The sequence below is a fragment of the Lissotriton helveticus genome, chromosome 11, assembly GCF_964261635.1.
Source record: "Lissotriton helveticus chromosome 11, aLisHel1.1, whole genome shotgun sequence".
Lineage (NCBI taxonomy): Eukaryota > Metazoa > Chordata > Amphibia > Caudata > Salamandridae > Lissotriton > Lissotriton helveticus.
Window position 1 is genome coordinate 776,276,295 of NC_136072.1, and position 72,089 is coordinate 776,348,383.

Consider the following 72,089-nt stretch of genomic DNA (forward strand, 5'->3'; position numbering starts at 1 on the left):
TATTGGGTGAGGCTCTGTGAGCCGCGCTCTGATTGGGCGAGGCTCTCCAATTTGAGGGGAAAAAGCGTGTCATATGGCCAGAGACTGCGCGCTGTTTAAAAATACTTTCCAAAGTGAAGCGCGAGGGGAAAGAGACTGTAGCAGCAGCAACATACATTTTGACAAAGCTGCTGTGTTGTGTGTAATTAGTAAACAGCGCTGGAGCTGGCTGTGACGTGTACTGTCACGAACTGTGACCTGATTGGTCAGAGCTTCGTGCATTATTGGACTTGCTATTGAGTGCTGGCTCTGGGATAATAAACAAATTGAGCTACACTTCGAGAGTTTTAATTTCTGCTTAAGGGAACTGGCTTAATTGAGGTTGATTTGTCTGTTGTTCGAGAAGAACTGTGTCCTGATTGACGAGCTGTGTCCTGGTTGGTTGGGGACGCCGCAGCGTCATAGAAAGGCCGCGACCGGATTGGTTGAGGCTCAGAGGGTATTGTGGTTAGCTAAGTGTTTTAGCAGAAGTGCAATGATTGGTTGAGGCGATCCCAATGACTGATGCACATTGTTTACTTTCTATCGAGTGTTTCATTTCTTATGCTGGTAATGCTCAGAGACTTATTTTAATAACTGATTGATTCTAAAATTAGTCATAATATTAAAAAGAAAAGTTATATTACAGCAAGCAGCTATCCTGATTAAGTAAAGGTGATTAGAACTTATTAAATAAAAGGGTTGTACAACATAATTAAATAAAAAAATATTTTCCAAGTATTTTGTTTATTGAAAAGTATACGCAGTCCTTTGTTCTGTTTTAGGTGGTTCTGTCTGTTATTTGATTTATTGATTAGATTATTACCAATAGTGTTTTTAGTTAATTTACATTTTTACTGCCCAAATTTAAAAGCAAATAGATTAGGTTTTCTTTTTCCACAGGTATATGTTGCAGAAGGTGTGTAAGTGAAAAATAAGTACATTTAAAACACATGTGATTATATGTTGGTATTATTGTTATAAATAAATATTTTGCGTTACTATTGTTATTGCAAATTAATATTTTTCTTTCCAGGTTTATAAAAATTTTAGTGATACAGGTAAATTAGGAGATATATTAAATTGACCAAATTATAAGGTTTTATACATCTGATAGTGTTTAATTAATTAATTAATTAATTAATCAGCAAGCGCTGCAAGGCAAATTTAAAGAGTACATTTACCAAATTTATTAAAGAAAATGTCTTCCTTATATAAGAAAATGAAAAAGGTTGTTGCTAAATGTGAGAGTAAATTAAAGATTCCCAAATTAGCGAAAATAAATAATAAAAGTGTCAGAGTAGAAAATATAGAGCAGTATAAAATTGATATTGTAAATATGGATCAGAACAGGAATTCAAGAAGACCCCCAGAACAGATTGATGCAACGCCAAAAATGCCAGATCAGATTGATAGAATGTCAGCTCAGACTTCTTCTGAAAATGATGCAACAGAAAAACATAATGAGATGTTTGGTACATCTGGAATTAATATTCCTGATCATATAAATTCATCAAATGATTTAAAGGAGTCTATGAAAATTATGGAAACAGAGATAGTGCCTACACTGGGAAAAGATGAAATTAATTCCGCAATTTTAAAGGTCCCATTAACTGAAAGGGTTTATTCTATTGTACTTGAAATTGAATTAGTAGGGATTGCAACCGAGCAAGAAACAGAGATGACTTCAGTTCTGGTAAGTGAGAAGTCTGATACTAATCTGATTGATTTGACACAGTCTGATGAGTCAAAATTATGGTTAAATGAAAAGGAGATTGAAATAAATGAGCTGAATGAACAGCTACAAATACAGCGACAGGTAATGATTCAGCAGAATGACATGGCTTCACTGCCATTACAAAATTTTGTTAATGAACAGACAGACAAAACAGATACAGGATTAAATAAAGAACAAGAAAACAGTTCAAAAAGATTAAATGTACTTCCAAAATGTTGGAATAAAATTGATGTTCTTTTGAGTGAAGACATCAAAGTCAAGAACACAATTGATCAACAGATTGAAACTTTGACTTCTGCAAGTTCGTATTTCAGAAATAAAAATTTAATTAAAAGGTTGATTGATGATATTCAATTGGCAGAAAGGTTTGCTGTCGTGATATGTGCAGCATACAAAATGAATGATGAACATGCTTTGAGCTCACTAATACTAACAATAGTTGAAACATGGCAGGTAGTCAAAGATTTTCAAGAAGAAGCAACTCATGAGGAGAAAAACACATGGTTGAGAAACACATGGTTGAGTACAGATTTTAGACAGCGAGATGAGGATGAGATTTTGTCACACAAAGATGGTAGAGTAGTTTTACCAAATAGCATGATTACTGACATGGACAGAATGTACCATGGATTTGTGGAATTTCTTTACCAGAGGTGTCTGACTTATCAGCAAGTGAACACAATTAAGAGAACAATTGTGAGATTGGGAACAGAATTACAGGAGAGTGGTTCATTGACCAGATTACAAATGGATTTCTGTGAGATGGCACTGCATGACAAACTGTGCTACATTTTTGTGATTTTCTGTTTAATTACAAAATGGTTTGAAACATTTCAGATGCGACATGATGATGAAATTACTGTTGCAAAGTTATCAGATAACAGAAAACATATTGAAAACAGATTGCTCCATTGTACAGATAGAATAGAAATTTCAGATGTTGAGGAGCATGAGAATGTTACTATAAAAGACAGAGATGTAAAAATGTGCCTAGCTGCAGGTACAAAGTGGACAGATATTCTTCCACTTGTTTTGATTTTTTTGAGAAACACTACTGATAAAAAGACAGATTTAAGTCCACGTGAGATTATGATGGACAAGGTCATGAGACAGACATTCATACCAGAGAAAAGAATGATGCCTATCAATGATAGCATCAATTTGGAGAACTGCAGGAATTTATCAGATGAAATGATTTCTGTGTTTTATGAAGATGAAACTGAAGTACAAACAAGAGAAAAAGAGCAAGTACTTGATCTGTTACCAGGAAAAAGGATCAGGAAAAAGGTTCGTCTAAAAAGAAATTATCTAGTGCCAAGGTGGCAGAAAAGGAGGCCAGTCAGTCTTGTCACGACAAATGCAGAGAAGTGCAAAAGACTGAAGAGGTGGATTGACACTGGCCATACTTTTCGTGTATCTACACCTGAAAATCCTGATAAGGATAGTGTCACAATTGATGATTCAGATTCTGAAGAAGAGCCTGAAGAGAATCCAGATTTTGAAGATCGACAAGTTGGTCGACATCTGGAGAACATAAATAGAAAACAAGCCTTGATTGAAGAAGACTTGAAAGTTGTGACAGAAGACTCAGAAAATGATGGAAATCTGCCAGAAAAAGAAGCAGAAGAAGAATGTGATCAGATTGTGATTCAAGACCAGGAGAGTATTGAAAAGCAGGAAAGTAGCTCTGAAAGCAGGAACAGGAATTCTGAAACTGGGAAGTTGAAGGTAATTGAAGAAGAAAATGAATTGCCAAGTACCAGCTACAAAGATGATGTTCCTAACGGAGTGAAGCTGCTGAGTAAAGAAGTACCTGAGTCCAGAATGAAAATTTCTGACACTGAAACTGATGAGAATGATGAAGATTCTCAAATAAGAAAATTCAGAAAAGGAGCTTGGAGAACAGAATGTAATGTGACCAAGCAAAAGAAGAAATTACTAAGAAAAAGTGATAACTGGCCAGAAGAAAATGAAGGCCTAAAATTCAAATTGAGATACAGATCAATGAAACAGATTGATGAAAAATCAAGTCAAAAAGATTCTGTAAAGAAAAGTGAGGCAGGAAAGAAAATAGAAGTGATACCTGTAGTGGAGGTAAATGATGAGAGTCAAAAAGAGATTGAAAACAAAAGTGACAATGATTGAAGTACATACCTGTTAAATTTTAGGTTTTCTGTTTTTGGCATAAGGCTGAAGAAAATGTGTCACATGACACAAGGTCGAAGAAATTCTGTTAGCTGAAAAATTAATTTGTGACATTAGGTCGAAGAAAAACTGTTAGAAGGTTTAAAGAGTATATAAAAAAATAAAAAAAATAAAAATAAAATAAAATTGAAAAAGGGGGGTGTTAGAAATGTTTAGAAAATTTAGGTAAAATTTTTAAAATTTATGTTTTATTTTTCTTTGCAAGCTTAATGAAAATATAATTCTGCTTTGGTTAATTTAGGTTATTGTTCTTTTAGAAATTAACAAGGAGAAGTTTAAGGTTAATATGACAAGCAAGATACTGATACTTTATTAGTTATAGTTTTTGCAACACTTTTATTGAAGCTCAGTTGTATGTTACACAAGAGAAAGAAATAGAACTAGAGGGGTTTCTTAAAACTCAGTATGAGAATTATAGATAAACTGATGAGATAAGTCTTTAGAAATACTAATACAGGTGAAATTGAATCATGTTCATCTTAGATAAAATTTTTGCAAAAATTTTGGGTGGTGGTGTGGTGATTTGTTAATCACCAGATGAGGGAGTTGATGGAGCGAGATAGAAAACAGAAATCTGTTTAAACTCGTGAAGTCACACTTCCATAAATAAATTAATAATGCTAACAATTTGTGCTATGTGTATGCTAATTCAATCTAGTTTAAAGTTGCATTTTCACAGAACACGCGGGAAACTAACATGTGTGCTCATAAATGTGCATTATGTTGCATTCTTATGTATGTGGAAAATAATAAATTCATCTTGTCTATTGTCATGTCATAACTAATAGCAGCTGTTTTTAAAATAATCAGTGAAGAGAAGGGGTCCCAGTAGCCATGGAACATAAAACCACACAAATGAAAAATAATCAAGAACACATAGATTGAAACCACATTGTTTACTTCACAATGGGAATGCTTATCGAATATGCAAGGATAAATACACACAATAATAGAACACTCGTTTCGGTGGTGCCCCAAGGAGGGAGAAGGGATGGGACGGTGTAGTGAAGGTGAGGAATTGGTGAGGAAAGAAGTGGCGATTCAATAGTGACAGTAAAATCAGCAATTGTCAATCGTTTGACAGAGTTACACACTATGTACAGAAAAAAATAAGACACAAAATGTTCATAAGAAAGTTCGAGAAAGTCATCCTCCAGGTTATCCAATAAATGTAGACAGTGGGGAATGGAGATGACACACGGAAATGAATATCGACGTTTCGACCCTCAGGAATGCAGATATCAATAGTTATCTTGCTGGGGGGTCTTCATCAGGACTGGGGGACACATAACCTAGTAAATGTATAGAAATATATATACATTATGAATACGGGATAGAACTCCCTGTCTATAGTTCAAACAAAGTAGCACATCACACTGGGGTTTGGATGCAGTAAATGAATTAAAAACTCATACATTAGGTTGGGACACAATAATTACTAACAATCGCGTCATTTTGGGGTGTCAGTTTCAATTTACACTGATCATGAGCACGTGGCAAAAAGCTGGATCCCACCCTGTGTAGGATCCATGTCCCTGTTTTCTGTCTGCACCGACATTTTGCGTCAATGTCACTATTCTGCCTCGCTAGCCACCACGAAGGATGTCTACTATATCCTTTGTTTACATGCAGTTTGCTTACGCCCAGACCATGTGACCAGACCTCGTGACCAGGTTGCCACAGTGATTTCAAGATTCCCGGAAACCCGCGCCGCCTTCAGACGCGAGCCCGCGATCTTAGACGGATTCTTTCCAAGACCCGTAAGCAACCAGCCGGCGGCCTGATATACCGTACTGCAGCAGTTTTTCAGGTGTTTGTACGCTTAAACGCCATATACCGTCATCTGACAATATACTCCATGTTTTTCACAGGAGACCGCCTCGTGCGAGCTTCCCTACCGGACTAACCCCGGTACTCTGCACCGCCTTTGAGACTCCATATTGCGATCGTAGACGGATTATTTCCCAGTCCGGTAAGCAGTGCGCGAGTTGGGTTATACTGTAATTGGTTTTCACATGTCTGTGTCTCCACATGACATACACTAGCAATTCCTTATGTAATTTATGTTTTCCCTACTAGACAGCCACTGTTGAGCTACCTGACTGCCTTATTCAATTATCCTTGTCGGATTCGTCTGTTTCACGATAGCGGGGTAAGTCCTTTTCCTCTGCCCCTTTCACTGTGCTGACGTCGTTCGCGCCAGGGTCCTTAACACACTTCTACCTCATTTTTAGATAGAAGTGTACCTTGAAGACATCCTCAACTCTATGCCCTATCCGGCACCACTTCACCACGTTTGGTGCATATAACGGTGAGTTTCTCCAACCACCTCCACCCATTTTTGCCCTGCAAGCTGTAAGGTACGCATTTCAACCTTGGATTTATTCCACAGATCATCCAGGTTGTCTCTCTGCGCATTTGACTCGGTCCTTCAGACACCACTACTGTGGTAAGTCCTTCCTAGTCCTACTTCTACTTTGTAGGTCCGGTATATGTGTACAGCCTCATGTAGTCCCCATAGTCCTTTTTGGCTTTTTCTTGATCTGGCACTTTATTTACCAGAACCCTGCCGGCACCCACCATCCTAGTGCCACCGTGCTCCCCTCCACCATGTGGGATCCAGCTTTTTGCCACGTGCTCATGATCAGTGTAAATTGAAACTGACACCCCAAAATGACGCGATTGTTAGTAATTATTGTGTCCCAACCTAATGTATGGGTTTTTAATTCATTTACTGCATCCAAACCCCAGTGTGATGTGCTACTTTGTTTGAACTATAGACAGGGAGTTCTATCCCGTATTCATAATGTATATATATTTCTATACATTTACTAGGTTATGTGTCCCCCAGTCCTGATGAAGACCCCCCAGCAAGATAACTATTGATATCTGCATTCCTGAGGGTCGAAACGTCGATATTCATTTCCGTGTGTCATCTCCATTCCCCACTGTCTACATTTATTGGATAACCTGGAGGATGACTTTCTCGAACTTTCTTATGAACATTTTGTGTCTTATTTTTTTCTGTACATAGTGTGTAACTCTGTCAAACGATTGACAATTGCTGATTTTACTGTCACTATTGAATCGCCACTTCTTTCCTCACCAATTCCTCACCTTCACTACACCGTCCCATCCCTTCTCCCTCCTTGGGGCACCACCGAAACGAGTGTTCTATTATTGTGTGTATTTATCCTTGCATATTCGATAAGCATTCCCATTGTGAAGTAAACAATGTGGTTTCAATCTATGTGTTCTTGATTATTTTTCATTTGTGTGGTTTTATGTTCCATGGCTACTGGGACCCCTTCTCTTCACTGATTTAACTACCCAGGTCCCCGTACCTTCTACTGGGTAAAACCCCCCTATTAACAATTTACTTCGAGCAGAAGCTTTTCTGCGAGGTTTCTTTTCATGTTCAATTCATTTGAGCTTAGCACATTATGGCCGAATTGCTTTCCTACTCTGAGGAATATATAGACAAGCTACTTGAAGATCAGAACAATTTGTTCATCTCTTCCGATATTCCCACGATCGATTTCACACTGAAGGATAAGATCTCCAGACTTGAGCGTTTGGAGAAGAAGCTGATCCGGACTCGGTGGCATGGTCACCTGCTTACCAGGTATCTCAAGGAAAACGTCATCCCGATTGGTCTGCAAATCAAGATTGAGCCAGCTATCTTCGCCGAGGTACCCAAATTCAGGGAGGGTTTCAGTCACGTGGCCAATAACTGCAGCCGTCACTGGATGGTCCTCGGCGTTGAAACTGCCGCGGACCAAGTCAAACTAATCACTGCGGAAATTAACACCTTAAAAGCTGAAATTACCGCTGATCCTAACTTTGAAAGTGCAAAAGAGACTATCACCAACCTACACACCTCACTCCACGATTTTGACTTAACAACTCAGAACCGCAAACTGGAGAAACTTGCACGGGACATTAGATTGTACGACAAAAAGAAAACATATCCGTATCTCCAAGAGGATCATTTCAAGCAAGACAACCAAGGAAGATTCCTTAACCGCGGCCGAGGGTCGTCCAGAGGCAGACGGAACTACTACACCTTTTCCGACTCCTCTTACAGCTCGGAAGGCGAACAAGACCAATCCGGCCCTAGCTATCAACAAAATTATTCGGACCCTGGTTACCACCAGCAATACCAGTCCACCCCTTTTTTAGGGCAACGCCAGGGCACATGGCGCCCACCTCGAGGCAGAGGCCATTTCTGGCCGCGCGGCCAACAACGTGGATCTCACCAGAACACCAATACCTGGAATGGTGGTCGTGGCCAACAGCAACAAAAACAAGTACATTTCCAGTCGGAGCCTCAGCACGGGGAACGTGTCACCCGCAACAAGACTTACAGATGGTAGCCAACATCAATACATCAGAGGTACCAACCCACCCTCGACTATGTCTTCTGGGAGGAGCTCCTCCAGACACAGCCAGCCCTGTTGTCAATATATCGAAGGAAACTCTGAATGACGATGAAATTAAAATATTGGAAAAAGGTCTTTCCTATGTCCCTACTAGCCACCCTGATTCTTTTGCGATTCGCACTGAATTATTCAAATTCTTTCGCAAAATCAGATTGAAATATTTCTTCAGAAACTCTGAACCCAGTGTACAATCATCCGTTACTGGACTTAGACCTCCCTCTACCTTTGTTCCTTTCAGCACTGCTATGTCACACAAGATATTGGCATATGAATCAGTTGTACTACGGGATGTTCTGCAACTTCTAGGAACCAAAGTCTACACCAGATTTAACACCAGTAAAAAAGAGAAATTGGCCCTACAATCACTATCTAAGAACACCAAATTTGTCATCAAACCTGCCGACAAGGGTGGTGCCATTGTGGTACAGGATACCAGCTCTTATGAACTAGAGATTCTCCGCCAACTGAATGACGGCACCAGTTACCATCTTTTACGAGCAGACCCCTCCCAGGCAATTGCACGTGAAATTCTTGAAATCACTACAGCTGGCTTATACCAAGGATTCCTATCCGAACATGAGTTCAAGTTTCTGAATAAACCACACCCACGGCTGGCAACCATCTATACTCTACCCAAGATACACAAGTCAATGGTTGATCCCCCTGGTAGACCTATAGTATCTGGTTGTGGCTCGATCCTGGAGCCTCTGGGACAATACATCGACTTTTTTCTGAAGCCCATTGCTGAGGCCACTCCGGCCTATCTCCGGGATACTATGCACACTATAAACATCGTAGAACGACTACCCTTTGATGTGAACCAACAACTCTTAGCTACATGCGACGTCGTGTCATTGTACACATGTATCCCCCAACAGGAAGCCTTAATGGTTATTGCTCGCTGCCTACATCAACGACCTTCCCCGGTCCAAGTACCTACGGAGTTTATAGTGGCTCTGCTACGTATAGCAATGACGAAGAACTTTTTCATCTTCAAGGACAAATTTTATATGCAGACATCGGGAGTAGCCATGGGAGCGCCCTTTGCCCCGGACGTAGCCATTCTATACATGGCCGCCTTCGAACAGGACACGGTACTTAATTCCATCAATCCATTCAGAGACCATCTCGGTCTCTGGATGAGATATATTGACGATGTCCTATTGATCTGGCAAGGCAATTTGGAACAACTGATGCGGTTTTTTGAATGGCTGAATGCTCAATCCGAATTCTTAAAATTCACCATCCAATCTGACAACCACCAAATCGATTTTTTGGATCTCACTATTTATGAGAACGCAGGGTACTTATTGACCAGACTTTACCGCAAACCTGCCGAAAGAAATTCCCTTCTGCATTACGGCAGTCACCACCCTCGAGCACTGCGCGATAACCTGCCATTCGGGCAATTTCTACGCCTCCGTCGAAATTGCTCCACCAAAGAACATTATTTTACCGAATCAGAAGATCTTAAGCAGAGACTCCTAAGCAGAGGCTACCCAAAACAGTTGGTTAAGAGGGCGAGAAAAAGAGCCTGGTTCTACCCTCGTGAGGAGTTACTGATTCCTAAAACCGATAATGATCAGACAGAACAGAGACTTGTGTGCGTTACTACGTTTAACACCCAGAGCAACAGAATAAAACGCATCATCAACAACCATTGGAAATTGATATCGGATGACATCCAGCAAACAGAACTACCACTACACGCTTTCAAAAAAGCACGTAGTGTCAAAGATCATGTGGTCCGTTCTCTCCTTAGGACCCCTGAGGCCCCCACCATTAACACCATGTGGAACCTACCTCCTATCCTGGGACACTTTCGATGTGGGTGCTGCAAAGCTTGTGACAGTACAATACAGACCAAAGAATTCACATATCGCCATCACAAGATCCCACTCAAGAGTCACACAAATTGCAACACGGTCAATGTCATCTACGCCATCCTATGTCCGTGCAATTTGTTATATATTGGTCAGACTCAACAGAAAGCTAAGAGCAGGATACTCCAGCACATGAGCAGAATTCGCTGCCAAGTCCCTGGTGCCCCCATGGTCGACCATTTCTCCTCAGCAGGTCACTCTCCTGAATGCATGAAATGGGTGATAATTGAACGAGCTATACTGGGACCCCGGGGTGGTAACATTGCAGACATCCTAAACACACGTGAACTTAGATGGATGCTGACTTTTGACTCCATTGAATCAGGGCTCAATGAACAAGACAGTTCTTTTTCGCAATTGGCATGTCTGACTTAATGTTTCTCCTGGTCCGATTCACACTGGCCTTTACCCGCATGTGCGAGGTACGCCACTATTCTGTATGCGCCAGTATTAGCTTATTGTAATCATTCATGGCCTTTACCCGCTTGTGTGTGGTACGCCAACTGTATCTATGCTATTTTAGTGTATTAGCAGTTTTTAACATCCTCACTATGACTTTTATTGTTCCATCTATTGTGTGCATTTCATACTGTGGACTTAACCATCATACTTTTTCCCTGGGTGTACCTATCTGCCCGATTTACATGCGGAACCCCTCTTTATATATTTAAATTTTTTTTATTTACAATTATTTTTATTCCTATTAGCACGGACCTCTGCTCTGCATCCCTCGGGAATTGGTCTGTCTATTTCCTTTGAATCATGTGTCCGCTCAATACGCGGCTTTCCCGTTGTAGAATACGATCTGTGCCCAGTACTCCCCTGTGTAGGATCCATGTCCCTGTTTTCTGTCTGCACCGACATTTTGCGTCAATGTCACTATTCTGCCTCGCTAGCCACCACGAAGGATGTCTACTATATCCTTTGTTTACATGTCGCTTAGCAACGACATGCAGTTTGCTTACGCCCAGACCATGTGACCAGACCTCGTGACCAGGTTGCCACAGTGATTTCAAGATTCCCGGAAACCCGCGCCGCCTTCAGACGCGAGCCCGCGATCTTAGACGGATTCTTTCCAAGACCGGTAAGCAACCAGCTGGCGGCCTGATATACCGTACTGCAGCAGTTTTTCAGGTGTTTGTACGCTTAAACGCCATATACCGTCATCTGACAATATACTCCATGTTTTTCACAGGAGACCGCCTCGTGCGAGCTTCCCTACCGGACTAACCCCGGTACTCTGCACCGCCTTTGAGACTCCACATTGCGATCGTAGACGGATTATTTCCCAGTCCGGTAAGCAGTGCGCGAGTTGGGTTATACTGTAATTGGTTTTCACATGTCTGTGTCTCCACATGACATACACTAGCAATTCCTTATGTAATTTATGTTTTCCCTACTAGACAGCCACTGTTGAGCTACCTGACTGCCTTATTCAATTATCCTTGTCGGATTCGTCTGTTTCACGATAGCGGGGTAAGTCCTTTTCCTCTGCCCCTTTCACTGTGCTGACGTCGTTCGCGCCAGGGTCCTTAACACACTTCTACCTCATTTTTAGATAGAAGTGTACCTTGAAGACATCCTCAACTCTATGCCCTATCCGGCACCACTTCACCACGTTTGGTGCATATAACGGTGAGTTTCTCCAACCACCTCCACCCATTTTTGCCCTGCAAGCTGTAAGGTACGCATTTCAACCTTGGATTTATTCCACAGATCATCCAGGTTGTCTCTCTGCGCATTTGACTCGGTCCTTCAGACACCACTACTGTGGTAAGTCCTTCCTAGTCCTACTTCTACTTTGTAGGTCCGGTATATGTGTACAGCCTCATGTAGTCCCCATAGTCCTTTTTGGCTTTTTCTTGATCTGGCACTTTATTTACCAGAACCCTGCCGGCACCCACCATCCTAGTGCCACCGTGCTCCCCTCCACCATGTGGGATCCAGCTTTTTGCCACGTGCTCATGATCAGTGTAAATTGAAACTGACACCCCAAAATGACGCGATTGTTAGTAATTATTGTGTCCCAACCTAATGTATGGGTTTTTAATTCATTTACTGCATCCAAACCCCAGTGTGATGTGCTACTTTGTTTGAACTATAGACAGGGAGTTCTATCCCGTATTCATAATGTATATATATTTCTATACATTTACTAGGTTATGTGTCCCCCAGTCCTGATGAAGACCCCCCAGCAAGATAACTATTGATATCTGCATTCCTGAGGGTCGAAACGTCGATATTCATTTCCGTGTGTCATCTCCATTCCCCACTGTCTACATTTATTGGATAACCTGGAGGATGACTTTCTCGAACTTTCTTATGAACATTTTGTGTCTTATTTTTTTCTGTACATAGTGTGTAACTCTGTCAAACGATTGACAATTGCTGATTTTACTGTCACTATTGAATCGCCACTTCTTTCCTCACCAATTCCTCACCTTCACTACACCGTCCCATCCCTTCTCCCTCCTTGGGGCACCACCGAAACGAGTGTTCTATTATTGTGTGTATTTATCCTTGCATATTCGATAAGCATTCCCATTGTGAAGTAAACAATGTGGTTTCAATCTATGTGTTCTTGATTATTTTTCATTTGTGTGGTTTTATGTTCCATGGCTACTGGGACCCCTTCTCTTCACTGATTTAACTACCCAGGTCCCCGTACCTTCTACTGGGTAAAACCCCCCTATTAACAAGTTTTTAAAATAATGGCATGTGCTTATTTTGCTTTCCTTGTCTATGTGATGTCATTTCTACTATTCTAGGTGCACATAAGGTTTTATGGATTCATGAAGACTGGTAGATATAAAATGCTGCTTTATTTGTGCTTTACTGCTAGGTAATTTAGACTAATGGGTTAATAATTAGCAATGATGGGAGGCAACAGAACAAAATGTATTTCTTTCATTAATTATTCTTTGTGTTTGTTTATATAATAGTTTTACAAATGAAGCTTAGAGATGGCTGCAGGAAAATAGTACACTTTTAAAAGTGGCGCAGGAGAGGTGGCGCAGAAAATTGACGCTCTTTGAAAAGAGGCCTAATGATGAAAATGGCTCAAGTGAAAATAATTCTGAGAAGGATGGAAAAGGCCTCTGAGCTTTTATTTTGAAAGGTTTTGGAATGAACTGCTAAAAAGATGACTTTTTGGAGAAATTTGCTAACGTTTGCTAACGTGCCACGGGAGTTCAGAGCTGACTGGCTCAAGGTTGAAAGGAAGCTTTCGCTACAAAATGTAGCAGCCTAAGGAAGAACTGCCAAGACTTCTAAATGAACAATGAACAAGTGAATTTGCCCGGGCATGTAAGAAGGAGGTGTCATAGTTTACTGTGGTACGAGGTGGCTCAGCCAATGGAGAACTAGAATTCGTCTGCTGGAATGTGAAAAATAGTTAGCTCAGCTTAATTTAGGGTATAAGAATAGGTTCAGAGAACACATAGTTGGCTTACGCTCGAGAAATCTGAAGGACGATGTTATGCTGATGGACTTTACACGTGAGGAAAGAAATTTTTATTAATTACTTTATTACTAGGTGATGAGGGTAGAGACAGAGATATAGTTAGGATTTTGGAAATGCTTAATTTTACTTATTCCTGCTAATGAATAATAATTCTTGATTTATGCTCTTTTTATTAATACTGAATAAATCTTTCTTTATGACATTTTCTAATGCTTGTTTAATAAAATACCAAAACCTAAGTTTTCCTAGATGTGTTTAAATAAACTTTCTAAAATGACAAGCTGGTCTTGATTATTGTAGATAGTTTAAACAACTATATTTAGATCTTATCGCCTCATGATTCAGGCGCTCTATTGTTGATATGGGCCTGGTGTTGTAGTGTAAGTTTTGTGGTAGTAGATAGTGTCATTTGTGCAATATTTTGGTGAGAGCGCTGGATCACCCCCACTTCTTTTTTGAGGACTTGTGCCCTGGAACAAACTCATACTTTTTTCAAATATTTTTTATCGTGGCATTTAAATAACAGAAAATCACACCGTAAAGTAAAATATGTAATACGATCACCCGTGCAATCAGCTACCTATTACATTTGAAGTCAGTGTTTCCAAGCCTTAGCCTCATGCGGAGTAAGATACTAGCCCAGCCAGTGGCGAACAGAGGCATAGCCTCCTCTGGTGCAGCAGGTGCAGTGGCACCTGGGCCCAGTGCCCAGATGGGACCATCTAATCTTGAATATGCTCTATTTTACAATTCAAGAAGCAGCCAGATGGCCTCTTTCCTTCCTTGCCCTAGTACCCATGACACAGTGGCTATGCCACTGGTGGCTACTGGCACCAACTCCGTTGGCGTGTACGTGTAGTTTGGCAGGGTACCACATTGCATATTTGGTTCCAGTTTTCTGGAGCAATTTCTTTGCTGGGTGGAACTTGCGTTCGGGCCACCTTACTACCTGCGTGAAGTCTGGGTACAGTGAGATGACATTATTCTGGTATTGTAGCTCCCCACGCTCCCGGACCAGGCGAAGAACAGTATCTCTGTCTCTGTAGTTGAGCAACCAAGACAATATCAGCCTAAGCAGGGCACCTGGCGGCGGACGAGGAGCAAGGGTACGGGTTCCCTGCTGGGTAGGGCTGCTTTGCTGCAGGTGTTCACATTCCTCCTTAAAAGATGAAGACTGGGTGGTTACGGCGCCGACCGAAATGGCGGCGCCGCTCTGAGCTCCATGGAAGTGGGAGCTTCTTTCCTGCCTGGGGACAGTTTTGGCGCTCGTCGGACGGTGAGACGAGTAGGATTCTCATGCGCTGATTATGGTGAGTCGCCGGAACACCTTTTGAAGGTTCCGTATTTCCTGCTTTGCCTCCAGCTGATCCCAGACAGTTTCTTTGGGCTGGAACAGGTTGCGCCCTCCATTTTGAAATGCGAAGGGCGTGCTTTCAGTTAGCCTGAATTTCTCCTCAGGCATCTTTAATTAAAACTCTTCAGAAGCAGGGTTATCAATGATGTTTATTTTAAAAGGGTCCAAAGATTTTTTTAAATTCGTGTAACATTAACTCACTACTGCTCACATGTGTTTCCTTTACTCTATTTTCTATTTAGAGTGACCATTTGTTTTTTCAGTTGTTTTTTCAATATTTTGTTTTCGTCATATGGATTATTCTCCTCTCCAGTAATATCTTTTGAGAAGTAGTGTTGCTATTTCTCTTATTTTTCATTAATGGGAAAAATACGAAATCTTAAGCTCTCAGGTGCTTCAAAGAATCACTTACTGTCGGATTTGGACCTCATCTACAGTGACATGGATGATGCCGCTTCACAGAAATGTGACTCTCCTTTAGGTACGCGTCCTACATTTTTTTCTTGTGCCAAAGGGGCAGTGGGTACAAACAAAAGGCCTAAAAATGACCCTCCCTCACCAATAAAACCTATGCCTACTTCTATGGAAGTTATCCTTGACAAAATCCGTGCGATGCGACCATTTATGGAAGAAATCTCTAAGACACTGCAACAGTTGGATAACAAGTGGTCTTCTTTGGAGTCTTGTGTTTTGTTAGTGGAACAAAAAACTTAAAATATACCGCAAGAATCTCTACGTATCTCACACCTATTTTCTCTACTGATGAGGGAAGTTATCCCAAAACACGAGCCATGTCTCGGGCGATATCCAAAAACCCGGGACATGTATCGGGTCTAGAGATCATCAGTCCAACAAGTACCTACTTGCACCCACTGGGGTGAACCAATCAAGAACTCCATGTACCAGAGTCCCTAGGGGCGATCCGGAGGAGGGGCTAGCGGTGTGCGGTCCATTGCGATGGTATCTCACACCTAGAATCAGAAGTACACATCCTCAAAAAACACACCGAAGACCTTGAAAATCGAAAACTCAGAAATAACTTACACATTTACAGGTTTCTAGAAAACATGGAGGGTTCTAATCTGACAACTTACTTTTAAACGTTCCTGCCAAAAATTCTTGGTATCTCTACATCCACTATTCTTAACATACAAAGAGATCATAGACTTGGTCCTAAAGTTTCTGCGAAACCAAGAGTAGTCATTCTATTTTTCCTGCTGTATTCTGATTTGTTATAAGTACTAACTGCCTTTAAATAAATAAAAAAACAAATCATCAGGATGGCCATAAGTTGTTCTTTTCTCAGGATGTTCCTAAAGTCACTGTAGACAGTCGGAAACAATTTCTGGATAAGTGACCCCAGTTGAGAGCCATGAATGCTTGATATGGTCTAATCCATCCCTGCTTATTTAAAGTGACATATACGAATAAGACAACTACTTATGAAGACTCTGCTGAACTCAAGAATTTTCTAGAGCTACACAGAGGAGATGATATGGACAGTTCGAGGATTACCTGATATCGTTTGCATTTTCTTGTCCTTGTAATTTGCTCAATGACTCTATATTGTTTGTCTCTATTGGTTTTTCTTAAGATGCTGTTTAGCTTTCATTTATTTATTTTTTTCCAATTTGGACTTGTTTTTCTTTCAACACAGGTCGTTTGCCCTAGGAACTTGTCCCCATAACGTTTGACTCTTGTGTGCTACTGTGTGCTACTCCTACCTATGCCACATTTGCCCTGTCAACCTATGCAGTTCGGGTGTTGTTGCTGTCATCTTTTGGTGTCGCCGACCCTCCTCACGTTCACATGTTTTGTAGGTATGATCCTCAGCCGTCATTTTTTATGACTTGTACTGTCTTTTTGTTTCTCGTCTCCCAATTTTCCTGTCACTACTTCATTTTATTGTCTTACTCACTTTCCCTTTTCTTCTTCACCCCTTTCCTCCCTCTTTCTTTATTGGTGGGTTCTCCCCTTTCCTCCGTTTCCATCTACTATATGCTATTACTCTATTTCATTTATTATAATGCTCTTTTTCCATTTAAATATAATACTGTAGACAAAATACTTGTAGGTCTTATTGCTTTAATATTTTATTCTGGATCACCTCATGGAATATTAAGGGGTTAATTAACCCTATTAAGCAGCAGAGAGTCATATCTCATTACAGATATTGCCTTATTACAGGAGTCTCAACTCTCAGAGACAGAAGCAGTTAAGTTGAAAAAATGTTGGATAGGTGATGTATTTGTTGAACCTGCCAAAGAAAAAAAATGGAGTAATTGTCTTTTGTCATATGAAGCTTCATATTATGATTGTTTCCTAAGAGGCTGATTCTGAGGTTCCTTGGATTGTTGTTAAACTCCTGGTTGATAAAATTCCTTTAATAATCTTCAATGTTTATTATCCAGTTTCAGTCGATAATAACTTTTGGACGAATATATCTGATAAGCTAATAATATATGATGATGATTACATTATATTTGGCGGTGATTGTAATCATATTCATGATTCTGTATTAGATAGGAACTGAAAAGTAAAATTTATACATACTAAAATCTACTCACAATTTCGCTCCGCTATTTATCTTAAATCATAGTTGACAGTTGGATATTATGTCACCCTGACCTCCAAGAATACACTTTTTACTCAAATTCACATCACTCACACTCCCGCATAGATTATATTTTTCTTAGTAAATCCTTGGCTCAACATAGCATTCATTATGACATAGGATGTATACTCATTTCTGACCATGCGCCAGTTTGTACATTCCTTTGTCCCCCACATGCAGGCAGATGACGTTTCAATAACTCACTGCTTTTAGATAATAAATTCACCTCCCAATTTGAATCTTTTACTTCAGATTTTTTTCTTTTTAACAATACTCCGGACACCTCTTTTGTAAAGGTTTGGGATTCTTTTAAAACAGCAGGCAGAGATTTCATAATTCCTTTTGTTTCACAAAAGAAAAAGTGTGTCCAGTCCCAATCAGATCATTTACTTGCTAACATTAAATCTTTAAAACATGCTTTCTATAATTCCAAGAAAAATGATTCCTTACCACAATTAATCAAAGCTAAACTACAATTCAATAGGTTGGCGACAAATGCTGCTTTCAACTTCTTATTAAAAAGTAGTAGGCGTTATTACAGTGGTCAGAACAAGATGTTGAAATATGCTTGCAAATTATTTAAGAATTTGGAAAGATAGAACCAAAATTGAGTCTATCCAGAGCAAAGCTGGGACTACTGTCTTTAAAGATAAATATATTCTACAAGAATTTGTTAATTTTTATACCACCTTATATTCTTCAGAATCCCAACCACAGGCTCGATTTGACTAATTATTTTCAATTAATTTCCTTCTCATCCCTCCCATCATATTTATTTCAACATGTTAAAAGCTGATATTACACTTTCAGAAATATCTCACACAGTCTCTATTTTACGTAGAGGGAAGGGTCCTGGGCCAGATGGCTTTACTATAGAATTTTATAGTCATTTCTCTAAACTTCTTTTTCCATATCTCTTACTACTTTATACCTTTTTTACTAATGAAGTGGTCTCTTGTGACTCCTATCAAGATGTTATGATCTGTTTAATTCCTAAAGAGAATAAAGATACCTCAATATGCAAAAATGATCGTCCTTTCTCTTTAGTTAACACCAATTACAAAATCTTTGCTAATATCTTGGCCTTACGTATTGATAATAATTTACCCAAATTAATAGGTTCAGAGTAATCTGGTTTTATTAAGGGTCATTTAGCCTCAGATAACCCTAGAGTCCTTTTAATGTCCTCGGCAAAGCTTCTTCACTAGATCATCCTTTTGCTGTCATTGCCTTAGATGTGGAAAAGGCATTTGATCGACTTGGTTGGGATTTTATGTTCCAGGCCCTTAAATGGATAGGTTTTCCTCCCAAATTGGTTGCTCTAATATCTTTGCTTTACACAGGTCCTAAAGCTGCTATCTTTGTCAATGGTATTATTTCAGATTATTTACGCTTGTACAGAGGTGTTCATCAAGGTTGTCCTTTATCCGCCTCTCTTGTTTATTATAGCACTTGAATCTTTTTTAAGAAAGGAGAGGTAAGTTAATCTCATTAGAGGTTTCTCTATGGGATCACAACAAATTAAAATTTCAGTGTATGCTGATGATATTCTCTTATACTGCGCTGATCTCGCCACTTCATTTCTGCCTTTTTTTCAACAAGTATCTACCTTTTCACAGTTGTCAGGGTATCGGCTAAATAGCAATACATTCGAAGTGCTACCCTTAAATGTTTTGTGTAATAATCAACAGTTTGCCCACACAGGGTTTATTTGGCAACCTATCACATTAAAATACTTAGGAAAATTGTTCTCTCACAATATTAAAGATACTTTAAAAATAAACTTTGACTATATTCTTAAGTCACTAGGCGATCACATTGATCATTGGCATCCCCTTTTTTATCTTGGTGGGGTAGAATGGACTCTATCAAAATGATGCTTACGCCCCTTATTTTATATCTCCTTGCAATGATTTTGACCCCATGGTATGGATTTCCTCTTATAACATTTTTTATGGAAAGGCAAACCTCCTCTCATAGCCTTATCTGTATTAAAAAAAGATAAATCTTATATCCTCCTTTATGGGTACAACTAAAAAAACTGTTATTGCTCCCTTTGCTTTTGAGGAGATTCTTGCTTTCACAACACCTATAGCTCAATGACGCTCTCCTAATATTTCCCAGTATTACACAATCATGAAACCTCTTTTACCTTTATCAAACCCTACATATACCAGTTGTAAACAATTACCCATTTGGCATAATAAAGCTGTATGTATTACCAGTCACCCCTTTTACTGGAAATCGTGGCACTCCAAGGGTTTATGTTGGATTTCTCAGCTCTTCTCAAACAAACTACTATTGTCTTTCTTTGAACTCCAATCACAATTTGTTTTACCTCCCTCTTCCAAAAAACAATATTCTCATCTATGGAATTCCCTTAACAACTATATTTACTCCCTGCCATCTATTGTCTCCCCTTCGTCAATCTCTTCCAGACTCTTTCCTTTACTTACTACCAACCCATCAGCATCTACCATTTATAAATCTCTGCAGCTTACTCCGGATAGACTCAAATCAAAAGTGTAACTCGCCTGGGAGCAGGATTTGGAGGAATGTTGGCCTACCATTTTATGGAATAAGATATGGCTTAAATTACAAAAAATGACATGAGCTGCAAAAACTATTCAGACTCTTTACTTTGTTTACTGCTGTTTACTTTTTACTCCCGCTATCTGCAAATCTTTTACTCCAAATACTCCTTCTTCATACTGGTCCTGCTCCTGCCCCAATGCTGATCTTCAACATATGTTGTTTGAATGCTGATCCAGCGGCCTATAGGAAATATGTCATAAGCAACACTACCTAACTCTATAACCTACTTCACAAAACACTACTCTAACTCATGGACCCATTAATCAAATATGACATATTTTGACCTACTGAATCAGGTGGCCAAATTAAACTTATATACAACTTATTTACAAATTATATACAACTGCGGTAAAAGATGACATCATTTGAACAAATCCTAACTATTTAAATGACCACCATGGCGATGGCATCTAGCTAATAGTAACCTGCACTCCTGAATAACCAAGACCAGCTTGTTTCAAAAGTAAGATTTTATTAACTAGTTTTTTAGATTATTGAGAATATAAATCTATAAATGCAATTTTATTAGAATTATAGTAAGCATATTTGAAAACATCATAGGAATGCAGTTTTAAGCAAGAAATTATAAGTTTAGCATTTTTAAAATCCTAAGTCCCTAGCTAAGCTAAATAAATGGAAATAAAGTAAAGTCTTTAAGGATTCTTACGTGCTCCAAGCAAAGTCCGTCAGCACGACACCCTCATCCGAAAGTTGAAAAGCAGCAGCCAGCCCCATCCATAGAGCATGGGTTTTTTATACCTTTCTACGCTAGCTAATCTAAGTAAAGTAAAATTTTCTGCAAAAGTCGATGTCCCATTGGTCCATGAGTGACAAGTGACATGTCACCCCATATTTCAAAACTTCCATTCCGTCATATTCTCTGAGACCATTGTCTTTATTTTACGTGTTCCAAAGCTTCCTTAGTTTGCAACAATTTTGAAGAAGACTTCTCACTGGTTTCATTTCACTTCCTCGGATGCCAAGTTATCAAATGTACTCTCTGCCGGTTCCTGACCTTGGCCACGTCCGACAAAAATAATGACAGCGCTTCTTCATTGTTAAGTGAATGTAACTTTCATGGAAAACTTTAGAATGGACATCTCGTGCTTCTTGCAGAAATTAAATTCATCTTTTAGCAAACTCGAGCAAACTAGGCCCAAAGCAGGCAACTTATTTTTCTAGTATAAAACAAACACAAGGAAAATATTAATGAAAGAAATATTATTTTATTCTGTTTCCACCCTTCGTTTACTAATTGATTAACCCACCCTATTAGTCTAATGTTACCTAGCAAGAAGCAAACAAATAAAGCAGCATTTTATATCTACCAGTCTTCAAGAATCCATAAAATCTTATATGCACCTATAATAGTGGAAATGACATCACATAGACAAGGAAAGCAAAATAAGCACATGCCACTTTTAAATCAGCTGCAGTTAGTAATGACAAAAATGAAAACGACAAAATTAATTTATTATTTTTGCACGAACAAAAGATGCAACAATAATGCACGTTTATGAGCACACGTGTTAATGTCCCCGTGTGTAAAGTTGAATCTAAGTTGAGTTAGCATAACACATCACAAATCATTAATATTATTAATTTATATTATGGAAGTGTGACTTCACGAGTTTAAACAAAATTTTATTTTCTATCTCGCTTCATCAACTCCCTCATCTGGTGATTAACAAATCACCACGCCACAACCCAAAATTTGGAAAATTTAGACTTCTTGGAAAATGATTCAAATTCATCTGAGTTAGTATTTCTAGAACTTTGTTTCTGCAAAATCCTTGCAATTGTCATATTGTGCTCTGTGTAATTCTTGTAACTCAATCTCCCTTTCTTCTTCTTTTTTGATTTTATAAATTCTTCTCTTTTCCTTCATTTGTTTCTTTCTCTTATGCAGCAAACAACCAATTTTTGTCAAAACAAATATGAATATTATCACAATCAAAGGTGCCAAAATCTTGCCAAGAACTGAACTTCCAATATCATGAAACCAATTTTTAATTGTTTGGAATCTTTTTGAAAGTTTTCCTGAAAAATCTTCTTCTTCTAATGGAATTATCTCTGAATGCATTTCTGTAATGTTCCTAATGTACATCTCAATGTTCTTACTTTCATCGGGAATATAGGTGCAACAATGTTGCACATGTAAAATGCCGCAGACTCCTCCCTTTTTTGCTAGGAGTATGTCTAAAGCAAGGCGATCTTGAATCACCATGGATCTGATTGCAATGACCTCAACATTCACTAATTGGAAACCGCCAGCTGCCTCAGTTGACAATCTGTCAACAAGTGTGGATAATTTTCTGATTCTTCCTGCATTCAGAGTTATACCTACTAAAAGTATCACTGCTTCACAAATATCTCCCAAAATTTCTGTGAAAGTTTCTCTTTTAGCCCTATTTACATAATTATTAATTTTGAACAATCCTTCTGTATTTCTGTCAACATGAAAGATTTTAGGAAAAACAATCCCAACATAACAAGTCCCATACCAGTGGTCAGGAAGGTTGTAGTAAGCTTTGTCACCACAAACAAAATAAATCCCAGGGAAAATTGGATCTTTTCCACCTTTGAATCCCCAACCTCCCATGATCTGATATGTATCTTCACAATTGCTTGCACCCACAAAGTAATTATCAAAAAGTGTATTGTCCCTTCTAATGCAAAGCTTTCCACTAATTGGTTTGTCTATGTGAATTGCAACATTATCAAGTGTTTTGCCATTTAACTTCTCATCCTCTTTTTGCCAGAACCTAGACTTAGTCTGCTTGACTATTTCATTTCTCTTGTAAATTGCTCTCCTCTCCTCAACTAGGTTCAAAAATTTCTTTCCTTCAGCACTTAATTTGCAGGTTAGATTGTTCTTGTAAGCATACTCGTAAGTGAGTTCATTAGTGACAAGGAAAAATTCCCTCATCTGTTTAGCTTTTTTATGCTTATTCAAAGCTCCCTCAATTTTTAAATTTCCCAAAATTTTGTCAAAATTTGAATAATAATATTCTAAGCGTCCAGTTTGATAGAACAAGCTAGCTAACACACTGCATGTCACACCATATGTAAGAGGAAGCATATTGTATGTCACTCCCTCAGAAACAGAAGCAGGTAATTTAACACAAACGTAGCAATCTTTAGCATCCATTACCTTGACATATTCGCTCAAAAGCCTTGTAAATGTATTGCTTGAAAAATCACTAATAGATTTGTCCTGGTGAATGTTAGGTCGATGATCAATAACTTTGCCTGTTGCACTATGTTTGTTTTGACTAACTGAAGCTTTGCTTGTCATGTTGGCTTTGTGAAAATCTTTGTTAATTTCAAATGGAATAATAACAGCTAAAACTAACCAGAGCAGAATCAAAATGAGCACACACACCAGAGTCATCTTACAGCATCTCTTGCAAATGGAACACCTTGAAGTACTCTGTTCCTTGACGTAAGGCATCTTTTGTTAGCTTTGCCTCAAAAGAAAACAAAAATCAAAAATTATTTTTAAAATGAATGAATTAATTAATTATTTACACCCCCCTTTTAAAAGAATTTTTTTTTTAATAACCCTAACAGTGTTTCTTCGACCTTATGTCACAAATAATTTTTCTCAGCTAAACAAATTTTCTTCGACCTTGTGTCACCTAACAAGATTTCTTCAGCCTTTTGCCAAAATTAAAAACCAAAAATCCCAATTAAAATTTCTGTAATTCAATCATTGTCACTAATCTCTTCAATTTCTTCTTCCTCTTGACTGCTACTGTAGATATCAATAACAGGTGGAACTACTAGATAAGTCCACTCAGGAGATTTATATTTTTGATTTGGCTTTATAATTCTCTTTGTTTTTCTAGTCACTACTTCAATTTTCCTTCCAATTTCAGCTTTCTTTTCAGAATCCTTTTGACTACTGATTTCTTCCACCTGCTCCTTTGGTTTTTTAATTAACCTGACTCTCAATCTCCCACCTCGCCAAAAATCTGTTTTTCTCAAGAATTTTCTTTTTGGTTCAGAAACATTTGTTTCTGACATCCATGATCTTTTCTTCGCACTTCCACTTTCACCATCCACGTCACTTTCTTCAGAATCGCAGTCTGAAACTTCAATGATTGACTCAGGAATTTTTCTAATCGGCAGTTTGACTCCGTTAGGAACTATACTTTGTCTTCCATCACTGGTACTCGGTAATTCATCTTCTTACTCTTCTTCAATTACCTCCAATTTCCCAGTTTCGGGTTTTCTGTTCCTTATTTCAGAGCTTATTTTCTGCTTTTCGATACTCTCCTGGTCAGAAATTTCAATTGGTTCAGCTTCTCTGTCTTCAAAATTTTCAATAGAATTTACTCCACTTTTCTTCTTAACTGAATCTTCAGTTGTTTTTCTTTCTAACAGATTCTCTTCATCTCCAGAATCTATTTCAATAATTTCCAAATCTTTTCTTGTCAACTCTCCATTCACAGGCACAGGTTCCAGATGTCGACCTCTCTGTCGATCTTCAGAATCTGGATTTCTCTCACTTTCTACTTCAGAATCAGAATCTTCTGTAGAATCACTCTCATCATCAGAATTTTCTGGAGTAGGCACTGGTATAGTATGACTAGGATGGATCCACCTTTTCAATCCTCTGCATTTCACTGCATTTGTAGTGACCAGAAATATTTGTCTAGGCTTCTGCCACCTAGGAACCAGACAATTTCTTCTTCGATGTACTTTTGTTCTGACCCAATCACCAGGTCTCAAATCATGTGTCTGAACTTTCTTATCTGATTGTGCTTCAGTTCCCACCTGATTAGACACAGAAGTTACTATATCAGATAACCTTTTACAGTAATCCAAAATAGCACTGTCATTTATGCTTAACAATTTGCCTACAGGTACAAAAGCTTGCCTCATGACTCTGCCCATAAGAATTTCATGAGGGCTCAATCCTGTCTTTTTATCAGGTGTACTTCTCAATGACATTAAGACAAGTGGAAGAGCATCAGTCCACTTTACACCTGTTTCTAGACACATTTTTCCAATCCTGTTTTTGATTGTCCCATTAATCTGTTCAACCACCCCAGATGCCTCTGGTCTGTATGCACAGTGTATCTTCTGCTCAATGTTTAGTGCTTCACATATCAGTTTCATAAGTTTGTTATCAAAATGGCTTCCTCCATCACTCTCAATTGTGACTGGAAAACCGTACCTTGGGATAATTTCTCTGAGCAGCAATTTTGCTACTGTAACAGAATCACAATGTCGTGTAGGAAATGCTTCCACCCATCTCGAAAACAAACAAACAATCACAAGAACATATTTCAAACAATTGTGTAGGGGCATTTCAATGGAATCCATTTGCAATCTAGTAAAAGGACCACCCTCTCGACCAATTAATCCTGTACCTACAACTGATTTTCTGTTGGGGTTCATTTGTTGGCATGACAAACACCTTTGACAAAGAGACTGTCATGCCTCGGGACTCCTTTACACTGTCCCTTTAAGAAGTGTGCTATTTAAAGCACCGGGAAACTAGGAGCGACGCTTCACGTTCTAGCGTCAAGCTCCCTTTGTTTCCGCCTCCGTCAGTATCCTGTTGCCTGACTTCCGTATTTCCCTGAGGAGTTTCCTGTTTGTTTCGTACTGAGCGAATTACGGCCCCCGCCCTCCTGAGCGGGCTTCGTTTCTAAGCTGAGTAATCTACAGCTATTCAATACCATCCGGGCGTACAGTCTTGGGCGCCTATTTTCCCCCTTGTTCGTGAGTCCCGCCCGGCGGCCGGGTTTTGCTCTGCCATCCGGCTGGGCTCAGCCTTGCTCCCCGTGAAGGCGGTTGTTCACATTACTCATCGTGAACCTTCCTTCTCCCCTGGCCCTTGAGTCTCGCCCGGCGGCCGGGTTTTGCTCCGCCATCCGGTGGGACTCATCCTTCTATTCTCCCGGTTCGAGTGTGCTGCGTCCGACGGCCGGGCTGGTGCTCCTCTGTCCGGTGTTGCTACCGTCATTTTTTCCCTTCTGTGTTCCCATTCAGATAGTTAGTTAGTGTTTCATTATTCCTTTTCCCCCACATTTCTTTCCATATACATCCCCTGACACCGTTGCTCCTTTATTCACTTATCCTTGATTATTGGATAACCTATCCCTGGCATTTGGTGATATACTTGCGTGGATCAGGGTGGGTGCATCTATGCTACACTACAGAGAATCACGGTAAGAGCGCCTTTGCGCTACTATCATTTTATCTTACTGGACTCACCATATACATGTTATAGATATTCCGTTTTGGTGTTCATAGATGGTTATAAACATCAGAAGAAGACGTGGGCTAAAGGTTCCTTCTTTCAGTGAATGTTTCTTCAAGGCCTGTTACACGCCAGTTAAAGTAAGAAGAGAACAAACTAGACCATATTGTTACCAGTTTCTAGTCTGCAAATTACTCATCTACCTATTGTGTCATTCCTGTTACAGATCTACACGATGACCCTTCCTTAAGACTCCATATGTTTAAATCAGCTACATGTTTTGAACCTGGGGTATGTGATAGATGTGATAGGTTTCCTGTACATATATATTCCAGTGAGGGTGTCATAGCTAGAGTGTTTACTCACATTTTTCTTACAGCCTACCTGTTATTCGGTTCCCTTCATTGAAGCACCACGCATCCACGACTGGAGATCACCATTGACCATCTTTGTTCCCCCCCAACCTTTCCTTGTTTTGTCTCCCTGTTTTCCCCTGGCGTGTCTCCCATGCTCTAGTGCTTGATAGAGACGGAAGGCCGTAGGGGAAGGCTGTGGAATATTCTTCGGATTCCTGACGCTCCTGCGGAACCAACCTGCAATCCTTACAGAGACTCTGCAATCGTTCTGAATTTTGTATTAAACCAAGTCTCTCGGAAAAGTCTGATCATGGAATCTCTTCCAAGGTGAGCTGGACCATGATACAATCTGGCCATGTCAGCAATCAAACAATTTGGTAAGACTATTCTGCCATCTTTGTAAGTCCACACTCCATCCTCATCACGTGGCCTACAATCTGCTCTTAACCACAAATCTTTTTCCTCATCATCTGCTTCGTTTTGTAAGTCCCTGATTTCCTCCCATGTCTCTACTGCTGTTGTTAGCATCAATGAATTTGAATCACATTCTTTACTTCTTTCCCGATTGTATGCACGACAATTTTTCGCACAATATTTTGCAGTTTCATCTGCATAGGCATTGCCTTTTGAAATATAATCCACTCCTTGTGTATGTGCTGCGCATTTCACAATTGCAATCTCTCTTGGCAATTGTATAGCATCAATTAGTCTTTTGATAAAAACTGCATTTTTAATTGGTGACCCTGCTGAAGTTAAATAGCCTCTCTGAGACCAGAGCTGTCCATAATCATGCACAACTCCGTACCTATACTGACTATCAGTAATGATGGTAACTCTTTTATCCTTTGATATTTCACAAGCACGAATTAAAGCAATCAATTCAGCCACTTGTGCTGAACGAATTCCTTCAAGACATGATGCTTCTTCAACATCTGCAACTGTACAAACTGAGTACGCTGCTTTCAAAACACCTCCCTCTGTCCTCAGACAGGAGCCATCCACAAAGTAGACGAAATCTGATTCAGGCAACGGTACATCTTTAATGTCTTGCCTCGGTTTGGTGCAAAATTCCATGACATCCAAACATTCATGTTCCACTTCATTTTCATCAACAATTTCCAAATCAGGTAATAATGTGGAAGGATTCAAATTCAAGCATCTCGAAATGGAAACATTGTCTGCTCCTAGTATGATTTTCTCATACTTCGTCAACCTGCTGCTGGTTAAATGTTGAGTTTTACCTCTCGTCAGTAGTATTTCAACTGAATGAGGCACAAAAACTTTCTCAGGAAATCCCATTATAATTCCTTCGCTTTGCTCAAGACTTACACTTGTAGCTGCAACTGCTTTTAAACAACCTGGTAAGGCTTTTGCAACAGGATCAAGAACTGCAGAGAAATATGCAATGGGTTTCTTCAGATTCCCATGTCTCTGAATTAACACAGACAATGCACATCCTTCTCTTTCACTGCAATACAGTTCAAACCCTTTCTCATAATTTGGCATGCCTAAAGCAGGAGCTTGACATAGGCTCTTTTTCAGATTTTCATAAGACTCCAACTCAGCTTCATTAAGAATAATTGGATCTTTTACATCAGATTTTGTCAATCTCTGTAGTGGTTTTGCAATTACTGAAAATCCACTTATCCATTGTCGACAGTAGCCAACCATCCCTAGAAACATCCTGACCTGTCTCTGTGTTCTTGGTGGTTGCATTGCTTGAATCATTTTTATTCTCTCAACTGTCACCTGTCTCTTTCCTTTAGCAATTCTGTGACCAAGATATTTCACTTCTTGTTTGCAAAACTGCAATTTTGCTGGAGACACTTTATGTCCCTCATCTGCAAGATGGTTCAAAAGTATTATTGTGTCTGTCACACAATTTTCTCTTGTTTTAGCAGCAATCAACAAGTCGTCGATATACTGCACCAACGTTGACCTGCCAGGTAAATCTAAATCTTCCAAAGATCTTTTTAACAGCTCATTAAAGATTGAAGGACTCTCTGTATACCCCTGAGGAATTCTACACCATGCGAGGGTCCTACTCTGGAATCGGAAAGCAAAAATTTCCTGACTCTCTGGATGCAAAGGAACAGTAAAGAATGCATTGCAAAGATCAATGACAGGGTACCATTCTGCATCATGTGGAATCTGATACAAAATGACTGCTGGGTTTGGAACCACAGGACAACATGGAACTACAATCTGATTAATTTTTCTCAAATCTTGAACAATCCTGTACGTTCCATTCGATTTTTTAATTCCCATGATCGGTGAATTACAAGGGCTACTCTCAATTTCTTTTAAAACACCTTGTTTAATGAATTTTTCAATCACAGGTATTACTCCCTCGATTGTTTCTGCTTTCATCTTGTACTGAGGAATATTTGGAAATTCTATTCCCTGTTTCAGTGTAATTTTGACTGGATCGATATGTTTCATCAGACCCATCTCATTTCCAGTCAAATCCCAAATTTCACATTTCCCTGTTTCCTTAAGCTCTTCTGGCAGATTTTCTTTTTCAAATGCAGGAAACAATTTTGTTTCCTCTGATTCCATCAGCATCATTGTCATCCTGTACAACCCATCTTCTTCCATTGTTTGCAATTCAACTCCTTCAGGAGAACAATATATTCTGCAATTCATTTTGCACAATATATCTCTGCCCAATAGATTTACTGGACTACTGTTACAAACCACAAACCTGTGCTTGTCTTTAAAATTTCCAATTTCGACTGGTACTGGGTCAGTTAAATCAGTTCTGATCTGTTGATTACTTACTCCAACAACTTGGATGGTTTCCCCAGAGAGAGGTAGGTTTTCAATTTCCACTGATCTAACAGTAGAACGGGTAGCACCAGTGTCCACTAGAAAAGTGATGTCTACATCATTAACTTTCCCGTTTACAAATGGACCAGACTGGTCAACCTCAAGAGTGGCTCCAATAACACACTCTTCCCCCTCTCTCGGGCACCGTCAGAAGTAATCATCAGAGTCACTTCCCTGTTCTTCTGTTAACAAAAACTGTTGTGAAGCATTTTGCACAATTTGCCTTTGGGATTTTATTACCTGTTCATCTCCTTGAAATCCCACACCAGAATTATATTTTTGAGTTCCCCCACAATTAGGAAAAGGAGGCTGTGGCAATTGATTCTGATGGTGATTCACCTGTTGCTGCAGCTGTCGCTGAAGACTTAATTCATTTAAATTCTGTTGCAACTGTAGCTGTCGCTGCAGATAAACATCATTCTGCATCTGTGGATTTAACAATGGATTCTTTAAATTTCTGGGTGGTTTCTTACATTCGTCCCTCCAGTGTCCAATCTCGCCACAATTAAAACAAGGTAATTTCTGTTTTAACTCTTCAATTTTGGGATTAAATTTTCTGATAATATTACCTTTAAATTTTCCTTGACCTTGATTTGAATTTGTAGTCTGCACAAAATTTGTATTTTTATTTCCAAGATTAGCAATCTGTTGCTCAGCCACTTTTACTTGAGCCCACATTGCTTTTTCCTTAAGCCTTTTCTGTCTCACTTCCAACTCATCACTACAGTATTTTGCTTTTCTCAAAATGTCATCAACAGAAAGTGCTTGCCATCCGACAATGCTATTCCTGATCATATCTGCAATTTCTGGTTTCAAACCATAAACAAATCTGTAGACAAAATGACTCATGTCTTTTTCGTCTAGTTTTTCATAGCCACTGTATTGTTTAAAAATCAACAGTAACCTTTCGTAGAATGAATGAACTGATTCTTTTGTTTCTTGGTTTGTTCTTTCTATTTTAACCCAATCAACCTCCTTTGGTTGAATTTTGTCTGTCAACCAGTAAATCACTTTTTCATAAAAATCCATTACAATTGGATTAGGAGCACCTGTTTCTTTAATTCGCTCAGGTTCTACCTTCGGCCAATTTATGGCTATTTTGCATTCTGTCCAAAGATCTGATGGGACAACAATATCAAAAAATCCATCCAGATCAATCCACAGAACTTTTGAGACTTTGATGAACCTGTCTACCTGTCTGTACCACTCAACAGGCTTCTCCCTCAGTCTTGGAAAATCATTTGTAAACAGTAATATGTCCTGTCTTGACCAAGGGACATGAACATATCCTCCACCTGCAATCTCTCTCATTGGAAATTGTTTTGACAATTTTTCCAATTTTTCATCTTCCTTCTTTCTTGTCCATTTCACTCTCCACTTACTCAACTCTCCTAGTTTTTTTATGTAAACAATCAAATCTTTTATGTGCATTATTCTTCCCATTGAGTTCAAGTTCTCAATGTCATTTTCTGAAAAGTCTAATCTGTAATGTCTTGCAAAATTCTTTTGCCTGCTCAAATCAATTTCAAGTTCTGCTGCCAGTTCATCCAACTGATCATATTTGTTTTTTGTTTTCCACTGAATACTCTTGCAAATGAACAGAAGTTCATCATCTCGATAAAATTTTAAACTGTCAGGACCAATCGTACCAATTATTAATTCCTCCAAATTAGTTTTTAATCTTGCAACATCAATTTTAGGTTTCGACACTCTGACTTCAGAAAACTCTGCATCAGATTCTGCACCCATCGTTGAATTTTGAAACGAGTCCCCATTACAAGTCAGATCAGGCATTCTCGTTTTTGAACAATTGATTTCAGATATATCAGAGTATCATTTTTCAGCAACCTTTTGAATTTCTGCATTTAAAGGGATAGTCAAACCTGGCTTATTAACTTCTCTTTGCTCAAAAACAGGTTGAACAGGACCAATCGTTACTGGAACTGTCACAGCTTCCATGCTTTTTGTTATTTGTCGAATTAATTCTTCTTTTGATCGTAAATACTCAGAAGAATTCTCAACTTCCACATTTCTGACTTCTCTTGTATAATTTTTTGGAGCTTCCCTTTCTCTTGGAATTAATGAAAAATGTCTACCTCCAATACAGACATCTGCATTTGTCTCAGTTTCCGATTTTCTTGGAGTTTCAAAAGATTCAGAATTATTTGGGTAAATTTTAGAAGTTTCATTAACTGGAGGTGCACTCGGTGTGATTTCCGTAGAAACCATCGGAGTAGACCATGACCTAGGAGGTCTCAAAGGCTCATTCTTTTTATTAGAAGTGTACATTTCTTCTAAAACTGCATCTTCAGTTTCACTCTCTACAGGGGCATTATTTTTCTTTTCAGTTCTTTTTTCACTTGGAGAACCTAAAACCATTTCTCTAATTAAATAGAGTCCATCACTCATGCTTCCCTGTCTCCACATTCGCATCCTGTCTTCATGTGTCTCCCTTCTATAGCTTGGTATTTTAGGAGGTCTTTTAATTCCACTTGCTTCTCTTTGTAATTGAAACATCTCATCCTCCCATTCAACTAAAGCTTCAAATTGAGTAGGTCTCGGTTTTGGAATAAGAGCATTCATTTTCTCTCTCAAATTTCTCAAAACCTTTACATTAAATGAACCATCGTCAGGCCAAGCCAAAACACCATCATCCTTAGTGTAGTGTTTCCAAATATCAAACCACAAAACAGTATGATATCCATATTCACCTTCCATATACGCTGCAGGTGTTTTGTACTTATGAAGTAATTTACCACCTCGCGTCTCGATTTTCTTGTCAGGTGAGATAACATTTTTAAGTTTCTGAAACAACGTTGGCTTTTTCTCAACGTGTTTAAAATGATAACTCATTTTTAAAAGTTAAATTCAATTAACAAATTTGTTCGTAAAATATTTCCGGGATGTTCCGCAAAGCCAGCCAATCCGTGCGCGAAACACACCAACAAGCCAATGAGAGTTGAGCTACGTCACCTTTTTACTCAACCAATAGAAATAGAAATTTTCTGAATAACCAATCGGCTTACAGTTCATCAGAGATTTGAGAACCAATCAGAAAACAGTTTGTGACGTATATCACCCAATCACAGCGCGGCTCTGTGACGTACACAGCAGCTGCGGTTTCTCACTTCTCACTCTTAGCGCTCACCCCTCCTTTACAAAATCTTTTCACAGCGCCATTTTGAAAACGCTTTTTCAGTGAAAATTAATTTTAACAACGACAATAAAGACTCATCTGTCTGTTTCTCTAATAAGTGACAGAATTTCAATCATTCAAGTATTCTCTGCTCGGAATAGACGGAGCTATTCTCATAGAATATACATTTGCAAGTACAGTAATCTTTTTACTCTACCCTTCAAACAAGTAATTATGAACTCATTTCCCTCAGAACGCACATCCAAGTGACTGTTCAAAAGTTCCACTTGAACATAATTTACAAAACAAACTCGCACTTTCACACGGAAAAAGTCCCTAAATTCAAACACACATAAAATCCGTACAGGACTCTCACCTGTTTATAGAAATCATGCACCGTTGGTAGAATAACGATGTTATCCGTACAGGACTCTCACCTGTTTATAGATATAAAACATGTACCCCTACAGGACTCTCACCTGTTTATAGATAATCATGCACCGACGTTACCCTACCCCTCACTCAAGCTCGAATATATACTAATACTTTTATCGCAGTGAGTTTTATAACAGGCTCTCAGTCCCTATACTCATGCTGTTCAAATTTCTTAGATAATCCTCACTATACAACATTCACACCTAGCCCTAAAATGTGTTGCACGGCCACAACACTTGTGATACACGGCGATATCACTACTCTGAAACAGATCAAATGCCCTGTGTGACTACCTTCTCATCACACAATCTGTACCGGTACAACTCACATATAGCACGAAAACGAACTCAACATGTGTTAAACATCGATCCTATATCCATACCATAACACATTGGTTACCTTTAGCAACCATCAATCTCTGCTACCAGAAGAATTGATCCAGCGGCCTATAGGAAATATGATATAAGCAACGCTACCTAACTCTATAACCTACTTCACAAAACACTACTCTAACTCATGGACCCATTAATCAAATATGACATATTTTGACCTACTGAATCAGGTGGCCAAATTAAACTTATATACAACTTATTTACAAATTATATACAACCGCGGTAAAAGATGACATCATTTGAACAAATCCTAACTATTTAAATGACCACCATGGCGATGGCATCTAGCTAATAGTAACCTGCCCTCCTGAATAACCAAGACCAGCTTGTTTCAAAAGTAAGTTTTTTTTAACTAGTTTTTTAGATTATTGAGAATATAAATCTATAAATGCAATTTTATTAGAATTATAGTAAGCATATTTGAAAACATCATAGGAATTCAGTTTTAAGCAAGAAATTATAAGTTTAGCATTTTTAAAATCCTAAGTCCCTAGCTAAGCTAAATAAATGGAAATAAAGTAAAGTCTTTAAGGATTCTTACGTGCTCCAAGCAAAGTCCGTCAGCACGACACCCTCATCCGAAAGTTGAAAAGCAGCAGCCAGCCCCATCCATAGAGCATGGGTTTTTTATACCTTTCTACGCTAGCTAATCTAAGTAAAGTAAAATTTTCTGCAAAAGTCGATGTCCCATTGGTCCATGAGTGACAAGTGACATGTCACCCCATATTTCAAAACTTCCATTCCGTCATATTCTTTGAGACCATTGTCTTTATTGTACGTGTTCCAAAGCTTCCTTAGTTTGCAACAATTTTGAACAAGATTTCTCACTGGTTTCATTTCACTTCCTCGGATGCCAAGTTATCAAATGTACTCTCTGCCGGTTCCTGACCTTGGCCACGTCCGACAAAAATAATGACAGCGCTTCTTCATTGTTAAGTGAATGTAACTTTCATGGAAAACTTTAGAATGGACATCTCGTGCTTCTTGCAGAAATTAAATTCATCTTTTAGCAAACTCGAGCAAACTAGGCCCAAAGCAGGCAACTTATTTTTCTAGTATAAAACAAACACAAGGAAAATATTAATGAAAGAAATATTATTTTATTCTGTTTCCACCCTTCGTTTACTAATTGATTAACTCACCCTATTAGTCTAATGTTACCTAGCAAGAAGCAAACAAATAAAGCAGCATTTTATATCTACCAGTCTTCAAGAATCCATAAAATCTTATATGCACCTATAATAGTGGAAATGACATCACATAGACAAGGAAAGCAAAATAAGCACATGCCACTTTTAAATCAGCTGCAGTTAGTAATGACAAAAATGAAAACGACAGAATTAATTTATTATTTTTGCACGAACAAAAGATGCAACAATAATGCACGTTTATGAGCACACATGTTAATGTCCCCGTGTGTAAAGTTTAATCTAAGTTGAGTTAGCATAACACATCACAAATCATTAATATTATTAATTTATATTATGGAAGTGTGACTTCACGAGTTTAAACAAAATTTTATTTTCCTTCTCGCTTCATCAATGCACAGCTAACCATCACTTCTGGAAATTAGTATGGTCTCAAATTGACAAGATTTTTAACACACCATTTTTTCTACCTTTACTAACATTTTCTTAGGTCGTCTGTCACCTCATTGGCCTCATTCAAATCCTGGTTTGCGATTAATAGACTTAATATTGTCTGTTGCATTTCACTTAATTATATCACACTGGAAACAAGCCCATAACATTACTTTTAGGTCTTGGTGGAATGCCATTTGTTTCCATCATAGATTAGATGCAAATAACATCACCCATATTCCCCTTGCAATTAAAAGAGATATTTTATGGCTTCCACTGACCACATATTTATCTCTTTGTGCCTCTTCTAATTGGATTAAGGTCTCTGTTCCAGAGGAAGTATGCAAACCACCTTGAATTTAGTTCTCACTCTGCCTGTGCACAATTTTGTGATTGTATTGTTTCAAATGATTTAATTAATAAGCGGTATTTTAGATCTTTTTGCTTTAGGGTCTACAGTGTATTAAGTTATGCTTCGTTTTATACCTTGATATAGCAGTTACAATTTGTTCCCTCTCCCCCTATGTTTTATCACACAGGTCTTTATGATGTAGAGTTTTATATTTTTGATTACTCTGTTTGTATATCATTTTTCCCTAAGAATGCTGTATACATATAACTTTTGCTATGTATTGCTTTTTAATGACATATGCATGTATTAATTGGTGTCTCTCTACGCTTTCTCTAATAAACTTAAACATAAGTTAAAAAAAGATGAAGACTGGTGTTTATCACTGCAAATCAATGCAGGTGTCAAAAGTACTAACTTACAACTGTGCTGCCTTACCGCAGTACTGCAAACCAACCACTGACCTGATTGTTAGCTATGGAGCAAAGAATCCACTTATTTTCAGAATCTGGATCCCCATCATACCCTGCCAATAATTTCTGATGAGCCACGCTGCATCTTCTCTTACCATGCACCTTCTTATGACTTGTAAGGGCCTTCTTAGGGGTCAGATGACTGGTAGTCTAGGGCCCCAATCTATGGAACTCTTTGAATCCCACACTGGGAGCAGAACCTAATCACTTTAGTTAAAAAAAGTCTTAAAAGCGTTACTTTTCAAGATGGGTTTTGACCATAGACCCATCAGTCTCAGGCAGTAGTCAATATCACACTACAGACTTTGGGGTAGTGAGAGAGTTATGTCGGATAAGGGTCCTGCCCTGCATTTTGTTGGACTCTTCCTGCTACCCCGTCTCCTGATCTGGTACTCTTTAATGTACACCACTTTGAAGTACCCATATGACAACGTGAAGCACTATAGAGAACTCCCAGATAAGTAAATATATAGGATTTTCTAAAGGTAAATGTAAAAATAAGCTACCTTTTGCATTACACATTTTTTGCTGGAGCTTCTCACTTCCATTCACCATGTAAACTATCACTGGCCCCTCACGGGCCCCTATGCACAGCTGTTGTTCTCTGCATCTAGGGTTGCAGGGGCAAAACAACAGGCTATAGACATTTTACTGTTGCTGGAGAAGCTGTGGATTTTAACTGTTAACAGTTAAATTGAAGCTCCTTGATCAGGAGGAGAATTGCCAAGAAATCTCTGATGACTGCAGCATTAGGAAGTACCTGACCCACAGGCTGACACTGTAAGCATGTATGGGTTTACTATTTGTACAGCTCGAAGTTGGCTGAGATGCAACGGAGTGCTGAACATGGGCGAGAGCCCTGAAACAAACAGTGGCGGCTGCTATCGAACGAGGGTGGTGTAGTGTAGTTCCTATATTCCCAATAGGCTCTGCGCATTGGAATAACATAAACAGCAGTTTAGACGTAGGACTGAGGTCGACTAGGTCTCTACTGACTATGTTAGACTTAATTAGTTTTGCCAGCTAGCTCAGAGGCCACTAGAAACTTTCTCGAATAAACAAGGAGGAGTTTAACTTCCCTGGATAGACAAGAAGGGATTAGCTTCTGACAACCATATAACATGACAACTTTGCTCCCTCAGAATAAGCGTGTATCTCTAGAGTCGTGTGAAAACAATAGACAGCTATTTCACTCAGTCAATCGTGCATACTTAGTTTCACCAGAGTGCAGAGAATAGAGAGACGGGCGTTTTCAATAAAAGGTGTTATTTATTGAGCAGTCTTCTTTCTCATGCAAGAGAAATGAATTGCCACAATTGCAATACTTATCATAAATTAAAGTGCGTACAGTAAAATGAGTATTATAAAATAATACTGTAAAAGCATTGATATGGTTTCTTAGCCATATGATACATTAAAATAGATAAAATATATACATACATAAAAACATTGACTAACGTACTCAACTGGCGCTTCTAAATACGTCTACCCCGGTGTACCTGACCTAAGCCTAATATGTGGGAAGGAGTAAGTAAGTAGCCGTTTAAGTTAAGTTGGTTTTGCCAAGGAATCTGAATCAATAATTCTTTTAAGGGTTTAGTCAGCTCCGTACCTGGGTAATAGAAAGCAGGAGGTCTGGTATCTCTCTCTCAGGACTCGATATCTCAGCAACCCGCAAGGGTATCTGGAAACAACGGAGCTGGATTTCTCGGCAGGAGAAAAGACAGCGTCTCTCTCAGTGCGTCAAAAGGGAGGGGCGGTGTCCGTGGGCTCTCGCATCAGCTGGGCTCTCGGGCAAGTAGATAGCCGCTCTGCTCCAAACCACCGTGTGCTTGCTTAAGGCAACGTTGCTATATTTATACCTGAAAGGTGCCGGGTTTGACGTAAGGTTGGACATAAGACGTCAATAAAAGATGTCACTAAGAACTGGCCGTTCTTTCAGTGCTCGCAGGAGTTCTAGGACAAATCAAAACAAAAGCATGGGGAATTCCCAGGTTGCTGGAGGTTTGGTTTGTTTAAAGAACGCGTTGTACTTTCTAGGAGTCTAGGGAAGTAGCCTTGCCTGATTTGGACTGCATGGGCTATGACTAAATATGGATATGATTCTTATGCCTTTATAAGGATAATATTTATTATAACCACATAAGGGCATACATCGGGAATATCGAATTAGGGTCCTAGATAGAAACACAACAGTGGCGGGGTGGGGGGAATCATGAAGACAAAATGCACTTACCTGATTACTACCACCGCCGCTCCTCCGTTTTTCTTCTTACGACAGATGAAGCAGGAAGCACACAGGCTCCCAGACTGATTTGACCAATCACAACGCTGCTGTCACCCTAACTGAGCGCCGTGGTGCGGCGATCGGCCAGGGACTGGGAGCCTGTAGCTGTGCACCACCAGGGCTGTGCATTACAGCCTGATAGAGAACATGCTAAGTGCACAAGATGGGTTGGCCGGCACAAGAGGGCCAGCCAAACCATCATGCTCACTTAGAGAGTGCCCACCACTCCTCCCCCTGGGTGTTCTGGACAGCCCATCCTCACCCTGCTTGCACCTAAGTCAGTATAGAAAAATAAAATGATAATAACATAACAGTATTATCATTTTATTTTTCCTTGTTGCACTGCTCTGAGAGCAGTGGGGTGATGCTCCTCCGCCTTAGTGGAGGAGCCGACACTGGAAACAAAGCAGTCACTACATAAGGGAAGAAACAAGTAAGTTCGATGGCAAAAAATAAGTTTTTACTCTGGGCTCCTTAAACACATGTTTTGAAGTCAGGCCTCCCCTCCAAAACTTTATGGCAAGGATTATGGGAGCAGGGGAGACCAGGAGTAGCGCTGGGACATAGCTATCAGTGATGCAACCGGCGCAGTGGGGCCTAGAAGGGCGGGAGGGTTACCCTTCACCAGCTGCAGTTATATGAAATTGCAGAGCGCTCTTGTTTCTTTACTATTACCTACTTGGGCCTATGTGTTTGCTTTTGTAGAGGTGACAGTGTGGAGGGTCTGGGAATCGCAGAGAGGAAGGCAGGTAGCAGCAGCACGCTTTGTGAACTGGCATACTCAGGACCCGCCCAGTGGCTGTTTGTTATGACCTAAAAGATGCATTAAAACTACATGACTTCAACATCAGTCATCAAATTGCTCAACAATCTTTACTCGTGCCATTACCAGTGAAAAGTTCTTCAGGGCACGTCCTGCAGGTGCATGTTTCTTTTACAGTAGGTGAGGGCTGCAGTCACAAAAGTGCCGTCTGGACGTGTCTTACGCTGAGAGGCGATAGGTAGCAGCTACCTTTCTGTGTAGCTAAAACTACAAATGTAAAGAGAGTGTGGTCATGGACTACAATTCACCAAAATGCCAGGAGTAGCAGAAGTGACATGCTACACATACTAACACGTTCACACACTCTCGCACACATAAACAGACTCTCACCCGCAAGCATGCACACAACATACATTTAACAACAGTTTTTTGCTTACCTTAGCTTCCAGATAGGGTCATATTCCAGCTAATGTACTCCACCTTTTATTACACTATAGTGTATAATATTATTCACTATTTGTATAGTAAACAAATTGACAGAAAACCAGGCAAGTGGAGCTCTAACCAGCTTCCATTAGGAAGAGCCTGAAGCCAGGGGTCTTAAAAAGAGTGCCAAAGGTAGCAAAGGGGTTGCCAGGGGTCGCAGTTGCGACTCCTTGTGTCCCCCAAATGGCATCCATGAGTGTCGTTATGGATTCTCATGGTTCATCTTTTTCAGCAACAATAGGCTGCTGTGCTCAGTCCGCGCCATGTCTCCCCTGCGATTTTCACATAGTTCATGAAACCCTGGTTACCAAGCGCTACTTCTTTTCCAAGGCTGAGTGAGGTTTTAGCGGTGTAACTCCCAATTAATGTGTGAAGTGTCAGTCTCCTAGCTCCCAACAGACCCAGCAGTAACACTGCAGACTGCTGTAACACGCTCCTATGATTTTATTTCCTTATTTCAGACAACATTTTGCAGTTCTGAAATATGCAGAGCACATAGTGACTTGAAGGGCCTTAAAACTGTCCACTGTGCCTCCTCTGCAAGTCTCATAATATCAATATGGTATTCGTAGACATGATTGGCCGGATTTTCAAAAAAGACACACAATGCAGCACAGCACCCAAAGAGGCTGTGCTGCGTTGCATGACAGGGAGAATGCCATATCTACAGAGATATGGGGTTCTCCTCTCCTCCCTAGCGCCGGCGCTGATTTCAGTGTCTGTGCACCAGGTACACATGTGCCTGAGTATAGCACAGGTTTTGTACTGGAAGGCTACCATTCCTATAAAAAATTCTATGCCTAGACAAGTTTAAACACGTTTCCTACTTTGTATATGTGCTGCACAGTTTAGCATACATAAAATGTCTGAAAAGAAATGAGAAAAATAAACATTTCTCCTGTTACCGCCTCCTTTGAAAGGGAGTTAACTTTTGGCGCTAAACCAAGTCTACAATTGTTTGTAGACAGTGTTTTGCACCAAAAGGCATTGGTGGATGCACGGGAATGCCCATGTACCACCCATATAACGCCCCCTTGGCGCTAAGTAATGCAAAGCAGTGCTTCACACTTAGGGTTCTTTCCAGTGTAAAATAAGTTTTGCCCTGGAAAGTAAGTTAGGAAAAAACATTTTGTGCTGGTTTGCGTCACTTTTGTGACGCTAACCCAGGGCAAAATGTTTTGTAAATCTACCCCGATATCTATGTCTATCTGTAATGTAAATGAATGTCTAGATTATCGGTAATCTTCGTTCCTCAGATTCTACATTCCTTGTCTCTGTACTTAGTAAATGCAGTGTGGAGGCACTGCCTCCCTGTGACCACCCTGATAAAAGCATCCTCTCTGTGTTTATCTTCTTCTTAGCCTATTCCCTTTTACCATACAAAGGGAAATGGCATCCATAGAACTTCCTGATATTTTCCAGCTCCCAAAATCCATGAAGAAGACTTCAGGTGGGAGGATAGGAACATAAGTGCTGGGACGAGAAATGCAGAATCATAGGAAAGAAAAGTGCTGGTAAGTAGTCTAGGAATGACCTCTTCATCCAGTGTTCCTTTTCCCATTCCTTACTAAATGTAGACATGCCCAAGCATAAATGTCTTCTCAACTGATCAGTAAAATGAAATGTACTGATAACCATTCTTCTGAAGGAACAAAACAAACATTTTTCAAATTCCTTATTTAATTGACACATTCTCGAACCCAAAGTCCAACTTCAGAGCAAAGTAAATCCTAAAATGAATTACAAATGCTGCTCCACTTGAAACAGCAATAAAATAGAAGACTCATTCCATTATATCAATAAGACTGTCATTCATCTAAAAGAGCAAATGTGGATTGAATCTGGCCGACTGAGGCCAAATTTGGATATGTTTATCAAAAATATAACATTTTTACAGTATTAGCTGTAAATCCTAGTTTGCAGGCGGATCCGTACATAAAACAGAAGACTCTTGATTTCTATAAAAAACTGTGTTTCCAGTACAAATAAAACTTGACAATGTCAAAACCTTCCTGTCATTATTCAGTGACTGATAAAACAAGCATTTCAATAGGTCTCGCATTTACGCGAGTTTGAGCTATGGGCATTGTAAATGACAATGCCTTTTATTTATGTTTTGGTTTTGAAAACATAAATAAAAGGCATTGTCATTTACAATGCCAATAGCTTAAACTTGCATAAATGAGGGACTTATTGCATTGCAAATGCTTGTGCAAATGCTTGTTTTAAGGAGGTAAACCAAAAAAATAAAGCTAGCGCACTGTCGCTGAAGCGGGCGTTGCGCTCAGTATTAAAGTTTTACAAAATAAAAAATAAGCAGAGTGCGGTGTCGCTGAAGCGGGCACCGCGTTCATCAAGTTAAAAAAAAATAATTAAACCGAGCCCTGAGTCCCTAAAGCGGACGCCGCACTCTGCATACAATTTAGAGCGTATAGCGCTTCATTAGAAAATCGGCCGCCATTGTCCCCATCACTTTAAATAAATAAAATAGTGCTCACCCCTTTATAATGCGGACCGTGAAGCAATCCAAGTAAAAGGTCCTGTCCTTATGGGCCGTAACAAATGGAGGCAAGGCGGGACTAACAAGCCTATTTCCGAATCAGAAACCAGCATTTAGGAAGGACACTGACACAAGGTAATGAGTAATATGGGCGCAGAGTGGGTGGGGCTTCCACGGCATACCACAATACAGAATGCCTCGCAGAGCGAGCAGTGCATGTGCGCTGCCGCTAGGCTCAACCTAAAAAGGAGATCTGAAGGTTTTGAAAACCTCCCCAGAACTCCTGATGTGACCATAAGTCCAACTTTGTCCTCTAGGAATTAAAAAATGTTCCTTAAAGAACAATGTGTAGAAGATAAGCCAGTCTCTGTACTCATCATTACAAATTAGACCAAATGTAAATTATATATGGTCTCGGAGAACTACTTTACGAAAACAAAAAACTATATTAAGAAGCAATGGCAAAGCCAATAGGTCTCACTTTTGCAAGAGTTAGAGCTATTGGTGTTGGATATGACAATGTCTTTTACCCATGTGTTATGGAGCGGAGTGTATGTATGTGGCGTAGAGTGTAATTATGTGGGTTGGATTGGAATTGTTAGTTCTGAAATTGTGTGCCATGGAATTGTGTGGTGTGGAGTAGATTTGTGTAGTGGAATTATGTGGCAAAGTGCAGTGGAATTATGTGGATAGAAATAATGTGATATTGAATGTACTGGGATTATGTGAATTAGGATTGTGTGCCACAGAGTATAGTTATGTGGAATGGTATATTGTCATGTGGAGTGGTATGTAGTGGAGTTTAATTTGTGGTGTGCTGTTGAATTTTATGGCATGATGTGGAATTTTCTGGTGTGAATTGGATGTATGAGGTGTGTTGCATAATTATGTTGTTGTATTGAATTATGTGCTTTGGAATGACAAACACAGATCTGTAGGTGGAATACAGAAGAGTGGCAGGAGAAGGTTTATCTCCACAGGTTTGCAGTACTGAGGCACGAGATTGGTCTGCTATAGTAGAGTTGTGGGATAGAAACACACTGCATAAAGGGCTGTCAGGAACAACCCACAAGAAACATTACAGATTGGTTGGACACACACACCTTCACATGCAAGCTACCTGAGATGTAGGAGAGCAAAGCACCCCAGATTGCTTGCCATATGGAAACTCCCAGCAGCTGGTGCCTTTGATGGAGCTGTGGGATAGAAGGACACTTATAAGGCTCTATGGAGGGGTTGGTACTAGAAGAATATCAGCAAGCACGCTCGAGATTAGCTAGAGGTAAGAGTTTCCTACATGGGCACACCCTAGAGTGGTAGGAGGATAAAGCCATTGCCACTACTAAACTGTAGAACAGCAGGTAAAAAGAGCCTCTATATCAAACACCCGAATGACTGAAAGGCAAAAGTACAAGGAGACCTTAAGAACCCCCTGCGGGGGCGCTATAGAGGGGTAGAAAGACAGACTCACCAGTACATGGTCTGCTGATCGCAGAGGGCTGCCACAAGAGTAATTACTCACTTGCTCGGCCAGAAGCTTCCAGCTCTAGCTTAAATTGTGAAACAGAAGCAGGAAGGTCTTGGTGAGGTGACGGGTTGCCATGTCTAATGATAGACAGGGTCACCCATGGGTGCTTATCCCATTACAATGGAAGGGCTGAGGGCCGGCATCCCAGACCTGCCTGCTGCAGGGACTGGCGAAATCCGCGGTGCGCTCTGCAGAAACCAGTCCTGCAGATACTCTGAGCCAGAGGTTCAGAGAAATTCTAAGTATAGGGTCTTGGAAGAAGGATCAGCCCTGGACAGAAAACTGAGCAGCCATCTTATAACCATGACTTGTGCAAATTGTCAGCTGGGTGCCTTCAAACCTATCACTTAACATAAGCGCATTACAGCAAAAAGCATGTACTCCTAAAATAAGTCTGATCCTGTTCTTGACAGCGACACTAGCAAGTATGTCAAGGCAATGCATGTTTATTCCTCAATTGAACTGCAGCATCCTGACAGATATTAGCAATAAGCAATGCACAATTCAGGCTGCGCCTGTCGCCTGAAAAAAGCATTTATTAGGTCAGCGGCGCTGCAGAGGGTTGGTAGGCACTGTGAGAAGCCGCAATGAAAAGCGATGGGGGCAGTGAAAACAACAGTTGAAGTCTCGGCCTCTTCGTTTAAATGTCACTATCAGACAAACTGTTGGCAATGTGAGGCGTGTATGTGTAAGACCAGTGAACATGTAGTCCACGGCTATTTTTGTGGCCTAAAGCTGTAATGACAGTGGGGTTCTAGGCGGTTTCATTGCAGAAGTGTTCTGGCCTGCTAATACAGTCTAAGAATGCTTTGCAGGGTCTTAAGCCTATGGACAAGGCAGCTCATCCACAAATTGGATGCCGAGTATGTGGGGAAGCCCCACCCCTTTACTGTTCAGCAATAAAACATGGATATTGTTACAATGCCGTCGAGACACCTCCCGAAGCGGCCCCATGCTGAAAGATTAAGTGTGGCCTCCCTGAAGCGGGTGCCGTGCTGTTCAAGATAAACACACAAACAGCCAGAAGCCAACCCAAAAAATAGTGCTCTGACACTAACCGAAATACACACAAGAGAACTAACAAGTGTAACAGAGACGTGGGCAGGACGAGCACATCTATAAAAGTATTTGCAGTGAAAACTGATGACGATGATGACACAGAATTGAGGAGAGCTTGGGTGACCATGTTTTGCTCATTGCCATACTTGATAAGTGCAGCACTTTTGATCACCAAAAGTGTACCATACAGGTGAATCAACACAACACCATATTCCTAGCAGACACTGGGTCACATATGAGTATCATATCCAAAGACAAGCGCAACTACTTGCTTAGTAAACACAAATGGTGAGCATGTCCTGTCATGCCAGGTGCACGGGGAGGGACACACAAAATGCATTGGATGATGTGTTCATGGCTGATCTAAATTTTGAAGGGAGGCCTGCATCATTTAAAGTTTACATAGTTGACAACGGCATCAACATTCTTGGTTGGACGTAACAATAGAACTTAAGCATACTAATTAACCCCTGCTAGGCACTATGTGTCTTAAGTATTTCTGATGTTCACATGAGTGATGTCTTGCAAGAGTACAACGCTATCTTCTCAGGAAGGTTTGGTCTGTTGAAGGTATTCCAAAATCACATGGAATTGAAGGACCAAGCTGTAACATAAAAAGCAGTAAATATGCATGTTGAGAATGTGTTGGAGAAACGGTTGAAGGAAGAGGTGATTGAACTGATCTCAACATTATCATGGTTAGCACCCGTCATGGTAGTAAAGAAAAAGATGATGAGATAGATGATTTTATTTAAGGAAATGGAACAGCCAGATGATAGTTACCATGGCCAAGTGTAAGTTTTTTTGTGGGGAAAGCCATTCCAATTTAAAATCAAGCACTGACCTCTAGTTAGTATCTTAAGGGAAGGTGGTTCTGACAAGGTATCACCTTGCATTGTGAAACTAGTGTGCAAATTGCACAAGTATGATTTCGATATTGAGCATATTCCTGGTAAATCCAATGTGCCAGTTGACTATCTCAATTGCCATGTGAGATTGCTTCTGCTGAAAAGGAAGAGTATGAAAGTGATGACAATGTGGCAGTTGTATACTTGTTGAATAAGCCTTTTTCTGAATATTCCTTAAGTAATGCTGAATGGATGTCTGCAATTGCTGAAGATTAAGAGTATTCTGAAGTATCTTCACTCATTGTGAAAGACTGGCTTAAGGAGATCTTATTAGAAAGTAAAAGATTAACTGTGGATTGACGGTGAAGTTGTTGTGAGAAAGAATGTGTTGGTAGTCCCCATTGAGTTGAGACCCCATCTAAATACTTTGGCCTATGAAGGCAGCAAGGTATTACTGGTCAAAATAGAAAACTGGTATTGGTAGACAACCATAGATAGTGATGTAGAAAAGTTTGTTCAAGAATGTCAGTTACGGAGCTAAGTGGACAGTATTTAAAAAATCTGAGTTAGTCCCCTGTCACCTGTTCCACTCCAAGGCTGGCCTTGGCAAAAGGTAGGGGTTGGTTTAACAGAGCCCATGTAAATGACCTATTATGTTGTCATTTTAGTAGATTATTACAGTAAATGGATTGACTTGGGATTTTCTAACTCTTCCACCACTGGCAATGTTCTTGAATTCCTAAAACAAAGTTGTCTTAGAAAGGGTTTCCCTTAAAATGTGTAAGTGATAATGATTCCCAATTAGTTTCCGTAGAATTGTCCACATTTCTTAGTTTATGACAAATAACTCTTTACAGACTTTACTTCTATCATCCCCAAAGTAACGGCCAAGTTGAGCAGGCCAACGGTATTATCAAGGAGACCATATAAATGGCCCTACGGAGTAACTTACCTGTCTAGATTACTTGCCTCTGGGCTTATCTTATCACACCACATTATATTGCAGACAGATCCTCGTATGAATTACTGAGAGGTAGACTTACATCCAACAAGTTCCAGCTCCAATGGTTGAAAAAAAAGGGGGAGAAGAGGTTCCCATTGATGTTTTCACTCATATTGAGTGTGATGTGACTGTGAGGAACAGAGTTGAAAGGTAGCAAACTAAGATGAAGTGCTATTGCGCTTATAGACCGTTGGTGATAATGCGCTATATAGATGCAAATTACAATTACAATTGTGAGCTAAGAAAATCTGCAACTCCCAGTAACATTTCAGTTGGAATTTGTTGTAGGGGTGTCTAATCTTTATAAAATCCCAGTGGTGATAAGTTTGGGAAACTAATGAGGGTGACCAGAACATTTGGTTCTGCTATAATTGTCTGCAAAGTAGGTTGGTTAAATGTGTCACATGCCATTAACATGCCACCAAATCACCTAACATCCCAGAAACCGTCTGGGATCACTGTCTACAAGGGACCTACAAGGGATAATTCAAGGGAGGCTGCCTCATTTTCTGGTTCTGGTGTCACTACTTTGTCATCAATGAAAGACATTGTCTCAAAATTGCTCAAGTGATTCTGTTGATACATGTATGCCAACTTCGATAGGGCTGAGGATGATTCTTTCATATAATGTAAGAATGCTTCTCAAATTCAAGGACTATTAGTTGGACTAATTTCCTTCTCAGGTAGGGAGAAGATGTAGTGTTGACTTACAGTCAGATCGTAACTGAAGTATATTAATATAGTGTATTTCGCATTGCCTATATGTTAATTTCCTTATTGTCTTTACTCTACCCTCCTTTCCTTTTCTTCCTCATGTGTCAGGGTACGTGAGGGCCTTGCACGCTATTTCAGAATATTGACAGTGTCTGATGGTTTGGTGTTCAACCATTATGGTATTCTGTGGTGAGTTGTGACACAAGTAACAATAAACAAATAGTGCCTGCGTCGTTAATACGGAGAGCTAGTTCATGAACAACATGGCCACATCTGTTCTCACAAACCAAGATAATCCTTGATTGACTAATGTAAAAGTTGAAGAAATCTCTATAATGCCATCTCTAAATTAGAAGAGTGACTCTACTGTTAAAAAATGCACTGACTTTGAACTGACACTGGTGTCTGAACTGCTACCAATGCAAACTACAAGCATCAGACTATAGCATACCTAGAGAAGGAGAGCCATGAAAAAAATAGAACTATTCATATTCCCTGAATACAAAACACCACCAAATCTGTTATCTCAGAATTTGAAAGAGCAGAAGAGTACTAGGCTTTGCAAGACTGATCTTCACACTGCAACATATGTTGAACCAGTTAAAGCCATACGCAGCCTCGTCCAAGATACCACAAAAGGATAAGAAAGTCTATATAAAAACTTAAAAAAGATAGTAAGAACATCCTGTTGAAACAGGAACCAGCAATCTTGGTTGGTGCCATATTCCTCCATACCAATGATATATCCTCTTTCCCAACTTTAGGTTGCACTCTATTGGTAGAGACACTATATCCTTGTCTGTCTAGATGCAACAGCTAATATACTTCAAACTCTGAGAAAGCTGTATCACGTCGCGTATGAGCAATTCGTATGGAGGGCAACAGTATCACATACGCACCGCACCCCTAAAATCAAGGGGTGTATGCACGTGGTGTACGCACCGTACACCTACGACCTTGGGGTGTACGAACCATACCCCTACGGTCCGTACACCTACGATCATGGGGTGTACGCACGGGGACATACGCACCGTACCCCTGAAATCCAGGGGTGTACGCACCATACCCCGATGCACCGTACCATTGCAATCATGGGGTGTACGCACTGTATCCGGGGGGGGTCCGTTTCGTACGCATTTCGAGGAGAAATCTGCTTTTACGGACGTTTTAAGCTCCCGTAGAAAAAGAGTTGTACGGAGTGTTGTCGACACGATTCGTACTTGCTGGGTCGGAAAATGCAGCTTCGATCTGTACGGACATGGCGTACTGCGCGTTCCAAATGCGATTCGTACGAATTAGTGAGTTGTACGGTCTTCGGTACAATTCGAACAGAGAACTGCATTGGGTACACATCATACTACATCGTACGTGCGGGTACGGTTCTGCATACGATTCGTACCGGGAAAAAAACTCTGTACGTCTATTCAGAGGGCATTTTACCGAATCGGAATCAGCCCCTATATGTAGTAGTTATTATTTTAAAACATTTTTTAATATGTTTTACCATGTTTCTTTTAATTATATGTATTATTTACTTTATTTTACATTATTAACATGTAAAAAAATGATATTTTTTACAACGATATTTTTGACATCAATATTTTTTCGCTCGATATTTTTGTACTTACCATGATGTAGATAGGATGTCGATATTCTTGACTTTGATATTTTTGTCACAATATTTTTGTACCTCGATAATTTTTGTAATCGATATTTTGTCAGTGATTTAATATTTTCTGCACTATATAAAAGGTCGTGGCTGTTCCTCCATTAGCATGACTTAAAAGTCACCCTTTCAAATGATTCACTAAATAATGTACCAAAAGAGTATGGTCTATAATGCTTAGTCCTGCTCTATAGTCTGCCATCCAGGTAATAAGTAGATTCTACCTTGCTTAATTACTAAGATCAAAGAACCTCAGGGGTATTTGTGGTAGAATCATTGTACCCAGTTTCTTCACTCTCTTCTTGTCATTATCAATCCTCGAATATATTATCTTAACTTTAATGATTGTTAACAATGAATCGAATTCTCCATCAAATGAACTGGTAAGTAGAGAGGTCTAAGAAGCAGCATTTATTCCTACCTTCAATGAAATTAACAGTCGGTTAGAATTGCTGTTGTCTTGTTTAGTGTAACAATTGATTAAGGATCAACTGCTGGGGGAGTCCATACCTCCTTCTCCTGGTGAAAACCCCATATTCCTAAATTTCGATCTTCTGATTTGAACTATTCCTCTGAAGAGAGGAGCTGTCTTCTACACACACAGAGCTGAAGAATCAAAGAAAAACAAGACATTTGTCCATGATGCTTCTCCGACTAAACATACTCCCCTTCAGCCAAGTAGAGGACCAGGGCCAAAAGGAAAGGGTGTGCCTTGATTAACACTTCCAAATGCTTCATTAACCCTGTAATGGAGAAACTCCTTAAAATGTAAAGGATCATTGATACACTAACACTCACCCTGTTAACCTAAACATCAGAGTTTAACCCATAACACCTTTAGGTGCCATGTAACTCTTTATGAGGTATCAGATTTAAACTGAATCACAATGTTCCATCATGCATAAGCCTTCTAACACCTGGAATAAGCAACCCATCTCCAATCGTGTGTTTCTTTGTTATATGGTTGCTTTCAATTTCAGTACCACTAAAGCGTTCTGTGAAAAGTAAATGGGAACTAACACGTCTATTCTCAGCAACAATAATGACCATTCTTTTTGGTTTTGATTATTAAAATCAACTTTAATCATTTCAATCCAGCTTAAAAGGCCCTTTAGCAATTTCCACAGCAAGCCTTTCTGTACAGAAATTAACTCAGCAGGCCATTGTATCGCTGGTGACAGAATCTTTCTTTAAACAAAAACTCGTCACACAGGCCAGTACACTGTGACTATTGGAAGGGGGCACAATATAAAAATAGGAATTTCTTTGCATGTCATTTCCATTTATATGGGAAAGGGGGTGGGTCCAAAAAGGAATAGTTCAAATAAATGGTGGATGCTTTTGGAATGGTGGTCATAGGAAGGCAGTGCCTCTAAACTGCATTTAGTAAGGAATGGAATGAGGAATGCTGGATGAGGAGGCAATCCTGTTCAGCAGTTCAACTTTTGGAATATGTATTAAAGGTCATGGTGTGTGTTGTTCCTTCCTAGACCTTGTTCACCTCTCATTCACAAATTTAGAAGTGTCGCATACTGGCATTATTGACCCAATATTTGTAACCTCATTATGTTCCTATACGTAGTATGTGATATCTTTTTTACATTTAATTTTTGCAATAAACTATTGATAATATTAAATAGTAAACAGTTAAAAATATACAAAGGCAACCAGAAACTTTGAAACTTCATCTGACCTCATATTAAGCTGGTGTTAAGTTGAAGAAAAAAGAGTAAAATCCACCAATCTATTTACACCAAGTTACTCTCATATGTAGTGAAAACAACTCATGCATACACTACAGTTATCAAACAATACATTGAATGCAGCGAGACAACTGGAAATCGAGTAGAGAAAGCTCGTCCTGGTTCCTTTCCTCCACCTTCCTCATGCCTCTGAGCCTCTGACTTCCCTAGCCTCTAGATGAGTTTTCAAATGAAGACAACACTGCAAAATTAATGACAGATGGGGACTCCCAAAAAGGAAGACTTGGGTATTGTCCAGGTTCACACAGTTTGGTTATATGCGGATGCAGGGATTCTGAATACACATCTCTGGTTTCTGAAGTCTTGATCTTGTTTCTACACTACAGAACAATATCTGCTGATCTGTACAATAGCATTGGAAGAGTACGGTATTGGGTGTAGGCCGCCTGGATGTGCATATTGATGCCATATTGAGTAGACAAGGAGAGAGAGAAACAGAAACCAGATGGTGTTGGAGTCTCTTCTAGTCTGCTTAGTATCCCCACATTTAGGAAAAGCCTTTCCCTCTTACAAGTTATTGTGGCAGGTCCTGGGTGAGGCGTCCTTTAGGAAATAAGTCAGAAGTTTTGGACTATGTGCAGATTGTGTGTAGATACCCTTATGGCAGCCATCTGGGGGTGGGTGGGCAAGTATATGTATTTGTACATTCAGTGGCCACCCTTGAACAATAAAACCTGTGAAACCCAGACATACCTTCAGAGCAAACTGGGCCAGAGTCGGTCCAATGGCAGATATAGTTGGTAGCTTTGCATAGGAAAAAGTTTATTTTTAGAGAATTGTTGGATTGTTGTCATATGTCAAGCTGTGTTTAATGTGACTGCGTGTGTACCAGCTGTACCTGTCTCGCACAAACAGAATCTTGTTAGAGAATTGGTAATGTGCCAGCCGTAGTCTAATAGGACTGACTATGCTTCAGCATCAACACAGGGACCAGCTTGTTGTAAAATGTTTCTATAAACAAGTACACCGCTGCCCAGGTGCACGTCTACAAGACTGTTCACAAGCTACATGTATAGGCTGAGTTCTCACAAAAATCTAAGATTCTCCTGGAAGAAAAGGGACCAGAAGAGGTGCATGGATTAATTAGTGAGGTTTGACATCCGTGGATATCAAAACCCCTCATGAGCGAGCATTTGTTTGGACCCTAATTTAAATACTTGTTGTCTCTTCTCCTTAGTACTGTATAGTTCTTATCGGTTTAATTTTTTCCTCTGTGCAGCAGTGGTATTGTTGTCATTAGACCAGTAGGAATGCAGTGGCACACTGCAGCCTATTTATCCCTGTGTTTTACTACTCCAATGTGACTGGTAGAGGAGCCCATCCCCCTTTGCAGGACTGGGGCATCTTTACTACGCCACTGGCTGATTGCAGGGACTGGGACTCATGAAATCAATTTTGGGATACTTGTTCTGTAGCTCATAAGCCCTACTACAGCTGAGACGTATAAAATAGCAAATGCTTCAAACAAAAGCACCAATTAATTAAACATAGCTGTTCCCTATAACGTGGGGACTGTGACCTGCTCACACTCCTGGGCCCAAATATAACTGCACCTGGTGCACTAATGAAAGCTGTGACCCTATATAACAGACTGTCTCCTCGGCCTCTTCCTCCTCTCCACCAGCATGTCTGGCCATCACTCTAGAAAATGGTTATCTATTCCTGTAAGAAAACAATTACCTCCAACATGTTACTCCCCTCATAGCAGTAATGGTGTTCTCAGCTAGCCAGGAAATGAGCCCCCCTGATCACTTTTATAAAGTAAGTCGGTCATAATTGTGATGCAGAGGGCTCTAGTGCTACTGCATTTTCTTCACTAATGATAGATATAACCTTGCAAAGTGTTTGTCTCATCTGCCCGTTGTTAAACACATGGCCCCCATTCTTTCCCCATCCCCCTCTGCCATCACTCTGAGGCCCAAACTAAGGTGTGTTCTCTGCTTCAAATGTTCCCACCTTTAGTCTATTGCTCCGAGCCCCCAAGCAAAACAGGTACAGTGTTGCAATGTAATGACATGGTTTACCAGGAATACTATAACTCACAGGCATTCCCAGTGTTCCATGTGTATTGTGATTTGTGTGGCGTTCCATTCGCCTGTAGTTGCCTGCTGACTGGCAAAGGGAGCACTGCATCTGAGAGTCTCTGGCCTTATTAATAAAGTCCTCAAATCATCATCTTGGTAAATTGGTAGGTGCCCTCCGTGGTGATGAATGCTGTTAGGGATTTGGGACTACTGTGGAGTTGTATTTGGTGGTATGCAAGCTTTGAAAAGAACCTTCCCCTTTGAGTAACAAAATAAGTTTGTTGATGTTTGGCAGGGGAAAATTATCTCTCACAATGTTTTTATTTAACCCCCTCAAAGCCTTAATTTTCCATCTTTCTTTTTTGTAAGCACAACAGGAGAGATCCAATTGGATGTTTCAATAGGGTCAATCATCCCTCTCACAAGCATTTCACTGAACATTTTCTTTACGTCTTCCCTCACGAGAATCGGCACCCTGACCTTGTGTTGCAAGGGAACCTCTCCTTGCTTTAACTTTATTTCATATACGTAGCCCTTTAATTCCCCCATCTCCTTCCTAAAAACATTTTTGTTTCTTGCAGAATGTCCTCAAGTGTGGTGTCTTCAACAACCATTACCTGGTTAGGAGCTTTTGTATTTATTATAATGTGAGGATCATATTGATAGTACCACTCCAGAATGAGAGGTCCTGATTAAGCCTCATACACCCAAGGCTGGACTGAGAACCAAAACCGGCCCTGGCACAGTGCTCGGGCCTGCTCCCCGGTGGGGTAGGGGTGCGGCCGAGCTCTTTGCCAGGGCCGTTTTTCAGTCGATTTTGTTACAGGGCAGATTTTGCAGCTATGCTCCAAAAACGGCCCTGTAACAAAAATCGCCCCCAGGGGCCCAAAAACGGCCCCCACCCTTGCGGCCCACCGGGGGATTGCCCGGTGCCCGCTACGGTCAGTCCAGCCCTGCACACACCTTGCTCCTGTCTTTGAATGGTATGTCAGTAGTCATGTACCCAATGATGTCTGTTTCCTCAGTGATGCATCTGAGTGTGAAGACGAGGCACACCTAGAAGGGGAGCAAGTGTGGGTCCTTCAGTGTTGGCACAATGTGCTTGAATTTTTCCTGACAATTTATTAGACCCATCACAATGTGTGCGCCGCCTTTTAAATGTGCCAGTGTAGTTTCTGAGAGGCCATTGAGCATAGCATTACCTCCAGCCAGGTGTGTGAGTACCAGGACTTATGGTGGAAATGATTTCACTTTATTCAGGAAAGAGAGCATGTACTATGCTTACTGAGGGCCTGATTACTAGTTTGGGCATTTCACAGTGGGCCGACACGCCTGCGGCCACCTACGAGGCCACAATACCTGCCCACCATTTTCTGACTGGAATACAGGTCCCGACCTTGCGATGGCGGTCCCACAGCGGTGCCTTTCTAAGGCTCATAGGAGAGCCTTCCAAAAGCATCACCAAAGGATCGCCGCAGCCCATTCCTGCATGGACGGAAATGCACAATGCACTGTATTGGCAAGGGATGGGTTCGGCCAGTGCTACCCCTTTGATGATTTACTTAATAGCCTCTGCACAATAACTCTTTGGAAAGTCCATTCATATTAACAGCACTAGAGAGAGAATGATATAGAGAGGAATTTATTAGAAGGCATTGGAAGAGCAGTGAAATTAAAGGGAGGATGTGGGACTGTGTGAAGTGGCTGACTGAGCAATGAATATCGATAGATGTAACGACAAACCCACCTAGGGAGTCATTACTGAACCAAAGGGCAACCTCTGGTGTTGGCCATCTAAACTTTCACACAAAAACATAAACATTGTAAGAAACGTCAGTACTCTTCTCCTTAATACCCTTCAAAAATGAATCTGGTGGAATTATTCACATTCAGAAAGGCCAATATTGCACTTTATTACAAGTGCACTATATCCTATGGCACTTATAATAAGGTGTATGGGATATCTGCCATGTTTTTGATGAGTAGCCCATCTGCCAAATTCTAATCATTCCCTTAGTCTGAATCCCATCAAAGTGAATACCCCAGCTGTTGATGACATGATTTGCAAGGGGTCATCACACCTTGACTATGCTACCCAACCACTATGGCTCATAGACCAAAAGGTATAGGGTTCATCAAAACCGAAACAGAAAGTTATTGACTTAGACACCATAACAGATATGGAGAGAGAGGATGTTAATGATTCACCAGATACTTATGATGATATTTTTTATTATGAAAATTAATTTGAATACTTCCAGATTTGCCTAGAGCAGGCTTCTCCCATGAGCAGCTTGTGAGCTATTGGCAGCTCTCCAGCTAACCTGCAAGTAGCTCTCCTGTGTGCTGCTCAAAGAACTACATTAAAATAGTTTTGTATTTCAAAACTGAAAAGCGCATATTCAAGGTGAAAATGCGTGTATTTTTAAATTTCGTGGGCAGATGTTTGGAGAAAATGGTGGAATTTGCTAAATATATTTAAAGCTAATATTTGAGTGATAATAAATCTAAGGGTTTTGGGAAGACTGTTACTAATATTATTAACCTGGTGCTAGGTATTCTATTTTATTCTATTCTAGTACCAATGAGAGGCATTACATATTGACAAAACATTTTTTCCATTACTGCAGGCAACCATGCCTGATTCACTGAGGTGACTGCTGCTGGTAGGATTTTCATTGACAATTAGCAGGTCTTATTACAGAAAAGGTTGGAAACCCCAAGCCTAGAACAATCAGACCCTGTTCTTCCTTACTGGTGTACTAGGTTAAACCTAGAACCCGATGTTCAATCTCATCCTTTTGCAGTATCCAAATTCCTGCAGGAGGGTGCAAACTGAGAAGCTGGATAGATATTTCTCAGTTCAGATTTACTAGTCCATAATAAATTGAGGTTGGCACCCCTTGTCCTTTCCCTAATAATACACAGGAATGTTATTTTTTTGCCCACAGACTCCAGGTTCCAAAGAACGGCATTAATTGTGCCCCACACTTCATGCGAGGAAAAGCTGGTGGCTACTGTTGGTCCACAGGTCAGTGCTCTTAATATGGAGCCAAACAAAGGGATTCTAAGGGGTACACTCAATCTTGTCTAATTGGGCTCATTGTGCTGTATGTTTTTAGGAAATACAAACTCAGCTATTTCCTTAGATAGAGGAGGATAGAAGAAAACTCAGTTGGCCATTGGCAGATTAGAGACTTGCTGGTCAAAGATGTGATTTCTGACCATGCCAACAAACAGCCTTTTGTCATTTTAAGGGTACAAAAAATGATTACTATTTGGGGGCCGATTACGGTGCCATCTGGAAGGCCTCCGAATCAGATTTGGGTTTGCTGAATCAGATTCGGAACCCTTGTTTCCAACTGAATCGTACACAGTTCTGAACGACTGATTACGATGTCCGTAAACCATTAGGGCTGTCCGAATCGGTTCTGAAAAGCATTCAGACAGGTCGAGTCTTTCAGAGCCAAATTGTACAGCTCTATGGACTCCTTTTCCAAGCGAGTGATTACGATGAATGATTCCGACAGCCGTTCCAATTGGGATTGCCCAAAATGAAACGGTTGTCAGAATCTGTCTATGGGGGCCCGTACCAGGCCCCCCCTTCACCCAGGGCTTCCGAATTGGGCCCATGGGGGTACCCATGGGACCCCCCTTTCAAACCATGCAAAGCGTGGCAGGCACCATGGTGTGCCTGCCACATGGGTGCACCATTTCCCCCAGCCACCCCTTTCATCAATGGGAGTTTGTGTTCTCGTTCGAAACACAGGATCCTATTGAAGTCAATGGGAGTCCAACCAAATCGTATCTGGAAGTATCTGGATGCATCAAAATCGCTTGGTCGGACTCCCCCAATCCGAGTCGTTCAAAAAGTATTCTGGAACCGAATCGGTCAGAATGCTTTCTGGACAAGATTGTAAACGGCCCTGGAGTAGATGATTTAACTTGACCCCTCATGAGACATGAAATCCCACCTCTACTCTTTCCATCAATGACCCACAACCCCAGTACCAGTTTCCTGTAAGTAGCCTTCACTCTTTACCCCGTCCATGGAACAAGTCCTCCATTTTCAGCTTCCATTTGCACCACCTCTTCCAATGCCAGCTCAATATTCATCCTCTACCTTTTCCATTATCAATCCTTCTTTAACACCATATAGTCACCCCATTGTTCCAATTACTAGTCCCCTATGGGCCCTAAAGGCAAACAACACATGTATGGTGCCACATGAAAGGGTGAAAGCCTATGGCACGCCTTCTAGTCCCAAATAGTTAAGGGAACATGATAATCCTTTGCTTTAGGTAAATATGGTCTATATCCCTTCATGTCAAAGCACTCAATCAATGTATCAGTTTCAAATCCAGCATCCTCAATGTGTTTTCTAAGTAGGAAATGTTGGGCACTGGGCCAGTTTTAGCAGCAAGAGCTAAATTTGAAGTGATTGGTGCAGATTATAGCCACCACCTGGTAAAGATGCGCATCAACGGTTGGCAAGCCTAGACTGGCCATATGGGGTATCGGACGTTTCCCCAGGAGGCTTGAAGGCTGGGAGGCCGGTTTTGTTACTGGGTGCCGATTTGTGCAGTAGTTTTAAAAGTACCCGCTGAAGAGATCCGTAAATAGCCAGCGTTTTTTAGGCAACAATAAAATTGTAAAGATAACTCGGTTGATTAATGTACCTGCTGGAGAGGGATGGAGTTTCGTCTAGTCCCAGTTTTAACTCATCTAAGGACAGTTAGTGTTAATATGCCTGCTGCTAAGAGCATGTATCATGCAGATAACAGAACAGTATTTTTTGTCCATAGCTCTGTGGGTTGCTGCTTTTGTCACAGAAATCCTCACAATGCAGTTCATTAGTTGCAATTGTAACACAGTGAGGTATGAACTGCCATCAAAGAGCTGCATGCAGACTATATGGTACAGGTTAGAAAGTTATGTTTTTTCCCAGTCTTTCATTATCTAAATGTTGTTAAAAAAGGCTTGATGGGTAGAAATGCATTCTTATTAGTAAAGCCAACCCTAACCACTGTGTTAGTTCTGAATGGCTGAGTTTGTGCTTCTCCAGACCAAGCACTCCTAACAAGTGGCTACCAGTATAGATGACATGTTGTAATCCACTTTGTCTTAGGTAATATTTTCCATACACTGATTTACACATGTATGATTCATTGTCTCTATATGTGTGTGTGATATAAAGTACTCCGACACCCTACACTGGCGTGAGAGACGCTATAAAACAAATTAAATAGATGTGAGAGAGAGGAACTCTCAAGAGATGAGAGGCACTGTTGGCGGGTGACAGAGAGGGAATCATTAGGGAGCCCCAACAAAGATTGTTGTAGCCTGGTGCACTGTAAGGTTATCATTTACTGTGCTTTAAAAGCTACCACAATTGAATAAATAACGAAAAATGTGTTGCAGAATGCAGTTTTTGCAATTTTTCCCGACATTTTCTTTGAGTGAGAACCCCCTAAACCCTCCTTGTAGTGGTCAGGCTCGCTCGCTCACTTGCTATGCATCATACGAAAGCTGGTCTAACTTAATTTGCTAGGGCTGCGTTGGGATCGCAGTCCAGCCCTGATGCTTGGGATGAGACGCAGTTGGTGTGCACATTTCTGGTATGTCTGGTACTCAGCTGGACCAGACCAAAGACTGACATCATTTATTGCACCTTGGAAACAGTACAGGGCCACAGGGTACTGGCCCTGTGTATAAGCATTAGAGGTGGGCAAGCCAATCAAGGCTCGAACCAAGTTAGAGTCCCATGTCTGGAAAGGACTTGTCCCATGTCCCAAGGTGAGCATCCCTAAAATAGAGTCAGGGTAAGCACCCCAGGCATAGTCTCATTCCCTTACGGATGAAGTTGTTGAAACACAAATACTGTTAAATGCGGAACCACGGAGTACTTATATTAAATCTGCTTGAACAAAATACAGAATATTTAAACAAATTGTTTGCATATCCAGCTGCTCCTCACATGTATGTCCTGAAAATTTGCAACCCAGAGCACCCTTTTTGGGATCATTGGGGCCTCTTTACTTTGTTTTTAACAACTTCATTTTTCATTTTAAGTACTGAACCTTTGAGGTGCATCATCCATTGCAGCATTTGTAAAAAATCATAACATTACATTATTTACCATAATAAACTCCAGCTGAGGCATCCAATGTTGATGGGTAAGAGGAGAGAGAGAGAGGGAAGAGAGACAAAGGAAAGAGGGAAAGCAAGCATCCAAATTTAGTCTGCATCCAATGCTCTTCTGATACAGACTTTCAAATGTGTTATGACAGACTTATTCTGCAATTAAACCCTCCCCATCATTTCCACTAGGAGACATTTCACAAATATTGGGATGGTGGCCAAATATTGACCATTTACCTTCATCTTAGTGGGTAGAGCATTATATTGCACTTGAGATAGTGTTTGCCGTATGTGAGAGAAGGGGGTGGAAGAGACGAGGATTGTCTCGCTTGCATTCTGGCTGGAGTGGGTCCCGCACTGTGTTGAAATCACCTCCTATGATTAGATCGCCTGGCGCAAAATGACCCAACCTAGGAAACAGGTCAAAATAAAGCTCTCTCTCTTTTCATTGGGGGCAAATATCCAGACCAATCTGAGCAGTGTTTGGCCTAGTCTAGCCCTAAATTGTATGACACTCTTCTCGTTGTCCACATATTTAGCGTCTGTGGGAAGTCTAGACCTCATCTACATAGCAGTTTAATTCGTTTTAAAAGAAGCATCACTTTGCAAAGCTAACCAAGATGAACTTAATTGTATTATATATTTGATTAGGAGATATGTCTCCTGATGGAAAGCTAAATTAACTTGTTTGTGTTTAAGACACTAAAGCAATGCTCTGTGATTAATTGGGGGAATTGAACCCTTGGTCATTTAGGGTAACTGCTGTTAAAGAGGCCATTGACCAATGTTGACTAGTTCTCTAATATAGGTAGTTAATGAATGTTGGACTTGCCCTTTTTTGCAGGGTCATCCCTAAACATTTTGCCTTTCTCCTAGCCTTTTTTCTGACATGGTGTTGGTGGTTTTAGGACTCTATGCACTTTAGCACTGCTGTCCAGTGTAAAGTGCGTGTGCTCTCTGTGTTACTTATGGTAAGATTGGTCTACACCCGTTTAGCATACTTAATTTACCTGTCAGTCCCTTGTAAAGTGGTATCTCAGATATCCAGGGCTGGTAAATTAAATGCTACTGATGGGCTTGCAGTGCTGATTGTGCCACCCACCAAAGTAGCCTTTCAAATCTATCTCAGGCCTCTGCCATGGCAGGGCCTGTGCGCGCAGTGTTACTGTCGCTGTGATGTGGCCCCTAAAGTGTGTGCCATGTCTGTGGCCCTCCTTTTACTGCATGTCAGTCACCCCTAAGGTAAGCCCTCGCTAGCCCTATAGGCAGGGTGCATTGTAGGTAAAAGGTAGGACATGTACCTTAAGTGTGTGACATGTCCTGTTAGTGACAAACAGCCATTTTGGTTTCTCACTACTGTGAGGCTGCACTCCCGTAGGAATGCATTGGGGATTCCCTGAAAAGTGTTTCAGTGGTAATTCCTGTTATGATATGAGCAGCGTGGTCAAGTTTGGTATATTTGGAATAGTGATAATAAATGCTGCGCAATGGTGTGCGCAGATTTATTATAGCTATTTTAGAAATGCCACTTTTAGAAGTTGGCATTTCTATGTGCTATTTGTCTGCCTGCCTGATGTGGATTACATGTCTGGCTCTGGAGTGACAGGGGCTGGTGTGGTGTGTGTGGCTCCAGGAGGGGCAGGGTGAGTCAGCGCTAGGCTGAATAGGGCATCTGCATTTGGAGTAGTGGGAGTAGTCCCCTGACCCTGAATAGAGCTGTGCCTGCCTATGTGAATTCTGGCTCCGCCCCCCCTGTGGTGTTTCTGATGACGAGCCTCCACCTGACAAAGGGGAAGAGGAGCCTTGTCAACAAAGTGCTCCAAAACCCCCCAGAACCAGTTTAGGCTGGTCCCTCCAAGCCCTGTGCCAGGGCAGACAAAGAGACTATTGGTATAAATATTTGGGCTGTGACCCCATGAAACACACAGGCGACTTGCTGCTGCTGTGCCCCAGGAAGAACCGCCAAGAAGGACTGCCTCCCGGCTGGAGGGCCCTGTGTGCTGGCCTGCCTGGACCCAGCCTTTGTCCCCTGGAACTTTGGACCTGAGCGCCCTGTGTAAGCTAAAACATCTCTCCCAGGACGGGGGCTTCTCAGCACGGAGCTGCAACCTATTTAGAGGGAATCCCAACGTGGGGATTCCCCTGCATTTGTGCAGAGGAGCAGGAGCCTACCCCGCTTTCATGCCTATTCAAAAAGCAGGTGCTTACCCCACATTTTTTGGCTTCTTTTATTGGCGGCAGCCCACCCCGCATTTTTGCATATTTTGAGGCGGGAGACCACCCGCCTTTATGCTTCTAGAACAGGAGCCCACCTGCTGTTCGTGTGCTCTTGCTTGGGGGAGCCCACCCCGCATTTGGTTTTATTCACAGGTGGTAGCCCACCCCGCACCTGTGAGGAGAAAGAAACCACCGAGAGAGGAGCACCGAGAACCAGAAACCAGGCAAGTTGGCTGGTTGAGGTCGCTGCCAGAGGCAAGGCAGCGTGACCCAGAACCAGACGTAGCCACAAGCGACAGGAAGCCAGGCAGGCTGTCGGGTCCAAGGCAGGTCTCCCGTGACCAGAGAGAGCCTTGCGTGTGGTTGGCAGGACCTCTCAGTGTGCAGGGGGAGGAGCCCACCTGTTGTCCTGCTACCTGGAAGCTTCCCCAGTGTGACCGGAGTCCTGGGTGCCAGAAGGAGACCAGAGCAGTCCAAGGAGAGTCCCGGTGAGCGGGGCTCCCATTGGGCATTGTGCTTGTGCCTGTGCTGGTGCTCCTTGACCTAGCTGCACCTCGAAAGTGCGGGCAGCTGCACCGAGAGGGCATTCTTTTGTGCAGAGTCCCGGTGAGAGCGCTCCCCCGAGGCACATTGTCGGTGCCTGGAGCCGTGTGGATGCTCCCTGGGACCCTGAGCTGCCTGTGCTGATTTCCTTTTTGGGGGGGATTGTTGTAGAGGTCCCGGAGTGGGACTGAGAAGCCGTTGTGCCCAGTGCCTTCATTGATCTTCACAACTGCACCACAGTTGCGGACAGCTGCAACGTTGGGGGACATTTGTTTTGTAGAGTCCCAGTGAAGACCCCGGAGGCACAGTTAGTGGCAGTGGAATGTTTCCTTTGGGGACATTTTGCTTTTAAGAAGGAAGGAGTGAGATACACTCCTCTGCCCCAGCGTGTTGCACACTTGGCTTTTGCTGCTGTTGCAGCCCCAGGGCTACTTGAAAAGCTCGTCCTTATGCCCTGTCTTTATGGACATAGGGCATTTTGAGCCCCAGTGAAAGGCCAGTTGGCCTGGGGGTCACTTCTTGATGGTGATAGGGCACAAGGCCCTAAGGTGATGGGTTACTGTGTTACTATGGTGCACTGTTTAGGCTTATGATGCATATTGCATAATGTGGTTATGTTTAGGAGGTTTAGGCCCCAATGTGATTTATGCACCATGATTATTGCATAATGTGTTTATGCTGCTGAGGCCTATTGCATAATGTGTTTATGCTAAAGAGGTTTGGGCCTAATGTGTTTTAGGCCTAATGTGATAATGCTGAGGTCATTATGGTACCAGTTGTTACTGGTTGTGTTTTATACTTACTACCTGCATTCTGATGGTTCTGACGGTGGCCCGATTGGCCTGGTCCTCTATATAATCGCCTAGTGCCTGTTGGCCAGTTGGCACAGTGTACATTGTGTGGTTATGATCTAATGTGTTAATGATAATACAAAGGCTATTTGTTTATATAACCTTGTGTGGAGTTTCTTTTGTGGTGTGCCAAGTGTGTTGCTGCTGTGTGTGTGTTGCGCAAACGCTTTACACATTGCCTCTGGGATAAGCGTGACTGCTCATGCCAAGCAACCAAGGGGGTGAGCAGGGGTTATCTTCAGCGAGTAACTCCCTTGCCCTCACTAAAGTGATGGTTTCTGCCTGACTTAGGGGCAAGCCTAGCCAACCAGGAATCCCATTTCTAACAGTGAACATATTATGTCACGACTAGCATCGCTACTCCATAAATACGTGACTGCATTATTTGTTTCTCTTCCCAACCCTTAGTCTCTTGAGGGATAGCATGTGAGTGTGCTTGGATTGTGGATGGATGATCCATAGCTCTTGTGTGTAACTAAACAACCAACAAATTTGCAAACAACACAAGTATTACAAAGTTTAAACTAGCAACAATGTAGTCATGGCTTGGTGATACGCGAGCTGGCCGAATCTTTACAGTCATCTCTTGAAATGCTAAATACAGAAAAATACAGAAATAGGCTAGCTCCACCAGTGAGATGTGGACCTCTGATCCCATCAATCACAGCTACTGCTATAAGATTCAAGTCATTACTTAAGTGACTTTTACAAAAGTGAGTTTTCTTCAACAACAAAAAAAGAGGAAGACTCAATGAATACTGTCATCGTCTCAAGACTTGCTTCAGCTCTCGTCCAAGCTCTGCAGTTTCGTCTCCCTCTCCCATTGTCGAGGTTTTATCTTGTTTTCTTTGTTTTGATTTTTGCATTCTGGGTGTGCTACACTCCATCAGTGGTTTCAGAATTAGGTTTGTGGTTGCCTGACGAGAATGAGAAGATGACTCTATTCCGAGAATCTCTCGGGCCTTACTTACCTCTCGCACTTCATGTTTTTTCCCATTCTTACAAAAAGAGTGCAAAATGTATGGGCCTATCTATATAAGATTTTCCCTTTTTGTAGAAGGGTGGTTGTTTCCTAGAAGTTTTTTCATTTTGATAGTGTGAGAGACATATGTCCCGGAACAGTATCAGGGTGTCTCCTCGAAAATTCGATAGAACTTTGCTTACTTCCTTCTAGTAGTAGTTTCTTATTTTCTTGAAAGAAGTGTAAAAGGAGCTGACCATATAGTGATTATACATAGGTTTCCAGTTCTGCATTGGGGACTTCTTTAGATATTCCTGGGAGGTAAATATTATTATGTTTAGACTGGTTCTCAATATTAAGAATGAGTTTCTAAAGCGCACCCTGGTGTGGTGCTCCAGAGCTTCAATTCTGAAAGATTGATCATTGTTTCACGAGCTTGTTCTGGTAGGGTGGTTTCAACTTGGTCAAGTATCAATTTGTCTTTTTGCAGTGAGTGGTCGAGGTCCGATAGTGCTTTGTTAAAGTCCTGTCGTGAGGGAGTTATATCTTTGCAAAACTCTGATAGGAGAGTTTTTATATCTTGTTTTGTAGCTAGAGAGTTGAGGTTTGCTATATCGGTGGCTGTTGGTGTTGCAGGTGATTCATTAGTGCCCTGTGATGGTAATTGTCCGAGACCCTAAGATTGCAGCAAATGCTTTATTGATGGGGTTTTAGCAGCTTTTTCACGATTTGTAGCCGCGGTAGTTGGAGCTGCCAAGGTGTCTAGGGGGCCCTCTTTAAGGGCGTCAGGGAGGTTATGTAGGATGGGTTGCCTCTTCGGGGCAAATCAGCAGTTCTTTGTCCCATATGTGAGAACATGATGACTTATAGCCATTCTCTGGGTCGGTGTATATTAAGGGGATCGAGACGAGAAAACTGGGATCCTCAGCTCCAAACATTGTCTCAGAGGGTCCCTAAGTAGTAGGCCTAGTTTTTGTTAGAGAGAATCAAATGCCCATTTCGGATAGCTACTCTTTTTATGTACTCGAGGGACAGCCAAATGCTAGGGTCTCTTACCTCACTGAGGCAGTTACTCTGGTGACCGTGACCCTTGTTAGCCCACAGAATTACTCAGGCGACAGCCCGCCTCGTTGTGTCGCTCTCCAGCAAATCATTGGATTGTGCTCTTTCAAGTCAGTAGCCTCTTCCCTTCAGTGCAAGGAGATCTCAGTGGGTTTTTAAGGGCTCCAGTTGTATTGGTCCAGTTTGGGCCAGGACTAGAGCTCTTCAGCCATCACAGCTTGCAGGAGCCATCGTGGAGTTCTTGCCATCCCTGCTGTATCCATCCAAATTTTCTGCTTTCACATTTCCCCAGGTGAACTCAGTCAAAGAAATACTTGCTTGAGTTTTAGATGTTTAGCGTGTGTGAATTTGGCCCAAAAAGATTGCTTTTTGGGGTGGATTAAGGGTCCAGCTTTGCATATTCGCAGGTCCTAGCCTTGGCCAGCCCCCCTACAATTTTTTTCTAGTCAATTTATATGCCCTCACAGAAGTGCTGAGAAAGTGGTTTTCTTTTGTTAAGTTGTTCTACTTTCTTCTAGAAGAACATATATATATATATATATATATATATGTATATATATATATATTCTTCAACAAAGCTCCAACAATTATTGGAAAAATGCAGGACACTCGTAGTTCAGTGGTATCAGATTTATTCCGCAGATGAAAAGTTACGACGCGTTTCGCCAATACGGCTTGATCACGCGTGATCAAGCCGTATTGGCGAAACGCGTCGTAACTTTTCATCTGCGGAATAAATCTGATACCACTGAACTACGAGTGTCCTGCATTTTTCCAATAATTGTTGGAGCTTTGTTGAAGAATTTTACGTGGCTGGCTGGTAGCTCGATGCAGGACCGCCCGTGACAGCTGACCCCTTCTACCAGCAATAGTGGAGTGCATATATATATATATATATATATATACTTTGATAAAACAAAGGTTAAAGTGAAGTTATGGTTAGCTTTAGTTATAGCACCTTAACCTGTGATTAAAATTCTTAGAAATTCACTTAAAAATGACAGTTAGAATGGAGACGGCAGGGGGGGCCCGCAGGGAACCCATTTGCAGAACTTGCTCAATCACCATGGTGTGAGCAGAAAAACACCAGCCTGCTTAGCGGCGAGGACATCGCTGTCATGCTCCGCTCACGCCAGGATGTACTTATCATCCGACCAGGGCTCCAGCAGCGCGGGAGACCACCACAGCCAAGTGACATCACTGCGGAGACTGCGGGGGGGGGGGGGGGGGGCAGCAAGGAAGCTCGTTTGCAGAACTTAATTTGTATTAATTACTAATTAATTTGTATTAATTAGTAATTATTTTTTTTAATTGGCAATACTGTTTTTAATTGGTAATTAATTTGTATTATTGGACATTATGTTTAATAATTTTTTTTATTGGTATTGATAATTAATTTAATTTTATTTTAATATTAAATCATTGCTTACCCTACTGTCATTTTTACCCCTACGCTATCCAACGCTTTCCCTACTGTTGCACACACTGGAGTGGGAATAGTAATTTTTACCCTCCCGCTATTCAACGCTTTCCCTACTGTTGCACTCTCTGGAGTGGGAATAGTAATTTTTACCCCTTCGCTATCCAACGCTTTCCCTACTGTTGCACTCACTGGAGTGGGAATAGTAATTTTTACCCCTACGCTATCCAACACTTTCCCTACTGTTGCACTCATTGGAGTGGGAATAGTAATTCTACCCTCCCGCTATCCAACGCTTTCCCTACTGTTGCACTCTCTGGAGTGGGAATAGTAATTTTTACCCCCCCCCCCCACTATCCTACACTTTCCCTACTGTTGCACTCTTTGGAGTGGGAATAGTAATTTTTACCCCTCTGCTATCCAACGTTTTCCCTACTGTTGCACTCACTGGAGTGGGAATAGTCTTTTTTATCCCCCCCGCTATCCAACGCTTTCCCTACTGTTGCAGTCTTTGGAGTGGGAATAGTAATTTTTACCCCTCCGCTATCCAACGTTTTCCCTACTGTTGCCCTCACTGCAGTGGGAATAGTAATGTTTACCCCTCCATTGTCTAATGCTTTCCCTACTGTTGCACTCTTTGGAGTGGGAATAGTAATTTTTACCCCTACGCTATCCAACGCTTTCCCTACTATTGCACTCATTGGAGTGGGAATAGTTATTTTTACCCTCTCGCTATTCAACAAATTCTCTGCTTTTTTTTACATTACATTAATTATTTTTATATTTTAAGATTTTTTACATTATTTTAACTATGTTTTATTTAATTGTTTTTAATATTTAATTATTTTATATTATTTTTAATATATTTAAAAAATGTGAAATTTTAATTAACTATATTTTTACCAATCTATATTTTGGTTTCGATATTTTAGTACTTACCTGTTTGTAGATAGGGATTCTATATTTTGTCCTTCGATAGTTTTGGAGTCGATATTTTGGGCATTCTATATTATGTCCCTCGATATTAAGTCACTGAACCCCCATAATGAAAGGCAAAACTCTCCCGGTGCTTTTATAAGCAGATGATGCGGTTTTAATTGGTCGCACACCAAATGCACTACGCACTTAAGTGTGAGGAATAACAGATTTTATGACTGGCCTAGATTTATGTAAAAATTTTAAGAAAGCTTTTATAATGTCTTGTGGGCCAAGTAAATACCCATTACATTTTATTTCTGTGGGTGACCAAAAATTAACCTGCACTACTACTTTCCACTGGGGATGGTCTTCACTGCAAACGGTACCTGGTGTGAACACATGGCATATTGTAAAAAATAAGTTCTCGAGGGCCTTTAACTCAATCCTCAGTCTCCCCCGTCCTAAAAGGTCGGGGATAATTCTAGCTATTTTAAAGATTTTTAAGACTCAGTGTGTACCAATAGGTACCTATGGGGCAGAGGTATGGGGGTATTGCCAAATGTTCTTGCGTTCAAACAGAGGAAAATAGATTTTGCAGAAAACTCTTGGGTGCATCAATCTCCACCCCCCTGTATATGTGCCAGAGCAGACTGAAATTAGGATACATTGAAGATTTTATAAGGGTCCGCCCTGCACTATTCTGCTTAGCCATAATGAAGAACCCCAAATCATCTCTTACAAGGGATATAATAGATGATTGTCTTCGCTGTGACAAAGGGATGGATATTCCACGGCTTGCTGGGGTAGCTAAGAGTCTGGATAGTGCCAATCTTGGTAGACTGTTTTTTAATCCTAATACAGCCGCAACAACGGATAAAAAAGTTTTAAAGTCAGCACTGTACGCACTTTATAGTGCTGAAAGACTAGAAAGGGAATCTAATAAACAATCTGTCGCAAAATTTATACCCAAGGAGTACCCTGAGCACTGTTTACCGAGTTACATCCCATTACCAATGCCCAATGGGAGAGAGAGACCTTCTTTTCTTTTTAAGAGCCAGGACTGTAAGATATTTGCTTTGCTTTCCCTCTGCGTATAATGCAAAACGTGACTTCCTGCCATGCCCATGTGATGGTCACAGCGGACAAACACTTTTACATTTTTTATTCTTTTGTAAACATTATAAAGAAATATGCACAAAGGCTGTTTATTCCATTTTTTTTTAAACTATCATTTATTAATTCAACTGACGCTCTTGACTGTATACTTAAATTGGATAATGTTGAACTGATCCTGCGCATTGGCACTTTTTTGAGAGTAGATACGTGTGCCAGGAAATCTATGTGCGACTTATGAAGCTATTCGTATTCTGCTATTCACAATATGCACTTTACCTGTGTTTACTGTATTTTGCCACAATATGAACTTGACATTGTTATTTTTTAATGTGTTTTTACCTTGTAAATGTTTTACTTTTATGGATACGTGCTATACGAATAAAGTCTTTGGATTGGATTGGACGCCTGGTTTGCTTCTTTTCTACAAGGGAGGACACAAAGAGTTCAGCTGGGAGAACTGCTCTCTACTGCAACACCAATCTCTTGTGGAGTGCCACAGGGGTCGGCTTTGTCGCCCCTGTTATTCAATATATATCTTCAACCTTTGATTGCACTCCTGAATCAGATGGATTGTCAGGTTTACAACTATGCGGACGACACCCAAATTATTATCCAAATGGATAATACGCTTGGGGCGCCAGCAAATCTACAAACCATCTTGAAGCATACAGCTAATTGGATGTCGCTGAACTCCCTAAAAATTAATCCGGACAAGACGGAAGTTCTACCTATTACAATCGCTGGCAATCCATGGCATGATGGATTCTGGCCGAGGGAACTTGGACCGCCCCCGGAGCCGGCAGGGGCTGTAAAAAGCCTAGGCATCTATGTGGATGACAAGCTTTCCATGCGGAAACAAGTTACCACGGTGGTAGGAACTTGTGTTGGCTTGCTTCGTCAACTCAGAAAAATTGCGCCATTACTGTCCCATTCCACACTGAGACGGGCGGTTTCCGCTATGATCCTTGCAAGACTGGACTACGGCAATTCGCTCTATTTGGGTTTACCCCAAAAACTCCTAGACAAACTTCAGATGGTGATGAATGATGCCGCTAGGCTCATTCATAAGAAACCCAGGAACACGCATGTGTCCCCACTTATGCGTGAGCTACATTGGCTCCCAGTAAGGCAGAGGGTGCTCTTCAAAGGGTTATGCATTGCACATAAATCTCTTTATGGTAAGGCACCAAGATACATTAAGACCCGCCTGATTCCATATAAACCTGCCAGGGTGCTAAGATCTGCTGAGGCAACTCTTCTCATGCAACCTCGTTTCAGATTGGCGACGGTGGGCGGTCGTGCCATCTCGAACACCCTCCCAGGGGCTTGGAATAGTCTACCGGCGGACTTGCGTAAAGAATCTAATCTGCTGTCCCTTCGGAAGAGGTTGAAGACTGTTCTTTTCCAGAAGGCCTGGGGAGGGCTATAAATTTCTGGGAAGTATCTTTCTTTTGGCTTCCTGCGGTGTTTACTGGACAAGCGCTTAGAGACCCCTGGGTTATATAGCGCTATACAAATCGAAAGAAATAAATAAATAAATAAAAGTGGTGTTATGGTTGCAACTTAAAACTGAAAGACACTGGAATTCTTGAGTTATGGCTAGAACCTCAATCCATAACTCGCGCAACATATAGACCCTAATTCTCTCATCAAATTCAATGTTCATGACCTCATCCTTGATGTGACAGATCCAAATACACATATCTTCAGTATTCTTACAGAAGGGATTACATGTCATATTACCCTTGACACTATGAAAGAGATGAATATGCATATATCATTATTTTTTGGTTTGCGTATGTATTGAAATTGAATTATCTTGTGCTTTTAGGTGTTGTTGCTTAATGGTTTAAATATTGTGAGGTCAAAAGCATTGTGTATGATGATGTGTGAGTTACGGATTGTGGTTCGAACAATAACTGATTTTGTTAAATTAAATTCTAAGTTTTTTTAAACATTCATTAAATAGGTTTTTACCTGTATGCTGCCCCCAAATGTGTCAGTAGTCCATGGACTATTTTTGGCAACCATGGACTCGGCACAAGCAAAATGGCACCCATAGTCTGCATATTCAACAACTAGAACACAGACTTGCTACTTTTAAGATGTTACTCATAGTCTGCAGCATCAACAACTACACTGCAGACTATCGGTGACATTTTGAGTGTGCTAGAAGGACCACAGACTATGAAACTCCTGGATCAGTGTTACATCAGCTCCAATTGTCTGCAATCGCAGTACTAAAGCAGCAGACTAAGAGCTGCTGACTTAAGGGGGGCCATGCCTGTTGGGTTCCATGGACCCCTTGCAGGTTTGTGAACCACTCACAGTGTTCATAAACCCCATGACACTGGCACATATACATTTTTGGGTATCTGAGGTAACTTTAGGGGTCCCACACATCGGCATTTGACCAGGAAATGCTCAACTTTCCCTCTTATGTGGCCGTTACATTTTATTTTCAAGGAAATTAGGGCAGTGCCCAGCAACCTGTAATGGCAAACCTATGTTTTTTCAGTGAATTTCCAAGGTTTTTTAAATGTTAATTCCTAACTATAACATGTCTGAAACCTATGTTTTTTTCAGTGAGATTCAAAGGTTTTTTTAAATGCTAATTCCTAAATATAACATGTCTCAAACCTATGGTTTTTTCAGTGAATTTCAAAGGTTTTGTAAATTACAATTTTTTTAATGGATTAGTTGTTATATTTATTTTTTTGATACTGATTTACTACATTTTTTTAAACTACTTATTTTTAGATATTTTATTTTTTAAATTACATTATAATTACATCATACATTACAAAACATACTTTCTCAGAATGAATTACTTTAGTTTAAATACTTTGCAAATAGACAATAGACTTTTAAGTACAGTAGTTACAGTTGTTGCAATGGGCAACACAATTTCAAACACAATGCAACATTGAGCTCAATGGGGATTTCTAGTTAAATGCAATTAGTTACTTTATGGAATACTTTTCTAACCACAGGATTGGATCCTAGATTCAGTCCTGTGACATCTCCTGTAAACAGTTGAGTAAAAGTGTTATCATTACTTTTTCTTACTCAGTGGTGGATCCTGGATCCAGCACTGGTGCATCTCCTGTAAACAATTGAAAGAATGCGTTTAAGTCATACAGGCAATTTTTAGGGAATATTTGTAGTTTGTGAAAATCGACACAGAAACTTTTCTGGTGAAAACCACACAATGGATTCCTATGGAAGGAAATACAAGTTACTGGTAAGTACGGTTAGAGTTAGTTTTCAGGGTCAGTGCTGAGCTAAAAGATGCAGCACTAGCTTCTCTCCTGATAACAGGTGAGGAAATCAGAATTTGTTGTTCGGATGATTTTAGGTGAATATTTTAAAGTTCCCAAAACTCCACACTTAGAAGAATTTCCAAGTGAAACCAGTCAATGTTAGCCTATGGAAGGAAATTCAAGTTACGGGTAAGTACGGTTAGAATTACTTTTCAGGATCAGTACTGGCTCAGAAATGCAGCACTGAGGTCTCTCCTGATAACAGGTGAGTAAATCGGAATTCGTTGTTCGGCTGATTTTAGAGGAATATTTGTAAGTTCCAAAACTCCACACTTAGAAGAATTTCCAAGTGAAACTAGTCAATGTTAGCCTATGGAAGGAAATTCAAGTTACTGGTAAGTACAGTTAGAATTAATTTTCAGGATCAGTACTGGGCTCAAAGATGCAGCACTGAGGTCTCTCCTGATAACAGGTGAGTAAATCGGAATTCGTAGTTTGGCTGATTTTACTCTGGTCCACTATATATAGAGCCACTTTCCTACACCATCCCCTCCCTTCAACACTGTCTAAACGCGCCTGTGTCCGTTTTAATTTGGGAGATGAAGTCCCCTTGAATACTGAGCGTCCCTGGGGTCCAAGTAACCCACTAGGTACCTCCAGTAAGCGCCACAGAGCTGCATTGCAGAGAGGTGTAAAAAGGGGCATGGCCTGGGCCACCTCTCTGCAACGCAGCGCAGTGGCGCTTACTGGAGGTACCTGGTGGGCTAGTTGGCCCCCAGGGACCCTCAAGATTGAAGAGGAATTAGTTCCTCAACTTAAAACGCACCTGAGGGCACGTTTGCACAATGGTAAAGGAAGGGGGCGGGGCCTAAGGTGT